We start from the raw sequence: 60948 nt of genomic DNA, 5'->3' as shown, positions 1-60948 counted from the left end.
CCTTGAAGTGTTTCTCTCTGTCCTTATCTCGCTCATGAAACTGGTGTTAATTTTTTTTCCCTCTCCGCTGCTCAGCTGTGGCCGGGGAGGGTGAAAGAGCGACTCCCGTGGGTGCCTGGCGATGGGCCGGTGTCAAACCACGCACAGGGAAACTGATGGGTCACCCTTGACGGTTCATGCCTGTCACCAGGACCCCGGGGGCAAGACAAACACTGGCAGTTCTCATGATGAACCCAAACCACACCGGGCACCTCTGCGCCCGGCGTGTGTTTAAGGTGTACAATCTCATCCCGAGCGAACTGGTCCCGGACAGTTTATAAGGACTGTAACACAGGAAATTAACCTGCAGCCCTTAGTGCCGCCTGCAGTTTGGCCTCTGAGGTTTTAACACTGGTGCCCGCGGGCGGGACAGGAACGGCGCGCCGCGGACTGGGGGTCACGCGTAGCCCTGTCACCGCGCTCCCGACAGGAGACAGACTAACAGAGCCCAAGGCAAGGCCCGGTGAGACGGGCGCTGGCTGAAGCTCCGGCCCTTTGAGGGGTCCGCTCCAGCGGGACGAGGCTCGCTCTGGTCGCCGCGACGGTGACGGAGGGGATGGAAGGAGCCCCGTGCGGCCCCGGCCGTGCTGCGCGGGCGCTGCGGGAGCCAGGCAGCCGCGCACTATTGCCGGGCTCTGCTGCGCCGGGCCGGCCCCGCTCCCGCCCTCCCGCCAATGACGGCCGAGGCCGTCACCGCGCTGCGTCACGGCGCGGCCGCCAAGATGGCGAAGGTGTCGGAGATGTACGACGTGACTTGGGAAGGTAACGCCGCGCAGCCGGCGGTCCCCGCCCGGGGCAGGGGCTGTGCCCGGCCCGACCGGCCCCCGGCCGTGGGGAGAGGACGGCGCTCCCGGAGCGCGGCGGGCTCGGGCCGGCGCCGGGCGGCCGTACCCAGGCCTGGGGAACAGCAGCGAGGGGCGGCGGTTCTGGCGGCCGCCCGGCTCCTCGGGCTGTGGGCAGCCGGGCCGCAAAAGCGGCGACCTGTGCTCGGCCCTTTGGTGCCCGCAGGTCCCGGACGGTGCCGCGCACCTGGCCTGGAATGTCCCGCGCTGCCCCGTGCGCGGCGGGCCAGCCTCCCCTCGCCTCCGCTCCGCGGGGACCGGCCCCGCGTCTCCAGGGCGCGGTGGGGCCGCTGCGTCGCCGCTTGCCGGCCTTCTCCCCCTCGGTACAGCGCTTGCCAGCAAAAACGGTCTCTTGGCAGGGTCAGCAGTTCGCGTCATAGTTCATCTTTTGGTGAACTAAAAATTTCCTGATACTCTCGTAAAGCTCGTTCATAAGCATTTATAGGGCAACTTCAAGAAGGTCTGAAGTGACACAAGTTTTTGAGAATCCCACCCTCCGGGTCTTTACAGCTTTCGTGTCTGTTCGATCAAAGTGGTGATTTATTTTTCATATAGCAGTACTGTCTGAGCTTTATTTGACATTCTCAGTGGTTATTTTTCCATAACCGGTATTAACATGTGAGCTCAAGACAACACTCAAGCCCTATCAAGAATCCTCAATCTCCTATCAAGAATAAATGAATGGTTTATAGTAACAGTTTTGGCCATAAAGGGGGAACCTTTTGCTTATGTACTATGCGCTGCAAACATTATAGCGTAGAGAAGATAATGCAAAGAGAAGTTGTGTGATCTTGGATTTTCACTTATGTACTGCCAATCTGTGAAGAAATAGTTGAGTAGTAGAATAATTCCCCAACCATGAATTAATGCTTAATTTGATTTTGTAGCTAACAGGAGGAACATTGGGAAAACTTTGATTAACCATTCTTTTATATCTCTTGAATGAACGTATAGTACTTGTGAAGCTCAGCTTGGGTGGAGATCACATAGATCATTACTGGTATTACTGTGCCCTAAACCACCTTGTGTTGAAAAATTTTCCAGTTTTTATTATTCTTGAGCAGATGTTGTTACAAAATGCAGAGACTTAGTTGTTTGGGAGTTTTTTGTGGGGGTTTTTTGTGTTTGTTTTCTCCAGTTGTTCTTGGGTATCAATGACAGAAAAGAGCAATGAGGTTTTTCACAGGGTGGGTAACACACATGGGGACATTTCTCTGTACATTTAGCCCTAGATTGTTTTGGCCCAGAGTATTGCAGAGTGTATGCTTATACTCTAACATGAAGGCCAGGTGTAGGATATTCAAGTGTGCTGCTGGCCTTGGCTAATTCAAACTGAGCTGAGCTTCCTGCTCTTAGAAATAACCTTCACATTTTGTTTTCAAGAATTCTGATTGACAGTTGTGGCATTGTGATAGGTGTAGAGTTTTGTATATGGGTGGGGTTGAATGAGAAATTTCAGTGGACCAGCTTATGAGTTTTATCATTTCAACTTCTCAGTCTCTTTAAGTATTCATCCAGATGAAAGGCTGGTGTGTGTTGGTACAAGGGACTGTCTCCACTTTGGAAGCATGCATTTGAAAAATTCAGTTTTTTTTTTTCTCTATTGCAAGATATGAAAAGTAAAGTCAAGAAGGAGGCCTGCAACAGATCATGCAAGGACTCTTCTTAAAAAAGATAGCTTTTCTCTTTTCTCTGTGTGAGCTTAAACAGATCCTGGTGCAAGGTAGCTTTTCATAGGTGAGGTGATCCAGCAGTGTTGTGACCTAGTTCCTAGCAAAGTACTTGAACACAGTTCTAGGAATTTTATGTAGCTCATTTTGAATCTCTTTAAAATGCCTAATTTATGTGAAACTAGGTGTATGGCTCATAGGTCCTTTATATACCCAGGCTTTTCTAAACAAGACATTTTATACTTATATATTGCTTAAAGATGAATCTGCGATTCAAGGTTAGGAAAGAATAACATGTAACAAATGAAATAGTTTGTACCTTGCTTTGCTTTTCACTCAGGTTTTTTGAGACAGAGGTAGGAGTTAAATTTTTTTAGGTACCTGCATGGCACAGGTGGTTAGGAAAGATAACTGAAAATAACTGTGTTTTCCAGTGTGGGAGCTGTGGTTTTTATTTTTTATTTCTTTACTTTGTTGCTGTATCTCAAGCTTTAAAGTGTGTTTGGAAATCTGTGTAGCAGGAAAACATCTTCTTTAACTTTATGGTCTTGATCAATGGACTTAGATGATCCAATACCACAGAGTGCTGTGGTATTGCAAGAGAAGCTTATATGTTGTTATGTAACATATATTTTACAGTAAAGCTGACTTACTTGACAGAAAGATGGTATGTTGCTCCTTTCTTTTTTTTTTTTTAATACTGGTTTTAACTATTCTAGAGAAAATGGCATATTTCCTGCTTCCTTCATAAATAAAAGAATTAGAAACTATGTGGAGTGGCAGGAAACCAAAAACTGGGTGTAGCCATGGAGTGTGATGTAGTATGTTTGCACATCACTTGGTACCTGGTGATGTGTAGCCTCTTACTAGGACTTTCTTAAGCTATGTAGAACTTCGTAGAATAAATATTTACCATATTTTCAGTGATACATTAAAGATTAATTTGTCCCATGAATGGAAATATTTAAAAAAGCAAACACCTGTGTAACTTCATTTTAGCAGCAGGTTTTGGAGCACACAAGTGTAAAATTAGCACAATCTGCAAACAGGCAGCAGTTCAAGAACTATTAAAATAACAATTGACTTTCACAGAAAATGCATCTGACATATTGTCAGAATTGGACAGAATGAGCCAGATTTTCTTTTCTTAACCTTGCACAGCAGCATAATGGTGTTAAACACATCACATGCTGCTAAAGGGAAGCAGTGCCTTTCAGCTGTCACTTCTGAGCTTTTTGGGGATCTTTGAGTGCTGTCGCAGCAATTCTTGTTTCAGTCAATAACTCTCTTAAGTGGTTATCAAAATGAAAAAGAGAAAGGAATGGCATATTCTTTAAACTAACTTTCTTTTGATATAAATTGAAAAAGTGAAGAAGTATTTTTTTTAGATTTTTATTAGCTCTGAATGCCCCTTGCCTAAGTTCTCTGTAGCATTAAATTAGTACTGATGTTTTCTGTATTAAAAATTGCACTCCTTCAATAGTGGCACTTTAAAAGTTTTCATTACCATGTTAATTTGAGACTTTTTTCAAGGAACTCTTTGTCATTTTTGAAAATATCATAAAATGCTTTATAAGATGAAGTTTACCAGTGTGTGTATTTCTTGCAAATATGTGTATCTGGGAACATGTTATATCCAAAAAGAGAAAATTCCAAATGAATTTAAAAACTGAGCACTTCTGTTTTTAATGTTAGGTGGCAAACTTTCTTTCTGTGACTTAGAAAATTAATTCATACTGAGTTTGTATGGCAAGTCTCTAGGAAATAGGGAACAGCCTAGCATTTCATCTCTGGAATAATCTATGCACAATTAACTGTTTCTGATGTGGTTTTGTTGTGTTTTGTGCTGTCTTTGCTTTCTTTTAGCTATTCCTAATTTTCAGTTGTAATCAAAAGGTCAGATCAGTTTACTCTGGGTTTTATATATGGATTTTTGGGATTACAGCAGGCAAAGGTGAGATGCTGGTTTTTTTTTTTTTAATTGAAGCCCTTTTGAAAGCAGAGTTGCCAGGATTAGAGGCAGCATCTGCAGCACCCAGCGTGATGCCTGTGCCTCTGCCTGCACCTGCCAGATGAGAGTGCACAGAGGTGGGCTGTGGGTGAAGATTTGGTGTGTGTAACAGAGATGTCAATATACAAATGAGCTCTAGAAATATAATGGCTCTGGGCTCCCTGAGTGACTGCTGTGGTAGCAGCAATATACCAAGGTGACATTCTGGAGTTGGCAGTTTCTGCCTGCCCCAAAGTGATGATTTCCTTCATTTCATCAGGTGCTTTTAGATATCAAGGACTTGAAAACTGATCCCATTCATCAGGGAAAGTGTAGGTACTTATAGGAGGATTATTTCATATCTGGTTGCTCAGGCCATATGAGCTGACACCTTACTGGACACAAAAGTGAAACACAGGTTGTGTCCCTTGGCTTGCGTGGTTTTGGGCAAAAGCCAGCATTGTCCCGAGTGCATCCCTTCCCTAGACCTTGTAACATTTTGATTTACATGTGCCATGGGTGCCAATTTAGAAAACCCCAAATCTAAAACAAATCTATCAATTGCTCAGCACCAGCCTATTGGTGAGAGGAGAAGTTGTAATTAAAACATGGACGTTTCTTTACCTTACTTGTTTTTTTCTTCTAAAATCTGTAATTGTGTCTCCCGAGCCTTGTATTATGTTTCCGAGACTCAAGTTATTATTGTCTGGCTCTTTTGATAGATTTCTTAGTAAAAAATTCATTGTTTGACAACATTGTAAAAAGACTTGTATAATTTTACTGCACTTCTTAGTGTTTTCTTTCTTCTACCTTTTACATAAAATTCAGTATTTTTAAAATCAATAAATATTTCATTCATCAGCTGATGTTCTATTCTTTGTCCTAGAAGTTTTTTTTTTCCATTGCTGTAAATGTTGGACTTGTGTGATGAATGGTAGGTGTACCTTCTGTTAATACATAATTCTGACACTATTCCATTTGGAATCACACTGGAATGAAGGCATTGATAATTTCCAAGTAAATGAGTGGGTGGAAATCAGACAGCTTATTTATTTTTAGGCGTTTAGCTTGTCAGCTTTTGTGAATGTTTGTGTTCACTCACATTCTTGCCGTCTAACGTTGAATTTCCAGGGACCATCATATGTCTAGAACCATTCAACTTAGCCCATGCATATGAAATGTAACCCTGTGGTGGTTTTGGTTGAATTTCAAAACACAAAATGTAGCACAATAACAGTCTTATGAGCGATCTGAGATCACTTCAGGTAGATGGAACAACTTTTAGTGCTTAATTTTTAACTGTCATTTACATTAACTCTGTGTTTTGAAGTGCAAGAAAAACTGACAGTGTTTAGATCTATTGCTGTATTTGCTTTTCCAGATGTTGTAAAGTTTTAGAAAAATACTAGCAACAGTTATCCTGGTACCCTCTTATTAGTAAAACCACTATCCAGTAATGAAAACTATTTTCCTTAAGTTTTCTCAAAATTTCTTCTTGTGTATAGAACAGCTATACTTATATAAATGTATGTGCATATAAAATCACATTCTTAGCAATTTCCTGGTCTAGAGGATAAATAAAGCTCAGGCAAGGTAGTGTTCTCTACCTGACTTAATGAATCTGTCTGCTCTCTTGGAGATCTTAAATGTACTCTTGGAACAAAAATCTTAATAATAAAATAAACTGTCATTTCTACCTTGCCTAGGTAAGGCAGTGATATTTTTCATTACTTTGGACACTTTCCTGGTGTAGAAGGCCTTCACATCCATGTGTACTTTTACTGAAGCTCCTTTCTCTAGGAATGTGTAGATGCCTTTCAGAGGGGAAGTTCTAATGTTTTTTCTAGAATTTCAAGTGAAAATTTACCCACCTGTAGCAGAAATGCAATTTTAGTGTTGTCTGTAAATGTGTGAAACTAATCAGAAATCTCTTGTAGCCTATCTTACCTAAAAACGGATAAACTTTATTATTTATTGGATAACTGGGTATACATTTTTTTTACTTCATGTGTTACTGTCCCTTCTGAGGGACTGCTAACTTAGAATTTGAATTGATAATGTTAGAGCATGAGCACAGTTTGGGTAATAAGGTTTCAGAGATCTGTTCTCTAGTAATTTTTTAATTTTAGTAGAAGTCACTTTCATAGCTCTGTTGCTCTTTAATCCCATTCTTCAGATGTGTGTCTTATCGATCATATGCACATTCAAATGCCATTACTATCTGAAAATCTCAAGTTATTTTTGCCCCTTTGCCCACAGATATGCGTGATAAAATGAGGAAATGGAGGGAAGAAAACTACCGAAACAGTGAACAGATAGTGGATGTTGGAGAAGAGTTAATTAATGAATATGCATCTAAACTTGGAGATGACAGTAAGTAAATAATTACTATTTTTAAAGTTTCCTTGTCTGATTTGATTTTCTTTTTTCAGTCTGTATTTTAGTTAAAGCCTTTATATGGTCTTCCAGTATGTGCTGATGTTGATGAAGTATATATTGCTTTCTTAGTCTAATAGGCTTCCAGAATTCCAAGAGCTTATTTCTTTCCCAAATGTGGGCTGCAGTGAAAACAGCCCTAAAAATTACATGATAGAACTGTTAGCTTGCTATATTAGTATTTAGGCTGCAGTGTGAAAACTTAATTTGAAACTATTACTAAGATACTATTCGCGTGATTTTCTGTTCTTCAACACTGTGACAGAAATTGAAGCAAGTCCTCACAGGGATCTGTCTGGAACATGGCAGTTAGGATGTTGGGAAAAATAGAGAATTAGAGCTTTTTTGCCTTTCAAGATGTCAGAAAGTACTTTGGCACTAAAAGCGCTAAATTGCTTAAATAAGTTGTTGATTAATTCCAGCAGTTTCTTAATTTGTTCGTGTTTCAGCCATGATTTGTGGGAGTAGAAGAGGAAAAATGTACAGACAGAATTAATTAATCCTGTTTACATGATAGGTGCTTCCTATTACCTTAAACAAACCCCAAACCAATTATCTGCATTTTTTGTCTCTTTGTGTCCAGTTTGGATAATTTATGAGCAGGTGATGATTGCTGCCCTGGACTGCAGTCGAGATGATTTGGCATTGGTAAGTTTTCAAGCTGACTTTTCTTTCACACTGTATGTATTCATCCTGGGTGTCTCTTCCAGATAGTTTTCTGGAAGTTACAGCATACTCTGAACTCCATAGCTTGGACTGGTAGAAAGAATACTTATCAAGAAATGCACAGCTATGAAGAAACTGCCACCCCCTACCTCCTCTGAAGCATAACTTTTGTTTAGACAGATCACATCTCTTCCAATAGCCATGAAAATATTTACAGCTATTCTGGTATGGGCTAAAGGTCAAGAATAATATTGAAGTTGCCATATTGTACAGAGAGTGTTTGTTTATTGAAAACCTCTCAAATTATATTGGTTTTCTGAATGTTTTGAGGTAAAATGACCCATCTTACATATATGTCATGTTGGCTACCCTGAAAGAAAGTCACATATTGGAGCAGGTCTTCAAGATTAATAAGGAGCTGTGCTGCATAGTGTGTAAGGAAAGGCTGGGAGAGCCGTATTCAATTTTAGGAAAGCCAAGAAGGGATTTCTGAATACTGATGGGAAGGAAGGTATAAAGGAGGTGGGCACATATTTTCATAGGTGTGCAACAAAAGACAAGTGTGAGACATAAGCTGTAACAAAGGCAATTCCACTTACATATTATGAAAAATTTAGTGAATTCTTTATGACAAGTGGCACATTGAAGCTGTGGAATCTCCTTTGGAAATGCTTAAAAATAGATTAGGATATGGCTCTGCACTCCCTTGGAAACTGGCTCTGTTTTCAGTGGGGATTTGGAGCAGGTGGCCTCCAAAAGTCCATTGCAATCCAGGTTGTTTGGTAGTTGTTGGTAAAAATATTGTTAATGGATATTTGAGTCAATTTGTATGCAAATTTATTTGAATAATATAAATAAGAATTGAGATAGAATTAACTTATTTTGAACTATAACCTGTTTGTTAAATTAAAAACAAAAAAAGCCATTGAAACAAACAAAACCACCCAGTCAGCTTAGCTGATCCTTGAAAGGCAAAATCAGGAAGAGGCAAAAGTTTGTGTTACAGGAAAATGTTAATAATCTTTTCACTGCTCTTTCACAAAACAGTCAGAAGAAAACAGAGCCTTACCTTGAGCCCTAAAAGCCATCAAGCTTGAACTTATTCTAAGTAAAAAGCCATTTTCAGTGCTCCAGGTCTTTCACTGCAACTACTCCTCCAGTGCCTTGTTCTCCATCAGATGACAAAATACCTCATAAAATCTTTGAGGTTTGTGTGATGTCATTTGGGTAAAACTTAATTCAAGGGGGGTGAAGATAAGCAAAACTAGACAGGGTTATCTGGCCATATATATATATATATTAAAATGGAATATGCTGGAAAATGCAGTACAAGACTTTGAACTTGCGAACCCACTGAACTTCCCTCTCTTTTGTCCCTCAGAAGAAAATACTGTTGTAGTATAGCTGTTTGTTCAAACAAAAACAAATAGACTTACTGTTTAAATAAATACATTTCTGTGTCCTGATTTATATGTAAAACAGATTTGGTCTTTATTTTCAGGGTCTTTTAAAGAAGACTTTCACAAAATTGTTGATGGAGCCAGTGTTGAAAAATTGGTTGTGAAACGTTCTTTGTTTTTACTAACCCTTGCAGGGAGTTTAAATTTCAGTGTCTGCCCTTTAAGGAATATTGCTTGAGATGAGAGAATGCAACATTTTGTATGCAGCTTGGAAATGAGATTAAAAGCATAGGTGGAAACTTAGAGGATTTTTTTAAAATTTTATTGATTTACAATAAATAAGTAGTTAATTCGAACAAGTTAACATCATCTGTGGCATTTTACTAGAGCTGTAGCTCCAAAGTAGACAAACAGCTTTGGCTCTTCTGGTTTTTTAGCAGTGAGAGTTTGACAGCTGGGGGAGGATAGGTATTGTCTACTCCAAATGAGAAGCTGAGGTAGTTTTCAGAGTAATTTCTCTGACTTTTGTCTTTTGTTCTTCTTTCCTTAATTATTACTTTGTCCTCTCTGTCCTGCACCAAAAACCCATGTGTAATGCATGCCGCTGCTGTGGCCAGCAAGTTGGTTCACACAGGTGGTTTAGTGCAATCACCTATTGTTGGCAGCACTTGCATTACCAGTGTTCTACCTGCTGAAGTCCAGGTTTGTATTTCTCTGCCTTTGTCTGCTGTTTCAAAAGTCAGAAAGCAAATGAAGTAATGTAACTGAGAGAATTCTGAGAGAGTATCACAAGTAGATTACTGACATGGTGCAAAACCAGTCCTCAATAAAATAAATTATTATGGTCATTACAAGTCCCAGTTTAAAAAGAGGACATTCAGTGCTGCTGAGTCCAGAACGTTTTGAAGATATAGCTGGTGTAGTTTATTCATGTGCTTTTGGTTTTATCAGTGTTACAGTGAGTTGTTCATGACTTTCCTGTCAACTTTCCTTACAACTTTTCCTGTCTTTTTATTGTGTCTCATAGTTTAATCTACAGTTTATTTTGGCCCCTGGACTGCTGCATTCGGTTGAGTAATGGTTGTGTAGTGAGATCTAACGTGAACAATTCTCATCTTGCATTACTTCTGCACTTGAGCACTACTTTCATATTATCAGTGAGGATTTTTTAGATGTAAAAGTCCCTCTACATATTGTGGACTTTAGTATGGTAAATGTTATATTTTTTTTTTATTTGTACTTTTTTTTGAGAAAAATAGTACATGTGTTTATAAAAATCACTATCCTTCAGGGTTCACTGATCACTAGACCACAGGATGGATTTATTGTATGCAAAAGTTCTTTTTAAAGTCTACAGGGTTGTCAGGGTTTTAAAAGCTGGAGTTTTATGTAAATTTTTCTGTCTCCTAAGAATGGTCAGAGATTAGTTCTGTCACCATGTAACATGCTGCTAAGTACACATAGATGACTACACATTATGACTAGAGCAACAGCAGTTCACCTAGACATCACTCAAAGTGCCAGTAAGCAATTTCTGTGCTAAACCCGAGCCTTTCTATGTGAAATTGCATTGTAAGAATCTTGGTCCTTTGCAAATTAAGTTGATTGTGATGAAAGTAGTCTGTTCTTGCTTGAGGCTAAGCATCATAACTTTTATCACTTGTTGCTTTTCTCTCTCCTATTTGTTAGCATCTGGGAGAGATGAGAATATTCCTCTTGTATGTGCTTTAGCAACCTGTTTCTCTACAAAAACAAAGAGGGATCCTACTGATTTCTACTGATTTGTACTTTGTCCTTTGACCAGTGGATTTGATGAGATGGAGCAGATTATGTAGATAGGCCTCTGCTAGAACCTTATGTCTGAAGAACAAGTTTCTAACTTGTGTTGCATAAATAACTGCCTGGAAGAGGATTCAGTATGAAGCTTTTAACGTGATGAACACTTCTGGTCTGTTCTGAAAGCCTGTGGACTGTCCTGCCTCCCACTGTCATGAGTCAGCTAGGAACTTCACAATGCTATTTAGCCACATCCATGATATGGTTATGAGTTAGCTTGCTGTGGGGAAGTTTGACTCAGTCCCTCTACCAAATGTCCTCTGCTAATCCAGAAAAATCTGCCTGGGATGAATTCTTTTTATCCAGGCCAGGTGTCTCATTGATTTCAGGAGTTAAAAATTATGCCTTGTCTGCCAGCAGTCTGTACCCAAGCCAGTGGCAAACATTTTCTTTGGATTTCAAAGTTTTATTTTAAAAATAAACACAGAGCATTGTGTTAGTATAGTTTGTTCTATTGTGAAATATCCATTTATTAAAGAAGTATCACTTAAGCTCTCACTGTCTTTGTTTTTTTTACCGTCTTGTGTTACTATGGGGCAACTAAATAGAATTCAAGTTTTAATAGTGTCAGAGCTGTTTTAGTAGGTGAGTGTAATTTTCTGGGCAAATAACTATTTCAAAGGGGGCCTGAGCATCTAATGCCCTGTATGGAAGATACTTCTTAAAATCAGTCATCTAACATACAGAATTTCAGTTTCCAGCCTTCTGTTTGTCAATGCATTTTATTGCTTGGTTCAAAAATTGGGTATCTACTTTTACTCAGAACTGGCATGGCAGGTAGTTGAATTATGAGCAAAGGCCTTTTTTTCTGTTTTTTTTTTTCTTCTTCTAGCTTCTGTGAAGATAATTATATTCACCATAGTATTTCTGGTTCTTTGTGTAGTTTTGTCTTCAGGAACTGAGGCGGCAGTTTCCTGGAAGCCACAGAGTTAAACGATTAACTGGAATGAGATTTGAAGCCATGGAAAGGTAAAACCCGAATTTAAAAAAAAATGTACTTTCTCTCTGAACAAAATGTTTGCTCTTTCTTAAAAAAAAACATTCAGCCATTGCAGAATGGCAAAATAATGCTGGGCAGTTTCTTTATAGGAAATAACAGTGTCCATGATCATATTAAGATTTTTATTACATTTTTGCAGGTACTGTGCAGCATTTTATTTTTGCAATCTTCCCATCAGAGATCATATATTAGAAGGATCTCTTACTTCACAGCATAAACCATTATACAGTAGAACACTGCACAGTTTCTACATTCTACAGTAGAACACAGGTGAATTCTGTGAGGCCTAGGTTTCATCTCAGAGAGCTAGAGCAGCATATGAAAATCAGGCCCGCCGTTTTTTTTGCTTCAGCTGTTTCTTCTCTAGTCCTGTTTACTGCAGGGTGTAGCTCTTTACCCTTGTTTCCTAAATGTGGGTAAATGAATTTAAAAATGATTAAATCTATAGAGGTTTTACAGAAACAAATCAAACAACAAACAGAGTAGAATGGCTGAACATAAAATTCAGACTGACCTTTTTGAAATATCATTTAGAAGGGTTATAACATACTAAGTTCGACAGAAATTACTAAAATAATGAACAGATCAAAACTTTGCAGCTTTCCAAATGAATGACCTCAGGACTTGAGGATTAACTTTATTGTACACATTTCTCCTTGGATACATCTTTGTTGTCAACATTCTGTTCCATAGCACTTGTCTTGGGTGCTAAGAATGACTTCCAGTGCATTTGAATGATAAGAAATCTGTTCCATGCCACGTTTTGCACAGAGTTGGTGAGTTTGGAGCCTTTGGGCCATCTTGATAAAAAGGAATTGGAAGCACTGCCTAAATGCTTTTTTTAAAGATATTTACTTGGCATATGTTCTTCATCCATTACATTCTTGCAAAATTAGCTTTGAAAATGGTATTTGATATGAAACACTGATAAATGTCCATTGCTTGGATCAACGAGAGTGAATAAATGGACTCCATTCACAGGAGCTGTCTCAGGGCAGCCAGATGCTCTGTTTCACACTCACTTTATATAAGGTGCATATTTTTGAAGAATTTCCATTAAACTTAGCTCTCTTGTCTTCATTTTATATAGGGTAGGAAGACAGAGAATTACAGCAATTTTTCCCCCTTCCTGAAACCTATTCAGAAGTACAATGGATCATAATTCTGTTCAGGCTTATGTGTCTGCATTAAAGATGTTACTGCATGGGACCTGATCTTTGTGGGAGATAAGTGCTGCACAATCATGTGTGGTTTCACCAGTGAAGCACTATTGAGATCAGAATATCAAGGAACAGAGAAAGTAACAAAACCCGAAGTTTCATGTCCCTGGGTTTTCTCTAGAAGTCAGAGCAGAAAGAGGTTTCAGCTTGGGGTTATTTTGAACAGGAACCCATTTGCAGGTGCTCTAAGCCTTGCCCCAGAGGAGTGTGTCTGTCTCCCCCGACTAAAAAAGAAAGATTTAGGCTGCAGGCATCATGTTTCACTTCAATTGAAGTGAATTTACTAAGTTCTAAGTGACTTCTAGGATCTAGGGAGGATCCTGCTTTTCCCAACAGGAAAAGGAAACAGCGAAGACCATCCCCATAGACTGAGACATCCTGTAGACACTTGCTAATAAAAAGAATAACATTCTGGAGCTTCACCATGTAAAGCTGGGATTATGGCCATCAGATTCAGTCTTCTAAATGCATTTGACAAAACAGCAACTAACAGAGAACGCAAATACAGCATTTTACAGCACATCTGCTCAAGTCTGTAGCAGTCGCCTTCTGCTTGTTTCTGCTTTTGTGCTTCCTTTCACAGTAGTTCCTATACCTTAGGGTAGCTGGAGTGGACAGCTGAGCTCTGGTAGCATCAGCAGTGCTTAGGGAACAGGGCAAGTATGGGTAAATGAGTGTCTAAGGTGATGTCTAAGAAATATGAGTGTCAGAAGTCAGTCAGTAGTATCTGACAAACTGCTTGTCAAACTACACATGAAGAACACAATGTATGCCCTAGTTCTGTGGCAATAGCACAACAGCTGTGTAATGAAATGTGGTTTGGATTGAATTATTTCATTTATTGGGACTGTGTACACAGCTGACTGAACACACAGAGCTGCTTCCCAGAAGGTTTGAAGGTTTGACATGCTCATAGCACCGAAGTAACCTGTTTCAAGCACACTTCAGATAGCAGAATTAATTTGCTTCAGATAGCAAATAATAAAAGTGGGAAATGGAAAATGGTGGAAAATATTTTCTGTTAAGATTTATGTTATAATCTGTGGTAGACTCCTATAGGAATTTTTCCAGTTTCCTGTATGCAGCTACTTATACTTTTTAAAGTCACAACAGAAGGAACTTTACATGAAGTTTTAAGTTACAACAATGAAGTGGAATGTCATTATTTTGGATGGCTTTTCAAGTTTTGGAGTTTCTGTTTCTTGGGGGATATGAAAGGAGGAGTAGGGATGTGATGATTGAACCTATTCAGTAGACATCAAGAGAACAGGCAGGAGAGTGAGATGCTGGGTGTAAAATATCCCAAGTTGCTGCTGAAACAGTATTTCATGAAGCAATTTCCATGTATTTTTCTTAATTGGTGACAAAAAATACTGCTGTTCATACTAAGCACTCTCAAAATAATTTTCTATAAATATAGTTTGCTTAGTATATGTGTATTATACTTCAGTACAAAAAATGCAGGAGGGTTATTAGCTATTGCAGGGAGAGTCAAAACGCCAGAAGTTCTGTATTAGCAGAAATAAATGTGAATTATTTCTTTGTACAGGTATGATGATGCTATCCAGTTATATGACAGAATTTTACAGGAAGATTCAACTAATACAGTAAGTTTAAAAGATAATTCTAAACTGCACTGATGTGTTGCTTGAAATTGTGACTATATTTTCTGTTTCAGTGTGGGAAAATGTATCTGTATTGCTGTATTTGTTTCCTTTAGTTTGCTGTTCAAATAACCAATGTTACCATTTCATGATGGGAAGATGTGACCTAATACCTTCTTAAACACTGATTTTAGGAGACAGATTATAACTGGTGATCTTTCCAGAAGTCTGGTGTTTAGAGCTGGGCCTTTCAACTCTTTCATTTCCCAGAATATAGAGTATTTAAAAGACTAATATATAGTCTGTCACGTCTTCTATGCTTCTGTGCGTAATCTTACTTAGGGATTAACTGTTAATACACTCAGGTAGTGCTTGAATAGCAGGTATTTTGATTCATGTCTGGGACATTTTACTAGCTCTTGAATCAAAATGCATAAAGCATGCCAATTGTGTAAAACAAAATGTGAGACAGACTGTACTGTTCTTCTAAGCATTTTTTGAATACTGTTTGTAAAAGCCACTGTGAGCTTTTCGCTGCCAAAATAGAAGTCTAGAGAAACTCGTAGCAATATATTTTCATTGATGTTTTTTCTCTCAAGGATAAAACTTGAAATATGAAGAAACTATGGAGTTTCAGATTTTTTATAACATAGATATTTATTGGAAAATAAAAAAAATATTATTAATCATTGAGGGTGTGTTACTTGGTTTTGAGGAGCTGTCTGTTGGGTAAACTTCTGGGTAAATGTAATACTTGGGCTATTTCAGATGTTTTGGCAATCTCATGTTAATCTTCCTAGGTGTTGGTTGAACCTTTACCTTTCCTTGGTCAGCTTATTTTATGTGGTCTGCTATTCAGGAGGGGAAAATCCACAGAAACATTTTAAGCACTTGGACAACAGTGATAGGTTGAAGTCTGTCTGTTAGCAGTGCTAGAACTCACAGATTTTAAGCAAGGGTAAAAGGAACTATTTCAGTTCTTCACTGTTCTTTTTCACTCTCCCTGAAACAGTAGAGCTTAATAAGTTTTGAGCACAAGATGCATAGGTGTCCATTGTAAATGGTGGATTTTATCGCTGCATGGCCCAGAGAGTTTGACACGAAATCTTCGGAGTCGTGTTGGACCAATATGGAACCCATTTGCAGTGAAATCACAGAATGGGTCACCTTGGTACATGTTTTATGAACTTTTGCTGACACCAGTGGAAAATGGAGCATCATATTACAGTGACTTTTATGGACCACAGATCTTTGAAGTATACATTTTTGGCAGTTTTACTTTTTGCTCATCTCAACATAGCTAACATCATCTGAGGGCTTTGTTGGATGGCATTACAAAACAAAATTATATTTAAATAAGTAAAATGCATGATTGTTCCTTTATTTGAATTTTCTCCATAACCAAATCATAAAGATCCATAAACTTGTAATATTTAGAAGCAGATGTTGTAAATACTAGAACAGTTGTGTGGTTGAAGTTCTTAATTCTAATAATAGAATTGGAGAATGTTAAATGCAAAGGAAAGTTCCTTGCTATATAACTAGAATTGGTTGGGAGACGCTTGCATGTCAAGAGTGAAAGTTAAGTAAAAAGTTTTCGTAAGTTGTCATGTGTAGATTTCTTTGTGTCATTTACCTGTTAATTATTTCCATGCACACATGTGGCTGCTGTAGGAAAAGAAATATTTCAAGATTTTAGAAAAGCAACTGTTGCTGAGTTTGTCTTGGCATTCACCTAACTTTATAGGAATTTCTTCTGGTCTGCTGACACATGGAGTTGCTTATATGCATTAAATGTTTTGGCAAGTGCTTTAAGTGAAACATAGACATTTGTTCACACAAATCATGTAAAAATCATACTTTGCATTGACTGATCAAAAGGTAGCATGGAAAAAGATTTTTCCAAAAAATTACTTCTTTTAGACACATAGCAGAATTTTCCATTATAAAAAGTAAAGTTTGAACTCAAATTATGTAATGGACATTTACACTTTCATATGAAGTTTTGTTGCTGAAATTACATTAACAGTAATTGCTTAATTTCTTAGGATAGAATTCAAAATAGTCTTTATTTTTTAAAATTGGATAATCTCTAAGTTTTCTCTCACCCTGCACTTACTTTCTGAAAAAGATGACTCATTTGACAGTGGAACAGTGTTAATGTCACCTCAGAGATTTTGTTTCATTTTTCAAAGCATGTAGATGTTGAGTCATAGTCCTTTTTCTAAAGACTTTAATGAATGAAATGTGACTCTTGTGAAATGCATAGCTTGCATACATTTCAATAGGGTGAGAATTAGAATCTTTTCCATTCTTGTCTGTTTTGGTTGAAATGATGGCATGTTAGAGGTCAAGCTGACAGATTCCTCTTATTAAGGCTGCATATTATTTTCTATCATAGGGCTCTTTTATTAATTAAAATTTCATGTAGTGTCCAATTGAAAATGTTTATAGTGATGCAGAACATTGACTGATTTGTTTGTAGATCTTCAGGTAAAATGCTTATTCTGTTTCTCAGAACAAAATAAAAGAGAGTTATTGGTTTTTTTAGTAATGTTGGTAGAAAGGGGTTTTTCGTTTGTTTTTGCTCTTTATGTATTTAATTGAGAAATCCTTATCTTGCTCTGCTTTGGAGGAGAACCTTTTAGTTAGCTAAATATTTTTAATCAGTTGGGCTCTTTTTGAGGTAGTCTGTTCAGCAGAGCAGAGAAGCTTGTTGATGAGAAAGGAAATTGATTTCATGTATTCAAGACTTAGATTGGTGTCTAACCTGCTCCTGTCATCCTGCAGTTTCTCTTGATTATTCAGCTCAACCATCAAGAAGATTGCAGAGCACTTGGTCAACACTGGGGAAAATGATATAAGGCACAAAGTTCTGCCTTAATTCTAATCCACAGAACCTGGAGTCTTTATTAGGATAATTCTTCAGCTGGTTTTCTTGGCACTTTTTCAACCAAGCTTTTCATGCAAGATGCTCTGTCTGCTTCCTTAGCTTAGAACATAGTGGATAGTCTCATTACCATCATGGGTTTAGTCATATAATTGTGTGAATGAGGAATTTAAAATTTTTGTAGTGAAGCAGTGTTCTCATCAACTCTATTGTTTATAGGAGTGGGCAGGAACAAGTGTATGCTTATGGTCACATGCAGTTACCCTTTCTCTTATTATTTTGAGATTCTTTTTGTAGATGAGCTGGACATTTCAGAAGAGGCAGAGAGGCAGAGGAGGTGGTTGAATACCTCTGGAAATCCAGAATACTGGAAGATTCAGAGCAGTATCTTAGTACTTAGTGTCATGTAAATAGAAAGCAGTTATATACCATGAATATCTGAGTGCATCTCTTTCTGTGACTGTGCATTACTGCCATCTAGACTGTATAGGTAACCTTTCTTTCCCTACCTCCTTGCCTCCACTAAATAAGATGAGAATAATGAGCACTGAATTTGAGCACTGGATACCTGTTTATCACCTGAACTGTGATATTCCTTAAAACTGCTGCAGTAGCTGTGAATTAATTTTTAACAGGGACCTCCTGCGAAGATCTTGCAGCTTTGTACATTTATATACAGCTTGCTCTGAGTTGCAAAAGGGAAAACTGCTCACCAAATGAAACATCTACTAATGTGCTGAATTTTCCAAGGTGACATGTGTTTCCTTAAATAGCCACACTGCCAGGAAAGAGAGAACTAGACCTGAACATAGGTGTGTACAGTGATGGTTTTAAATGGAGTTGAAAAAGATAGCTTGGCACTGACTAACACAGGATGGAGTTGGTGAGAGTTGTGAAGAATGGCTGCTGCTACTTCAGTTAGTTCTCACTGAGGGCTCATGGGGAAGTTGGGAATGCACTATGTGGTCCTAAAAAAATGGAGTTTTTGCTTTTGACAGAGCATCATTTACCATTGCAGGGTAAATCTTCTTTTGCCTCATGTTCAGTCATGATTGGTGAAGTGAGAGAGCAGAATGCATTCCACCATTTGTCCCATGTTTTGTGTGCATAGCACTTTTAAAGGTTGATGGAGATTTTGTCTCTTGAAATTAAGTATTTGAGAGCAGAAGAGCAGCTGTACTGCAGTTGTGGCAAAAGTCCATTTTACTTGTCCTGGGTCTGGCTTTGACTTGTTGCAGATACCAGAAGTGTGTAAGAGCAGGGCAATGACAGTATGCTGTGGTCTGTTCTGCCAGTTTCTATTCATCTTCATGTTGCAGTTTTCCTGTGCCAGAAGTGTTAACTCTGTTTTTAATAGCTTTTCATGAAATTTCTGCTTGGATGTATTTTTAAACTTGCTTAAATTTGCCATGCCTACATCTACAACATAATTGAGAAATTAAATGTAATTTTTTAATGGATTGTGTAAATCTCCCATTTGTGGTTTTTATTCCATTCCCACACCTTCAATCTAACAATTTTATTTAATGACTCTGAATTTGCCTGTTACTGTCAGCAGTTGTTTTCACTTTATTAATACTCATGACTTTAGGGATTTTTTGCACTTTTTTTCCCTCTAAGCTAAGAAGTCCTAATGTGCAGCTGTTCTTGTTGCCATTCTGTGCCTCAAAACTCTGCTACTGTTCTCTGTGTCATTTCTGTGGTTTTTCCTATATTTGGGTGAGAAATGAGATGACTGAATGGCAGTCAGTATTAAAAATGCAGGAGCATTATGGACTTAAAAATAACAAAGTGATGCCATGGATGTATGCATCCGTAAGTGATGTCTCTTCTGTATTCTTTTCTGATCATTCCAATATCACAGTATTTTCAGTTTGGGGTTTTGGGGCAGGGTTTTTTGATTTTTTTAAGATGGTTTCTGAACACTGAATTGGTGTTTTATATAACTGTTTATTGCAAGTCCAGTATTTCCCTCCTAACCAGACAAACTCAGGTTTTTTGTGTACATTAAATTAGTATTGTTTGACCTTATATGTAGCCATTTATGTAGATTAAATTTCACGGGTCGTTTTATTGTGCTGGTAAAAGTATTCATTATGATTAATTATTGTGAATGCTACTCTTTGCAGTTGTCTTTTGTTCTTTACACTTAAATAAGTCCTTATCAACATTTAACTTTACATCACTATTAATTCCCTTGTTAGATCTCTTATCAAGAGTGCTGAGCAGTAGTTTTTAATACAGGTGATTCTGGGATTCTCAGTGCAGAGAACTCTTTTCTCTCTTTTATATCTTTTATATCTTTTTTTTATCTATCCATGTGAAGACCTTCCCTTGTTAGGCTGTGGTAACTCTAGTTTCCTTCAGAGCTTTCAGCTTTGAGGTGAGACATCTTGTTGAAATTATATTTTAAGTCAAAGATGACTTCTACATGGATCTTTATTCATCTATACTTAAGGACTCCTTGAAGAACTCCACTAGATAAGGGAAGCCTTACTTTTCGCTGTGTGAACTGTTCTTACTTTTTGTTGGTATGTAACAATTTTCATGTTTGCCAATTCCAGGTTTTAGCTTTTCAGCCTGTACAGCTCCTACCAATTTGCTCTATGCTGGTGTTAGACTTTATAGGTTGTTTATTGGATACAAAAAGTTATGTTTTACTTTGAGGGCAAAAGGGCAAAAGCTGCCCTAAAAGGGCAGCTTCAACCCAGTAGCTCTGTGCCTGCAAAGGTTTGCAAGATTTAACTGTCTTGCATGACTAACTTTGAAAAAAGTCTGGATTCTGGTAGGAATAAATTTGTTATTGTGGTTGTTTTTGATTATGTGCTGGTTTTGATAATGTGCTTTTTTGACATCTTTGTAATTTTTCCCTGTATCTCAGTTGAAGCTGTTTACACATCTGTTTTGATTTGCATATTACAATTTGAAGCAAACTGTTTCAGTGGATCAAATTCTTAGACCAAATACACATTTTCTAAAATGTTAAAAGAAAAGAAAAAATTCTTTTTAAGGTGAAAAGTATCGTGTGTTAAATCATGTAGTAGTTATACAGAAATTCTTTCCTAGGGGTCTCAATATTAGTAGTATTCTCCTACTAATACTATCTTTAGAGCCATGAAATTTAGAACAATGTTAGAGTCTCTCTTGGTATGTTTTACTAATGAAATGCAGAAGTTCATAAATGTTCAAGTCCTCACTTCCAGTCTACTTAATGCTAATTAAAAAGAATCATGACAAATGGAGGATTAGTTCTTATGCCAGATTGGGGATTACTAGTCTTTAAAAGAAATACCTTAGAAAGGTTCACTCCTTAAATAAATTTGTACATACTGAAGCAGCTTACTCCATATGATATTGATTCTTTAAGTATTTCTTTAAGATGCATATATGTTTCCATAAAGAATTATGGATTTACAGAATTAGCCAATAACCATTCTAGTATTTTTCTTTAAACTCTGGAAAATTGAGGGGGAAATCTGTGTCATAGTGTCTGCGTGGTCAAATTCTGCAGATCTTGTTACAGCACTGGAGGTTTTGCCTTTTCCTTTTTAGTTAGGTTGGAAGGAGAAAGAAGATTGAGTTAATTTAGTTGAGGCTTGTTCTAGGAGGTCTTACTGTTGTGATGTGAAAAACTGAAATGGATCCCTTGAATGCTATTTTTTAAATTTTTATCAATGTAATTGTTTGTGACTATTTTAGTAGGCTTCTTAGACTTCAAAATAATTTCAAGTCCCTGTATTTAAAAAATAATTTCGCAATAATATTCTTGGTGGACTTGAAATTAATAATTGAACAAATTTGTACTCTCAATTTTGCAGTTTTTTAGTATCTTCCAATAGGCCCCCTAAAAATAAGTTTGTGCTTTGAGATGTGAGGTTTTTGGTAAAGAGGGCCTTTAACATAGTGGAATATGAAATTCCCTGGTTTTCTTTTATCAGCTGGTTGTAAGGCAGGTAATAAATAGGAAATATGGTATAAATGTTAGGTAAAGCTTCTGAAGAATTGGTGTGAGTCTGGCTTTACTTAACAAATAACTATTTTTGTATGCTGAAGTGGTTATTAGTGTTGGCAGTGGTTCTGTGCAGTAAAGCATTTTGTTTAATTTTTATGGGAATTAATAAAAATTGATGTTATGAGTGTAAATTGCCATTAGTTATGCAGTTGTCCTCAGGATTCTCAGGAAACTGTGTGAGCTCCAGCTCACAGAGCAGCACTTGAACTGACTCACACAGTGAGCTCAGGAGCAATATAAATGAGAACAAGAATTAGAAGTTTACAGCACACAAACTGTGGTCCATGTTTTGTTGGTAATGCGGGCCTTTTTGTATATCTTTTTCTAAATGTACTGACTTCTGGAATTATTCAATTTTATTTTTATTTAAAAACTGATAGACTTCATGTTTGAAAGAAACTAGGAATAGGAACTCAGACAAAAAAGTCATTTGTGAATACCATTAAAAGCAACAGTAGTTTGTTTTCATGTCTTCATTTTTTCACCTGTCATATCAATCCTGTGAATCACTGAAAACCTCTTTGCGTATCTCTTGGCTTTATGACTTTAGTCATGTAATGGAAAAAGTTGGAATCTGCATTAAAAAAAACTCTGCATCCTCACTGAATTCTTTCCAGTGCTTTTAAAAAGACTTTCAGAAGTTCTGTGCTACTAGACAATATTTTGTTCTTCCTCAGGATGTTAGCACTGTTTTGAGTGGCTGAGCCTCTCTTTTGTAAACTTGGAGTTCTATGTAAATAAACTTATCTCCCAGCATTTTGAGGGTGAAGAGAGTGCAGATTTCAAGCCCAGATGTTGCTATATTTTTGGTGATGAGGAAGGTCGACAAAAAAGTTGTAAAAGTGTAATTTTGAATAAATTTCTTAGGATTTGGTGCAGCAGGGAGATTCTGTCAGATGTGAATGTAACTCATTTAATTCCTAAGTGCTATCGCCAGAATATGTTAATTGTGTCTGATGCTTTTGTTCTTGTGATTTGATTGCATTAGATTACATGCTTGCTATAGGTAAACATCAGCTTGTATTTGTGACTAGAAATAGTTGTAGCTTTTCATAAATTAATGTCTTGAGGCTCCTGTGATTTATGTTACTTGTGAGTGCAGTGGTTAAGAAATAAAGCAGCTATGGAAAAAAATCTGTTTCCAGACTCTCTTGGAGGACTGACTTGGATGCAGTTGAAGAAGTTGCATTAGAAACAGAGAGTGACTTATGTAGACTGTTCCTGTTTGCCATTGCAAATTAAGTTTTCATATGCATTGATTGATTTTATGTATTTAGTTCTCAAGGGTTTACTTTAATCAGGCCCTTGATTTCTTTAAATTTTGAAAATAACTGCGTTGTTAATCCAAGAGCTACATTTAAAAAGCTACATTTATAAAGTCAATAGTCTGTTACCTGCTAAAACTCTTCTGTCTTCCTAGGCTGTAATTACTTGATGCATTCCTTTGGCTGTGTACATTGTTATCCCCACTTTTCCTCTTTTCATGTTTCAGGCTCAGTGGGCTGTGTATAATGTCAGCTTTGGGTAGTGGGTTAACACTGCCCTGGTGTTCTCACCATAGAAGGGGGTGACCTGCTTTAACAATTGCTTTGAGAACTCCATAAAATGTGACAGCAAACAATGGTTTGGTTGAGGTTTTTTTGGTTGTTATTTTGTGGTGTTATTTTGTTTTGCTTGTTATAGCAGCATGATAAACATGTGGGATTATTCTTTTTGAATTTAAAGAAAATAAGTTTAATTACGCTGTTATCTTTATTTTTAGAAAAGCAAAAATGAAATAGAGAGTGTGTTATTGTTACAGTAATAAATGTGTCAGCAGTTAAAATTTCCTGTTATGGCTTTTAGCCAGATGTCTCCCAGTAAAAGTAGAATGATGTATGTAACTTCACAGGTTGCAGTTTGACAAAGGAAAAGTGGAAACCACACTTGTTGTGTTCTAATTTGGCCTCTGATTAGTCTTCTCTCTGTGTTTTACATTTAGTCAGAAGGGTGAAATATTTTTTTCCTCCCTTGAGTTGTTTTCTCTGAATTTCCATTGAATACTTATTTGGGAGGGAGATAAAGGGAATGAATTAAAAGGAAATTAATTAAATGTCAAAAGCATTTTTAGCTTTTCTGTTTTGGTGCTTGAAGTAATTTACCACCTCTTGGAAGTAATTGATTTGCTCATAATGGATTAAAGGATAAAAAATTATTTAGGAGAGTAGTTATGTTTAAAATGCTGTAAATATACAAGAACTCTTGTAGGGTATATGTGACTGTGAACTTAGGGTACATCATGAAGAAGGTTATTTCAGAGCTATCTGAAATTCAAATATTAAAATTGTTCAATGTTTTGTTGAAGAGTTGTCCTATCAAGGCTTCTGAGAGATGATACCCAACTATATAAACTCTTTAGAAGATATGAAATAGAATGAGAGCTATGAAGGGGATAAACAGTGGGATTCAATTACTAGAGAAGTGTGCTTCATATTTTTTGTCATTATCTCATGGAGAAATGACAAACAAGAGGGTGTGTGTGCATGTTGACATCACGGACACCAGACTGTGTTGTCTCATGTCTGACCACAGTAGTTGTGGTCACCCAAGAGCACGGGGATTAGAGGCAAGGAAGGAGGCTGATGGCATTCCTTTTTTGAGTTATGTTCTGCTGGAATTGTGTTTTCCTCCCATTTGGTCAGATTTCTGATCTGATGACTTTCAGGCTGGCTGAGGTGTACTGTTTGCTCCCAGCTGGGAAGACTCCTTTGTTTTGAATCACACCTCAGGTGTATGTTGATATTCAGTTGGTTTGAGCATGGTCCTGGTAACATCAAGGTCACAGGTTCAATCTCTGTAAGGACCATTTCTTAAGAGCTGGACTCAATAAGATTCTTGTGAGTCCTGAAAACTGTAGTCAGCATCATTCAGAAGCTGGAATATTGGAATAAAGTACAGAATAATCAGCTATTACAATCCTCTATATCTTTCCTCCTTCTGGTCTCTGACTTTTATGGACTTCAAAATTTAAATATATTAAAATTCTTATAATTCATTTTTATGTTATTTAAGTTGAATTATGTTTTCTATCCACATATGAAAGTACTGCTCAGTTTTTGGCATTGAAATAGAGATTTTGTAGTCCCTTTAAATTGCAGAGCCTACTTTGTGCTCCAAGAATGATGAGAGACTTGTTTAGGGAATTGGTGTGTATTTAGCATTAGTTAAAGGTGCCATTCAGCACTTCAACAGGAATATTTTATAGTGGCTGAAAGCCACACTTACACAGGGACAACCAAGATGCATCTGTGGCATTCTCTAGGACTCAGTCACCGTTTCTTCTCTACAGTCATAGATCTTGTGAATGACAAGGTGGGGGTAGTTGGAATGGTTGAAGATTAGCATCCCCTGCTGTTTTGTAATTATCAGAATCTGGACAGTCATTTATTTGAATGAAATAACGCGTACAGTTTGTGCCTCCAAAGAAAAGCATACATAATGTGATTGTAAGAAGAGGTTTTCAGTCTCTCAGTGGGATGTGATAGGGTATGTTTATAAACCTCAACCTAGCAGTGTCTCTGCAGTGGAATTCCACTGGTATTGAGATAATAATTTGCACAGTCAAATTGCTTTCCTTACAAAAACCCAGGGAATTATGAGGCCTAATCCTTTATTAATGTCAACCCATAGGCAGCAAGAAAGCGTAAGATTGCCATTCGAAAAGCCCAGGGGAAAAATCTCGAGGCCATCCGAGAGCTGAATGAGTATCTGGAACAGTGAGTGTCTCTTACAAGAATACGATTGTGTTTTGCTATTCTGATAAATCTTTTTAATTAAAGTGGAATTTGCATTTAATTTACGCTTTTGCTTCAGTGCTAGTCATTTACAGAATCCCTTGCACATTCTTTCTTTTTTTCCTTCTTCCCTCTCTTGTATCCTCTATACAGATTTGTTGGTGACCAAGAAGCTTGGCATGAACTTGCAGAACTTTACATCAATGAACATGAGTAAGTTGTTTGCTAAGTCTGCATAAAAAATGTTAATTTGAAACCCAGTCTGTGTAAGTCAAAAACCACAGTGATTTTTTTTTAAGGACTAATGTTACAAAGTATGTTGTCTCATTTCCAATATACTAGGCCTCAACTGGAAATAATTACCAAGCTTATTTGGCTACCAAATACTTTTAAAAGGCATTTGTTTGTCAAACAAAAGGAGTTTACTTAATTACCTGTTATGTTTCAGTAGTTCTTAAAAATCTGATATTTAAAAGAAGTGGTTTGAGTGCAGCAGTAAAAAGCAGATACATCCCATCATTTTTTGTTCATGTTATGTATTTTACTTGTTAGAGATGTTAAATTCCCTACTTCTAAAATCAGTTGATCCCAGCAACCGATATTCCAATTTTCTTTTAGCCTACCTCTCCCAGAACTTTTAGTAACCTCTTAAAAAAAGCCAACAAAGCAAAACATGGATCCAGAGTTGGAGGCATCTGGTCGCCTGGGTACAAAACCCAGTGCGATCAAGAATGCTGAATGTTGTAGTAACTTGCTTATTGGATATTTAATGTTTTTGTTAGCTTTTTTTATTGCTGTAGTGACAGGAGGAAATCCCAGTGTGAGAGGATTAGCTCCAAAGCCTTAGTGCAAGTTTTCTAATATCACAGCATTAATTCAAACCTCCACCAAAAGGCGTATCTTTTTTTTTCCCCTTTTTCTTTGGTTCTTCAGGCCAGCCTGAATTATATCACAATTGTTTCCTTCTTTCCTTTTAAGAGGGTAGTAAAGGAATCAAATTGTCAAGGAAGAAATAGCCATTCTCACCCTGAGGGAAAAATTGTTCCTCAATCACCTCTCCTTGCACCCCATTCTCAAAGAAAATAGTTATTAAACTCTTTTAAATGATGACTTCAGGAATAAACTAGAATTTTGATACCCACACTTCCATTTGTTTGGGGAAATCTACCAGCCACTTTTCCAAGAAAATAGCTATTAAAAAAAAAATTGGCTGGAAAGATATTTAAGCTTGTCAAATCTGTCAGTACGAAAGTGAATGATAGAGTGGTTCAAACATACGTATTCCATTATTGGGTTGGGTTTTTTTGCTATAATCTTTATTATGAAATTGTGCAATAAAACCCAAGAAAGAAATTGCTTTTGCTTGTATTTGTTTTGGTCTGTAATTCCAATAAAAAGCAATATGTAGAACTTCAGTTCATGGAAAGAATTCATTGTCCTCACTATACTTCCATAAGCATCATTATTATTATTTGGTAATAGGGAAAAATCAGGCTCTTGGCTAAAAGCAACTAAAAGTTAAGTTTTAAAAAAGAAGGCAGTTCCTCATTTTATATGTTTTATCAGGGTCACAAGTCACAGAGCTTGTGAAATCACCATGCTCTCATTTTTGTTCATAAATACAAGTAGATGTACAAGGTTTACACAGTCCTCAGTTCTACCCTGTTCTGCAGTGAGGACTCTGGCTCCTGCTTTTGGAGAATGAGGTGGCTGCCCTTTTATCTCCAGATTAATAAATTATACAGATACATGACAATCATAACATGCACTGGAGAAAACCACAACATATTTATTTTAGGATACAAGATTTTACAGATAATATGGCTTAATATGGTCTCATAATTGCTAAATTGCTTTTACTGCAATATTAAATATCTACCCACACTGTCATTATAAACCTTGTATCTCTGAATTTTGGAATCCTATGGCATAAACTGAGTAATAGTGCTATCACATATCACTAAATGATGCAAATTCTGCAGACAGTTCTATTTGAAAGATTACAAAATTAAGATTCTTCACAATAAACCTGCATTTTGAGCTTGACTTCCTAATTATTTCTGAAAATTTTCACTAAGAAACTCAAGGACTAGCCTTCTCAAATTATAAGGATTTGCCCATTTGGAGAGGTTCAATGCTATTTTCATACATAGATTTGGAGTGTTTGAATTTTAGAACTGTTCTTAGTGTGGTTTTTTTTGTCTCAATTCTATGGTTACCTGTTGGCAGGTAAAGTTAATTGACAGTGTAAATGCTGTGATCAGTAGCTGCATTTATGAATCCTCCGGTAGTTGAATTTTCTTAGGAAAAAAAGGAATTATTTTGTAGTTTCAGTTCAGTGTCTTAAAATACCTAATACCTGTTTCTACTCATCACTAATGCTGATAAGAAACAGCACTTATTAATAAGAGATGTATATATTAAATGTTTTTCATGAGCTGTTCCAGTTATACCTAGACCATTAGATTTTGTGTATTTCCCCCCTGTCTATGATATTAAAAAAACCAACTTGGTTCTAAACTTTATTTTTAAATGAAGCATTTTAATTAATTGTGAGTCATGTGATTTTATGGGGGGAAAAGTAAGACTTGTATTGTGGTGTAAAAAAACTGAAGCAAAGAGCTGTGTACTCGTGTCTCATTTTATCACTGTTTTTGGTATTCCACAGCTATGCAAAGGCAGCCTTCTGCTTAGAGGAGCTTATGATGACTAATCCACACAACCACTTATATTGTCAACAATATGCTGAAGTAGGTATTTCAGAAAAATCAATTACTTCTGATTACAATTTCTGGTTTTATGTTAGAGAAGTGGTGAAAATGGTTTCTTTAATTTTTCCCTAGGAGATTTTAAGAGTTCACAGAGAATGCTAACGTCTCGTAGAACTGAACATGTTCTGAAAACTCTGTTTTCATACTCAGTGACTCAGTCACAGTGTGACTAAGCTAAATATAACAGGGGAAGAATTATTCAAGATAAAAGCTAATTTTAAATGAACTCTTCTTACTGAAGTTTTTATGCACTTTTCAAAAAAGTGCTTGAGAAGCTAAACTTTTCTACAACAATGCTGCCTAGGAGGTTATGATACATTGCCTGTTGCTGTGGACTCAGATCTTGGAATCCACATACTAAATTCTGCCTGAAGGAGCTCTAGTGGAAGAGAGGTAAAAGCTAGAGGTAAAGTTAGAAGTTTTAACTCAAGATTTTAACCATTTGAATTTTCATTTTCTTTCCAGATTATTTTTTCCCCTAAACGATACTGTTAACTGCTTAGAATAGATTTAATTTGTTTAGTTAACATGGGTAGAATTCGATTGACATTAAAACTTGAAAGCCTAAGTAGCTTTCTCATAGAAAGACTTTGAAGCATATCTTCTAGTATTTATACCTCTTTTTGTTGATCTAATATCTGGAAAAATTAATAGAAAAACAATGGAGTAATCCTCTAAACTTTGTGTGCTATTTTGAATACATAATGAAAGGCATTGTGTTGTTTTGTGAACTGTTTCCATGCATGCTGTGGGAGAATAGTGTCAGTATGGATTTCTAGTAGTCAGAATTAGGATTTAAAGTTTGTGTTACTTTTCATAAGACACAGTCCCAAGCTTTCAGGTATTTATAGGTGAAAAATCTTGTAGCAATGCATTAATGAAATTAATGCTGGGTTTTTTTTCTCTTATAGTTAAATATTTTTAAATGTATACATTGTGAAGAACTTGGATTTCTCCCAGGCCAGTATTTGGCCTTTGATAGGACTCACCTGATTTGAAATGTCATGTGAAACAAACTTGGAGTGAATTTTTGTAATATCATTGCTCCAAAGTGATTGCCTGAGGTATGAATGGCATGCAAGTTTCAGGCATTTACCATTTTTACAGGTTAAATACACTCAGGGGGGGCTTGAAAACCTTGAGCTGTCAAGAAAGTATTTTGCACAAGCACTGAAGCTTAACAACAGAAATATGAGAGCTCTATTTGGACTTTACATGGTAAGCATAATTATGTATTTTCCATGTTATCATTCTGAATATGTTTATGCATGCATATTATCCTTTGCCATTTGCTGTTTTCCCCCTGATTTTTAACTTAATAGCTCAGATTATTAGCACTGTTTTAAAATATGGGGTATTTTTCATACCATTGGAGTATGGATAATTTTGTGCTAGTAATTACTCCTTACTGAAGTGCTCTTCACCTTTAAGTCTTGCCTGTATTTTCAAAAGAATTATTGTTATTGGCATGGGAAGGTAACTTGAAAAAGGATTTAAAGTCATACATCCTCTCTGGAAGATGATGAATTGCTGAAAAACACCAGCACAGTAGCAGTGATTCCTTGCACAGTGGATTTATTTATATAAGTAAAAAACTTTGTTTGGTTCCTAAGTAATATTTTTTATTCTTTCAGGTGAGGGTGAGCATATTTTATCTAGAGTCTTATCTGCTTCTAAAATGTGTTTTCTGATGCTACAGGGAAAATGTCATGTTTTTAATGGCAGCTTGGACATACAAGTAATGTATTTTATATTGTCTCTGGTAAAAAATTGGATGTGGAAAACTAATTCATAACTCTCACTTTAGGAGAAGCAAATTGGATTAGCTGATCATGTCCAGGTTTGGTTCTTAACTCAGTACAGAACTGAACTGAAGTCTAATGTAGCTTTAAATAGAGCAAACAATAGTTTAAAAAGTCTAGCAAATTCCTATCTGGATGCTGCTTGCTGGTAACTTTTAAATATTTTTTTGTCTTTTTCCGTTATCACTGTGCATGGGGCTTGGACTGTAAGGATGCTCAGTGTTCTCAGCTTATTTCATGCACATAAATTTTATAATTACACTGGGTTTTGTTTTTATTTTGTTGTATTCCTAGTCTGCCAGTCATATTGCTTCCAATCCAAAAGCAAGTGCAAAAATGAAAAAAGATAATATGAAATATGCCAGCTGGGCAGCAAACCAAATAAACAGAGCATACCAGGTTAGTACTTCATTGCTTTATGATACTCTTAACTTGCTCTATAGTTCTTTTCTGCACTTTTATCAGCTGCTTTTCAAGAGGTTAAATATGGCATGTAAATCAGCATAATCTGCTTGGATTTTTTTACATTCTACTTCTGTTTGATTTTCTGGAAACCTTAATTAATAAAAGGTTAAGTTTTCCCGGAAACCTTAATTAATAATTTTACAGTTACTAATTGCTATCATTTACTTGATAACTTTAAACATATTTTTCCTACTAGCATTAACTGAATGTACATTACTGTAATATTGACCTTCAAGACTTGGTTCTACAGCTATTTTGGTAAAACTTGGTATGTCTTAATTGTTAGAGTGACTTTGTTATCTACTTCTGCTTTACTAGAAAACAAATGAAAATTCTAGGATTTTTGTTTTCCTTGAGTTTACTCTAACCTTTCAAAATCATATTTAATTGCCTTAATATTTGTGACTGAAGTTGGTTTTGTGTAGTTTTGTAGAGAAGTGCTCATTGAGTTGTGAAAACGTAGATTTTGTAGGCCATAATCAAAGCTTGCTGAAGTCATTGGGAGTCTTTCCAACTTTTCAAAAAGTTATGTGTAAATTTTTATATTTCCTGTTGTATTATAAGCCTCTATTTCTTTCTATAAGTATGAGTGAAAACATGTTTTAGCTCATAGACTCTGCTGTCTGTGTATCCCAAATATATTATGTGTATTTGACTCCCTTACGGCTATTCTTAACAATCTGCCAATCAAAGTTTATATATAAGTAATCCTGGACATCAACATCATACAGTCCAATTCTTCCCAGAACTTTTTTGTTGAGGAAATGTATTGATATTAAATGCAAAGACTGTATACATGTAGTAGCTCTTCCTAATCCCTGCAATATTTCAGTATTGGAACACAACATTTAATTTTTTTCTTCTTGCTACTATTTCACAGTTAATTCGACCAAATGGCCTTTTTACAAGCAGCACCTATTAGGGAATTCAATTAGATTTTCCTTTTACAGACAGTGCAGTTTTCTTAATATTTAACTGTATTTCAGTTCCTTGCCAAGCATGCAGCTTCTTGTGGCTGATTTTGATATATTCCAAGTTAGAGATATTTTCCATTTCTCCTACTTGGCCCTGTAGCTTCTGACTGCACAGTGAAGAGCATTGTATCCCTGGGGACATACAGAAGCATGTTTTAATATATGCCTAAAGTTTATTTCTCTTCTGCTCTTTAAATCGCTCTGCTTTTCAGTAATAAACCATTTACCAGCTCATGATGGTAAGGTGTGTATGAATTAACTACCTTGTCTGATGTTTCATAAATAACCAAGGCTTCTTTTGACTTGAAGTATGCCTGACATTCCTGTAAGCACAGTGCAGATGGAAAATTCAAGTATTGCAGGACTAAAACCAAAAAAAACTCCAAAACCCCCCAAAAACAACAACAAAATACCCCACAAAAACAACAACAACAACAAAGCAATCCAAAGAAACAAAAAAACCCACCAAACCCTAACACAAATCCAACCAAAACAACCAACCACTTACAAAAAAACGTTCAAGAATGGAATACACCATGGATTCATAATTGACAGAACAAAACAGGTTTTAAAAGATGTGTGAATTTTTAGTGAAAAGCAGTATTCCATGTTTTACATCTTAGTAAAATCAACTAGATTAGAGTAGGTTTGCATATGTTTTAAGTAAATATTGTGACTGGAGTTCAAAGTACTGGTAGAGACTTGTTAGCACTTCTGGGAAACAGTCCCTTTCAGGGTGCATCAGGGTGGAAATTTGAAACTAGTGAGGGCCATGGAATGGCCTAGAAGACCTGGAAATAGGCATCTCCTGGTTCTAAATATAATGGATGTTGAATTGTGACAGTTTCTAGTTAACTGATTCCCGTCCAGATAAGCACACCTGTTGGGTTTTTGGGGTTTTTTTTCCTTCTTTTCTGTCCTCATGGCTTTCTGTTAACATCATAATGTCTCTAATAAAACACTAATTTTTTGGGAGAGGTGTGGTGCTGGGGGCATTTTTAAGTGCAGGGGTTTAGGACTATATATGCCTCCTTTTCTGCTCTTGTTAGCTGTTTGGGATATGAAGTGAAGAACACCGTGTGCGATGAGAATCTTAGGGGAAATTCAGCTCTCGAGAAAATGAAAATGCTGAAGCTCAAGCCAGGATTTGGCAAATAAATGGGGTGAATACCCCCATTCCCCTTCCCAGAAGCACCACAAGAAGCTCCAGTGAGCACAGCTGGGCAGGACATCCCCAGGCCAACCCCCCTGGGTTGTTACAGTGCTGCAGAAGCCTTTGGCTACTCCAGTCTCTGTGCCAGAGAGTCAGAGCATCAAGCAGCTACAGCCAGGGGTGTTAGGTGATGCAGTAGGTGGCAGTCACCCAATGAGTCAGTGCTGATTTGTTGCTCCCTCGGTGAGCTGAGCAGTTGGAAATTGTCACCATTTGGACCTGAGGATGAAACCTTGGTCACTTAGTGCCAAGGGAAACTCTTACAGTGTTCCTGCCTTAGACAGGTTTTAAGCTGGATATTTATATGATCTCTATAAATCCCCCCACTTTCCATGCATTATCCACCTGTGAAGTGCAGTAAAAGCCTTAACATTAACTTGTTTTATTGGTGGGACATTCTCATACTGCTAAATGACATTTTTCTGGTGGCCATGTTCTAGAGAGCAAGAGGAATTTAGAATCCTGATTTGGATATGTATTCAAATTATTTGAATTTGTGACTTTAAATTCCAATTATTAATGCAAAAATTAGTTTTGAGCAATTGTCTTGCAATGAGATCTTTCCCCCTTTCCAGTTTGGATTTGAACTTGAGTTACCAGAAGTTTGCTCAGTAATTTTGGAGAACTGCCTTTATTTTTTTCAAATGACTGGCTATAGTTGCTTTTTAATTATTTAATTATTTTAAAATTTATTTTGTATGCAATTTACTTGAAATATTTTTACTAGTCCTCTTATTTCAATTTATTCTGTCATTCAAGCAGTATGCTTTAGGACTTGATTTTTGCTTTTCCTGTGCATTCCTCTAAGAAATCAGAGGAACCTCTTAGTTTGTTGCCATTTAAAGAAAGCAGTGTTTAAGTATAGAAAGAAAACCTTACTTCCCCAGTGTTGGTTAGACTGTGCAGCACCGTCTTTACAGGAAAACACAGTGATAAAGAGTAGTTAAAAAATTGTCTGAAATGCACAGATATTTGACACTCCAGCTAGTTAATATACTAAATTTGATGTTAAATATGTAACCATTCATGCTGATTAGTACTTCTCATCTGTGTCTAATCTAGGAGAAATGTAAACTTCTTCAGGAAGACAGAAAGGTTTTGTAACTAGGGCTGCTGTATGGAGTTGGAATTCCTGGCTGCTAACACATCCTCTGAAAAAAAAAAGTCATTATGCTCCAGGCTTCTTAAATTTAATTGACTGGGTGGAAAAAAGACCCAAATAAAATTTAATTTTAATCTTTTATTTCAGAAGCTAGTGAAGTACTCCTTATTCAAAGAATTTTTTTTAAGTTTATTTTTATTATTATAAGCTTACTTTTGCCTTACAACTGGGAAACAGGGTCATTCCATATGTGCAGACCCTGAGAAGAACTTCTGTCTGTTCTGAGGACATGAGTCACAGTTACTTTAACACCAAAACAAAATAAGGCTACCTGGTGCTCTTCAATTAGGTAATTGGTTTAGCATGTCCTCTGGTAGAAGCATTTCAGCAGAGGCAGGCAAGTTTGATTAATGCTCACAAAAATCTTTAATGTGATCCTACTCACAGTAATTTTCCAGATACATGCTTCTTGGGTACATTGCTAAACTTTTCTGTGTTAGCAATGTACATGTTATTTATGGCTGGAGAGAGGTGATTCTGTTACTAACCATTTGGGAAACAGAAAATTAAGTCATGATTTAAGAAATGGATTCCAGCTCAATCAGTCAAATTGCTGTGTAATGGCTGAATAGACAAAATAATTGTTCGTCAGGGCAAATTCGAAGTGATTACATTTCCAAGTGTGCTTCTGGTTGTTATGCCGTAGAGTTTGGTTTTATTTGTTCAGTTTAAACTACATGTCAGTATGATGAAGGCAACTGCTCTTGAAATTACCAAGTAGCATTTTTTTAAACCAATGTCATATGTCAATTTTGCTTCCAGTGTCCATGTCAAGAATAAGTAAAATATTTCTTTATTTTGAAGCTTTTCTCTGCATGCTTTCTGCATGTCTTGCCAAGTGCTTTTTGGCCGCAGTATATTTAGGCTTCTGTGCTTTTTATTGAAATTTCTGAATGCTTTGAGTTTGAAACAATTTTTCACTTTAAACTTTTGACTTTTTTTTTAAACTTACTTATTGTTGTGAAAGGATTTGGAATTTCCAAGTGTCTGTTTAATGTGGACAAAGAGAGGATATTTTATTCAATCAGATAAAAGCATAAGTTGCTGCTTTCACCTTGGAGTATCTTAAGAAATCTTGGATTTTCCTCTGAAGTTTACTATTTCATGTCACTTTGGAAACTGCCCACCCTGAAGAATGGGTTTGTATGTACTACTAGAATCAAAACCTGGTACACCAGTTAATGACCTGGAAATATAAACCATGAAAATGCAGTGTTTTCAGTACATCTCTAAGCTGTAAAGTGTTGTTACAGTAACAAAATTTCCCCTAACTTTGATTTGAGATAGCTTATTATTTACTGTGCCAAAACTGTTTTTTAAAAAAACTCAATGCTGATTGGGAATTGCAATGCTAGATTGTAGCCTAGGGGTCAAAAGCAGGTTAACAGGTCCTGCAGCTTGTTACTGGTGTGATATTACCTGAGTTTGATGACTTAATCTTTCTTAACAGGTCATGAAGAGTTTGCTAAATTAAGTTAATTATAAGAGAGAAGGGACACATTATAAATCAAGGACTAGCTATGCAAGACACCAGTGGTATTTGAAATAAAAAACTTCAAATTGAAAATTTATTGAGTGTTTAGATGTTAACATTTAAGTAGAGGATCGGTTGTTTTACTAAAAGCAAGTTTTAGTTACTGTTTCTGTAATTTCTTTACTACCCCTCCCAACCTGAAATGCAAAACTTTTTAGTGCAGGTGTATTAAAAATGGTTAGGAGTTTCATTTGACTAATGACCAACCTGGTCAATGAATCTCCTTTGTTAGATATGGCTAATGAGTGATGGCAATTGTCAGTATCATTAGAAAAACCCTTTTGAATTCAACATGGGGTGGTCAGCATTCCCTGTCCTTCTACCCTATTCTTCTTAAAGCCACTAGCAGTATTTGTTAAGCTGTGTCTTTCTTCCTTATCAAGACAGACTTAATTTCAAATGTTCTCTGAAATTGGTGTTTTGATTGTAGGCTACAGTCAAGTACAATGTCATCCAGCATGGTTACTCTGAACCATAAAATATAATTATATGTTGTCTGGATTATTTTATAGTCAATTTTGATAAGTAGATTTTTTTTTCTGTCTTACTTTAACAGAAAGTATTTTTTCTTTACTTCATGGAAGAAGGAAATATAGCTTGTATTCTGGTAAAAATTCTGAGGTTTAGTTTTGTGCTTTTAAGTTTTTAGTAAATAGAGTTAATTATTGGTATTTGGTGTGTAGAACTGTTATTTTCACAGGATTTAGACATAGAATTTCAGATATATGACAAATAACAATCCTTTCTTTTCTGTTTAGTTTGCAGGTCGCAGTAAGAAAGAAACTAAATACTCTTTGAAGGCAGTGGAAGATATGTTGGAGACCCTGCAAATCACTCAGTCTTAGCTTGGCACAGAGATCTAATATGAAATTTTCCAATACCACACTCAACCTGTAATGACCTGTGGGTTATGTTACTCTAGTGCTGTTAAAAGTTAATTTTGTATTGATTACGTGCTATATAAAATAACATTTTATGAAAAGTAAAATGCCTATTTATTGCTGCTATAAGAAATGTGATGAATACCCACTGAAATGAATAACTTATCCACATAAACAACACGAAGAAATGACGTGCTGCACATCAGTATCCTCAGATTTTTGTATGTACAGTACCTGCTTCTAAGCCATAATTTGTAGAAATAAATTGTTAAATGATTAAGAAAATACAGTGACTTAAATTTATATATGTAGATTAATAACATATGCTAAATATTTTTCTTATTTGCACATTTAAGAGTAAAAACATGCTACCAGGGTACACTTTCTGAAAAATATATCAAGGAGTGATTATGAGTACACATTATTAGAGAAGAAAGTTTGTTAAGAGTTTTCTTAATGAGTTCATATCTAGTACTGTAGAAATGGAGAAAACTTACTCGTGGACTTTGCTTCAGAAGTGCTGTTGTACTGGCTTAAGGGCAAAGACATTCTTCTCTGTGCCTTTTTGGGCAAATGCTTCCATGTCCACGTAATTCTCTGATTGTTGTATGCATATTCCCTTTTTTTTTTCTTCCTTCTCTGTGTCCTTTCTTGTACATGTGTTCCACATGGTGAATTTCATGTGGGGCTCTGTGCTGGTCTCTACTGTTCTGTGTCCCTGGTATGGGCACCCCTGCTGTGGCTTCTCCACATGGAGCAGGGGGTACTGCGCTGAAGGGGTGACATGAGAGCTTGTTCAGCTGCCTTGCACTTACTGAGAGATAGTGTTTGTTACACCATCAGCATGAAGCATCTAGCACACTGTAAAACTCTGTTCTGCTTGTCTTCAGGCACTTCTTTATTTACTCAGACAATGAGTCAAACACCCTCATTCAAGCATTTTGCACCTCTGATCGTTCTGGATGTTTTTTACATGTGCACTGTGGCAATTCAGTTGCACAGCCATCATTTCATTTACTGCAGCTTCAGTAGGATTGCATAACAGCATCAGCGTACCCTTGGCAAATTCTAGTACCAGTGTTGCAATGTTGTTTTCATGGCTGCTACAACCATCCAAGATGATTAGACTTTCAGATTTTATACTGCCTAATCTATATAGATGGATAAGTTAAAGTCTGTGTATTAAACCCTGTTATCCTGGGCTTGATGTAATAAAACACAGCTGAGTTCCTTCTTAAAAACAAACCAGCAACAAAAAATTCCTTCAAAACTTGTAAATGTGTATAACTGAGATGTTTTTTGCATGAGACCGGGCCTTCAAGAAGCATGTAGGATCTGACTCTTATCCATGAAGTAGGTTGGAGTGTGACAGAATGGATGCCATGCCATGAGAATTAATTGTATGTGGAATCATAAAATAGCTTAATTCACTGCTGTTGAAATACAAAACTGCAGATACTACATAGTGTTATATTAAATCATCCAATTCCAACTTGGGGAAATAGTGCACATCCTTTTATAATAATAATTCACAAACTGGTCTTGGAAGAGTATATGTGGTTAGATTATATATGCTTTGGGTGGAAAACATCATAGTGAAAACATATCATACTTGGTCCTGTGTATTTCTGTTGTAGTCTTTGGTTGTATGAGTGTGCCATCTAGAGTTTTAAGCCCTCATTAATATTTTTTTCTGTTGTGCCTACACCTTGTATAACTTGGTTGCATTTTAAAATTTAAAATGGTGGGAAGTTGTACTGAAGATTAAAAATTACTTAGTGTATAACATTTTACCTCCAAGCTATTAAAAACCAGCAGTGCAGTTTTTTGTGCAGCAGGCACCTCCTGCTGAAATATGCTATATAGAAAGCTTTGTTCAGAGGCAGCTTTTAATATAACAATGTCAGACTTGGGTATTTAGTATATCAGTTTCTCTGTAAGGAAATTTGTTCTGTTTCTTGTTTTCAGTTATTTGATGACAATTTTCATGTCATTTGGCTGCTTAGTACCTTCTCATTTTCATTACTGTTTAGCATCTCTTTGAAATTACTATTTAGCACTCTGATTTGTGCTTGTATTTTGGCAAGATTTCCACATAGTAGAGCTTACAAGTCAACCTTGTAAATATTTCAGGCAAATTTGTGTTTACTTCAAAGGTTAAATAAATGACTCCAATGAAAATGCATGGGCAGTCTCCGACAAAACTACTGAATTGCAGCAATGGAAATTGAGAGTATTTTTCATAGTGAAATTTAAAAATAAAGTTTAAAAATCCTCTGCAGGGGCAGTAACTGCTTGCAATGCCGTGCACTCTCAGCAAGAAGGGGCTTGCTGAGAGGAGAAGCTGTCATATAATATGATCTTTGAAAAAGTAATTTTCCAGTTCTAGTAAATGATTTTGTAATGTTACGGATGCTGTGTTGCATTAAAGAATAGGTTTTCAGAGAATGGGTTACTTAATTAACAAATGAACTTCATTAAGTTCTGTATTGTGCTCTGACAGTGACAAATGCTACACAAAAATATTATCAAGCATTCAGCCTCTTTCCAAAATAAAAGGCCATGTTTTCATATTGTTTCAGTTGACAGCAAAAGCTTGGGACCTTTGCAATGCCAGGCTGAGTAACAATGGCTGTGTCTTTATTTTCTCAACCATACTTTGGTAAAAGGCTTCAGAGGGAGAGCTCAGTGTTACCTGATGAGTTAAAAGTGATTTAAGAGCCACCAAAACCTCCAGTTCTGCCTTTGTGATAACAAGTTATTGATAACGTCTTCAAAACCTTTTGTCCAAATGTTATACAATTCATATTATGTAGTTGCAAAAAGCACATCTTGTTTAGAATATATCCCTAAATCTCTTCAGTTCAGTGCCCAGAATGTCTTGCAGTTGCTATTGGAAACTGTTATTAGTCAACGGAGCACTTCCTCTTGGCAGTGCTGTATTTGTAATGGCATCTATGTTTGCTAGTCACTGCATTTACAGTGGAACTTGTATTTCAGCCAGCTTTAGAAGGGAGGGGAAAAAGAAAGCAAATTAAACTTGACTTACTGGCATGAATTTGTTAGCTTCTTGTTACTTGCACTCTCATCTTCCAAGAACACCAACTGTAGCTGCAGTCAGGTTTGCAATAATAATTCTTGTAATTTAAGAGCTTCCATGTATTCAGCTCTAAACTCAAAACTCTATTATAATCTAAACCATAGAGATTCTAGTGAAACAGTGCTATGTGATGTGCACATACCTCTGTGCAGGAAAGGAGTACACCCACCCTCCTTCAGGTTGGTGTCAGAGTAGAGGAGCATTAGTACAGTTTTTGACTGTGGTTTTGTCTGTAAAATTAATGTGGCTTAGTATTTCTCAAAATACTGCTTAGTACTTGTTCAGTGTATGAATAGAATGTCAGGACTATGGCTTAACTACAGCAAGTAGTCTGCTGTACTACTGTCTGCAGTAGTACAACAGACTACTTGAGTCTACCCAGAGAGTAGTTACCAGGAATAAATGGGTCTGCCTCTTAAAAATAAACTGAAAATAAACCCCCATCAACAAAACCCAACCCCTGCCCCCAAAAAAAGAGAAAAAAGAAAAAAACACCAACCCCCCACCAAAACAACAAAAACCCAACCAGCCAAAAAAGAAAAACCAAAAAGCCAAACCAAACGAACAGAACAAACCCACCACACAAAAAACCCAGAAAAAAACCCCAAAGACAAAAAGAAATCAACCCCACCAACATCACCTGGTAAAGTTGTTTTTCAGCTGCTGGATGTGAAATGAGAAACCTTTATCAGTGCATTTCATAGGTGAATTTATTCTGCTTTGTGATGAGGAAGTCCCCTGTACTAAGCAGTGCAATCCTTTCAATGCTTCTCAGGAAGGAAGAAAGGCTGGAGAAGCACACAGGCCTGTTCAGCCCAATGCCATAGTAGTTTCCACTGGCATGTTGCTGAGAACATGCCATTCATCTGCACTCAGCATCCCAGAGCTGAGCAGTCATGGTGCAAAGGACTAAATGAGCCTGGCCTGGCACAGCCAGGGCCATGTGCTCACAGACCCAGCGCAGCACCTGAGCTCTGCCCAGCTGCCACTAGGGCTGTATTTGCCATGAGTCCCCGAGTCTCCCCACAGGATCTTGCTTCTACAAAGGACTGTTCTGTCCTCTGCTTTACTTTTCTCCCCTTGGCATCTCCACAGCTGGAGAATCTTGCAGAAGATCTGTTTTTGATTTGGGACTGGCGTAGAGGTGAGGGTACAGATGGATCAGTTGCTGGAGTGATCCTGGCTCTGTGGAGGTTTTGCACACTATTGGCTTCAGTGCACTGAGTGACCGGTGTGCCCCTAAAGGCCAGTGTGTAAGCTTTTGCTTTGCACTGAGTCTGCTCAAACCCTTTGTGGGTGCTTGAGGTTAGATGTGATCTGTGCTGAATGCAAAGAGTGCCTGAGGTTGGATGTGATCTGTGCTGAATGACCTGGAAGTGGGGAGATCTGTTACGGTGACATGGCAACTGCAGTTTGGGTCTCAGTCACTGGGCCTTTTTGTGTGTGTGTGTGGGAAACAGCATATTTCTCACTTCAGAAAAATAGTTCTAGCTGGGAGGCTCTTTCTTTATCCAAGTCAAAGGGATGGCTGGAGGGAGAACGAGCTGCCTTGTCAGCTTGAGTGAGTGAGCAGAGGTCCACTAGCTCTCTACCCTGTAGAAGGTGACAACATCTGCTGCACTTTTGCATTGCCAAAATAACGATAGGTGCTAGGTTGTGTTTAAAATAAATTAAAAAATTTGTGGTGCAAAAATGTTTCTCTCATCATCCTTGTGTATTTTAACTGCTTTCAATGTGAACTTGATGTTATGATTCCTCATGACATTTGGGTGGCATGTAGGCATCTACCTCAAGGCTGTGGAGAAAGACACATTTACAGTGACTGCTCACATGGAAAGTTTCTGGTGGGCTTCCATCATGGCAGGCCACAACCTGTTTGCACTTCTTGTCTCATAGATGGGGCTTGCTTAAATAACATTCCTCTTAGGATCCAGGCTAATTTTCCCCAGAGAAGGAAGGCTCTTTTCCCAAATTTATACTTTTTTTTCTGTAGCAAGCTTTTAGATTTTGGACATGATGTTTGGAAGTGAAACTTTAAACCAGGCAGATGTAATCCTCCCAGGAAGAGACTGCAAAAATCAACAGTGAAGCAGTTTCAAAAATAGTGAGCAGCAAGTAAAATTAACCATTGCCTCTGTTTATTTAGGTAATTGAGCTTGACACCATGGTGTGTCTGACAAGTTGGTTTGTCTTTTTTATTCCATTAAATACAGATATGACACTCATAGCTGTCACTGCCCATCTGAGAATGTTTGTTTCAATTTAAACATGGAAAACCATGTAAATGTGGATAGATCACGAGGTGGGCAGCAGTATAAAAACTACCCAGTAGAACTGTATCTTTTCCCTGGACAGCTGTTGCAGTTTATTCTGTTTAAGTTAGAATAAAGAATGAAAACCATAAAAATTTATTATAGATCTATTAAAAGTCAATATCTGTTGTCTGTTCAATTCTGAAATCAGTGTTGTTACTCCTTTTTTTAATTAAATGATTATTCTGTGGGCTGCTTGGCTATTATTAGGCTTTATTCTAAGCTTGAATGTTCGAAAGATTCAAGGAGAGGATGAAAACTCTGATAAATCTATAAATACCCTTGGTATTTATGCAATTGGGATAAATTGTGTATAAAATGAACACAGAATTTCTGTTTTAAGCATATCAATACCATTTAGTGCCTTGTAACAATATTGTAATTGTAGTCATGCCAAGCTTTTTGATCAAAACTTCCCAGAAATGTGATGTCTATATAGAGCCAAAAGCTCTAATAAGCTTTTAAGTAAAATTTGATTTAGTTAAGTGTAGGCACCACCCAGACTTAGCAAGGAGCCTTTGCTAATTCAGATAATTTGCTCCTCTTGGGAAGCTCCCATATACAGGTAATTTTGAGCCTGATAGCCATAGGAAAGAAACAGCTACAACTATCAGAGTAGTTTAAAAGAAAATCAAGGCTTTTCTACATACAAACCATCTTCTCAGTGGAGATGTAGATGTGGTTATTTGAGAGCAAATCAATACATGATACCATCATTGGAATTGGATGGAGAAGCCTAACAAGAGACATCTGATTTTTCTTTAGACCTTTTTTTTTGTGTGAACTTTGCTGAAGAAAAGGGAAGTTTGGTGCTTCAGCTGACTACATAACAGTGAATTTTGTGGCTATGAGCCCCAAAGGGGGCTGGTGGGTGGCTGGAGTCAGTGCAAGGAGCAGTGTCTTACACTGGATCTGGGTTGATAACACCTGGGCCTTCTATGCCAAGGCAGTAGGGCCTGGTGCCCTGCTCCAGCATATGTGTTGAGGATGAGAACAGACTTTCCTGTGTCTTTTCAATGCCCAACCATCGTATTCAATCTTCTGAATGCCCAATAACATGAGCAGTGCTTTTGAAAAAAATTCTAGTGATTTCCCAGTTCAGAGGAGATCAGTGATCCAATTTATTCCTTCCAGCTCTAGGCAGCATACATACAAATATTTTGTTCAAAATGAGATCCTGGGCCCTATTCCTGGATTCTTATTTAGACAACAAAATTAGGGATGGAATTCTCCAAGTCATCACCTCCCAGCTGGCCTTGCTGGTGCTTTCTTGATTCCAGTTTTTTTTTAAATCAGACCACATATTTAAGTGCTTAAGTGCTTAGACATGGATTTTATTCTTAAATTTAGGCACCATTTTAAAAAAAATATTTTATTTTGTGTCCTTCATTTGCCAGACTCCTAAGTGGAAGCAGAACAGATATTGTCTGAATCACCCAGGCTCTGTGTTTGTAAACATGTGAAGAGTAACTTTTCATAGACAGCCATCTGCACCTAAAGTGGAGAAAGAAAGCAATGAAGGTGATTGCTGACTAAAGCAGTAAGATCAACATTTTAAACAAAAATAATGCAAAAAAGGCTACAGGTCCAGGAAATCGTAGGAGTTAGTGAGGTTAGAGGTCTGCTTGAAGTATGGAAGGTATAACAAAGTTCTGTGCACTGCTGGGTTCTGGAGAAGCCCTAGTCCTTTGTCTTCATGTCTCCATGTCTATTCCCACAGTCTCTCTCCTGTTGCCTCCCACCAGTCACATGTTTTGTGGTGGTTCTTTGGGTCAGGTTCCTGTCCATGTGCTGTGGCCAACTGTGACACATATGAGGATGGAGGGATGACGTCTGGGTGGTTTGTCTGTTGTTTTGCCCTGTTTCCTTTTCACTGGTGGGTGAGACTTGAGAGTGTGTTCTTTGGCAGTGAACAAGAAACACCAGAAGACTGCCATATATTGGCTCTTTTCACTTGCCTCTGGTCATTTCAGGTACATGAGCCAGAGAAATCAAAAGTGTCAGAAGGAAATCAAAAGTGATCGAAGAAATCTGTGAGACCAGCGTTTCAGTGCCACCATGGGAGTAGGAGGAAGATGAGCACAAACACCCTGAATAAAGAAAACTAAATAGATGGGAAATTATACTACTGAGGAATGGCTAGCATGCAAGAATTTCATTTTACAAAAAAATTGAGGTTTGACTGCTGCTTTGTTCCATAACAGAAAAAAAGAAAAAGCCGAAAGAAACCTTTTCACCACTGAAAAAGCCATACCCACAAGGTTTACTCCACACTGGATTACCAGTGATCTAACAACTGAGTCATTTCCTTGTGTGGTAGGAGGTGAGGGTTTATATTGTCTACCTGATTACAAGAGACTTTGAACTTGTGTTTCTTGTATTCCCAGCAAATGACCTATCCATCATGTGTGGAGTCAAGTCTCTGGCCCAGAGAGGGTTGGAAAAAAGGGAGAACTCTGTATGAGACAGCTTCTCTTGGCAGCTTGAAAAGACAAACTTTGCCTTGCTTTCATGGTGAACTTCATGTATCACCAAACTACTGAAAGGTTAACTGAGCTCGAAAAAAGTAAATTATCTTTCAGACATACAGATGCATCTTCAAATCTTTAAGTTTAACTTAGCACATTTCTTGGCTCAGACCTCAAGTGACATAACTGGTGCTGGCAAGGAAGGTGCATACCATTGCAAAGACATCTTAAAACATAACTTCATTTTTCTTACCTGCTTAAGTATGGTGGGTTTTCATTTTTTATATTATTTTAGCACAGTTATGTAGATAGATTTCCTTATTATACTGATCTTCTATAAAAGACACGTGTAAATGCTGTTCTTTGTTACATTAGTAATGTCTTTTTTTCTCCAGTCATTCAGTCTGTGGGGTTATTCCTTTTTCCCCACCCTAGGTAGTTTAAAATATCTCTGATGAAGTCTGTATGCAGAAAATAGGTAACTTCACTGGAAATTATCTTTGATTAGGTATTTTTCCCTTGTGCAGTGGGAGTTACTCAATCTTTTTTAATGACACAAATCTTGTGGGTAACAGTAGAATTCTGTAACCAGCTTGAAGCAACCTGCCAGTTCCTGAGTTTTGTTACTGGCTGGGCTCTGCAACATGGTTCAATTCAGTAATTTAGCGTTTTTCTCCTTCAGATTGCTCAATGCAAAATATAATCAATGAAATCTTTTGCTCTCCCAAAAAATCACTGCTCATAGGTGTTGCTATGAAATTAACACAGTGCTTATCAGTTTTATCCTGCTTTACTTCATTAATGTTTTATTACTAGTTGGCTGATCAACAAGCTAAATCTGTCTGGGGAAAGAAGTAATTTCTCACAGGTAACAAGAAATTTATGTCATGTGGGTCATTCCAGTCAGTGCTTCAAGTGACAGGAGAGTGTAGGGTAAATTTGGCAGAATTCATGTACATTTAATACTGGCTCCAGATGTTTTAAGCATTTTATGCATTCATTTTTAAAAATGGTCTTTTAATGGTTTAGGTGGTTATTAGTTAGGTGGTTTTTCTGCTCAAACTGAACTTTAATGTGAGTAGTTGAGGGATATAAATTAGCATGTCTTTCTAACCTAAAAGTTTTTTATTTATGCATGGTTTATTTTCTATAGTTGTCAAGAGCTTTTGATCCTGTAGTCTTCATTGACTGTATAAAAGATAACCTGCCCTTTACATTAACAAGAGAAATATATTTGAAATATGTTGTATGCAGAATTTTTATATGATCAAGTGCAAAATGACAGAGTAAAGGGATGTGGAATAAAGTATGAAAAGGTCTTGAAGAAACAAAAGAGAAGTGGTTCTGAATGTTAGTGGGATCACAGCTAATCCTGAAATTAATTATTCTGTACACTGAGAGTTGATCAGCTCTGATTTAACTAAGAAGGAATTTTAATTTTGATCTGAATGTTAACTTGATGTTCTGAGTTTTAGGTCAAATATTATATTCCATTAAAATACTAATTTATATTTTGTAAATAATTTTCATTTATAATCATAGGTTTCTCTATATTGAAGGTGCTGCATTGCCAAATACCTTGTAATGGGACACATGACAAGTCAAGTGTTTAAAGTACATGATAGAAGAAGAAACTGATCAAAAATTTTCTCTTATTTTTAAACTATTTTTTCATCACAAGTCTGAAAAGTAAGTGGCTGATTTTTTTTTATTGTCATTAGGCAGCTCTGCTAAAATTTATGTTAAGAAGTTTTGGCCTGTTTATGTGTGCTGAAATTTGCCAAAATTGGTAATGTGATATTCCATCTTTAGCAGGACTATAGAGCAATAAATAATGACACATGACTGTATGTGAGTGTTGTTAGTTAATTTTTTTGTGGTGCTCATGAAATGCAACAATCTTCCAACCCAAATTCTGCAGCATTAGGCAGCAAGTTGTACTCTGAACTAAACCAGATGCTGATCAGCTCTGTTCCTATTATCGACTTGGGGCAGAGATGGTAACCAGACCTTATTTGCAATGTTAACATTTGGAACAGATTAACAGCAGTTAGGCTGAAATGAGAAACCTCCACTTCACTGAAAAGGCTCAAAACATGTAATGCTGTAAAAATCAGGACGTCTGTAGTATGTTAGATAGGAATAAATAAGTTAACTGTAAGCCGCACTTTCTCCTTCACAGGATGTGTTGTTTCCAGTTTATGAGTGACTCTTTAAAGGACATGTTTATGAGGTATGGTCAGGCTTAAGTCCTGATAAACCATCTACCTGATGAGGTGAAGTATATCCAAACTTGCTGTGCCTGTTCATTGTGAGAGAGCCCTCCCCAGAGCCAGGCTGTACAGAAGATTTTTGTCTGGGGGACAAATCCCACATGCATTTGTGAAGTGCAGAGACTCAGGACACTTTTGACTGCTGGCCTTCTGCTACATTCAAACCCAATAGGGAACGTGCCCCAGAGGTCCTGTCAGAGGGCGTGGAACACGTGGTGGCCCAGAATGCCACTCTGGGCTAGGGATGTGTCTCTGTGCCTGCTTGTGGTATCTCAGAGGATCCACTGGAAGGGTTCAACAGGAGTGGAGCACAGGCCTAATGCTTTTTAGGCTGAAATTGGGCTAAGCTTCATCACTTCTTTGTGAATATTATATAGATATTGGTGCAGCCATAAACTTCTACAATGCATTATTTCTGATGTTGTATTACCTTCATCCTCCTTTCCTGTGCTTTTTTATTGGGAATATTGCTTTAGCAGGAATTGAATAGCAACCTTTGATTATAATGAGGGTATTTCTGCAAAAGTCAGTCAGAGATGTTGCTGGGTTCTCATTGTGTTACCTGCTGCATGGTTTTTCCATCCAAAGAAGGGATCCTGGAAGCCTGGGGCAAGTGCCTGCCTGACATTTCTGTGTGCAGTGGGTACATGCTGGTGTGTGCTTAGACCCACACTACCCAGGGTTTTGCTCCTGGCATTCAGTCACAAAAATAAAAAAGTTGCCTCCTAGCTTGTGTCCATCCAGCATGGATGTAAGGCAAGTTCAAGAGCAGGTTCAGACAGCCTTGGACCTCTGCTGCAGAGGTCTGCCAGTTTTCCCTCCAGTAGTCCACAGCTGCATCACACAGCTCCTGAGTGAATCCATTTATAGGTCACCCAGGGATATGGGTGTAGATAAACTTCCAAAATTTATTATAAAAAGTATGTTTGCCTTTTTCTTGACCTTCTAGGTATTTGGGCCTTATGAAAATTGATCAAGCTGTTATTGAATTACAGGTCAGTGTGAAGCCACCCCTGGCTATGGTGTTACTTAGAAGCTTGTCTGAATTTCAGTTTGCAGCTGGACCTCTTCTGTGCTCCCTGTATTTTAAATCAGAAAGAATAGTTTCAGATGCAGAAGAAAAGCTGAGACTACTTTGCAAGTAATAGTATTTTCCACATAAAAGTGAAAAAGTAGTGAAATACAAAGCTGTTAGTTTTTTAAAGAATGACTTCTTTGAGATGGTGTATATCTGGGAGGCACAAAGGAGGGATTAATTTTCCCCCTCAGGTTAGCAGCACTTGCCAAGGAAGCTTGGAGGGAAGTATTTTATGGCACTGGCACTGCAGAAACAGGCAGATGGGTAGCTCTGAAGCATGGTGGATGCTGCTATCTCTGCTTGAAGACTCTGAGCTGAGCTGATTTTAGGGTATCTAGCATAAGCATACAGTGCAAGGTGGTGAAGCAGCAGTAAAATGCCAGCAAATCACTGCAGCCCAGCATGTCAGTATGCATTGCTGCATGGCTGTGGTGTTAACAGCTGCCACACTGAAATGGCTGCAAAACAGCTTGTAAAGTGGAAGCATGGCTTCAAGCAAGGCAGAGTTTTGAGAAGAAAACCTGGAAGTGACACTGTTGAACAGAAAGTTTTGTGTCCCCCTTCTTTCATATTTTCAGTCTTTCACCTCTCTGCATTTTTCCATCCCTCAGACACATGGTGGTTCTAAGGAGCCCTGCTCAGCTGTCATTTCAGCATCCACAGGACCAGTAACCAGGTCTCATTTCTGATAGTAAAATTTTGCTCATCCTTTACCTTGGTCACTTGAAATGTTTTTCTAGGCAGTGGCATATTTGCATAGGCAACATTTTGCTCTGCAGACAAAATCATGCTATTTCTAACTCTTGCACTCCAACTTCTCTGCTTTACCTTTGCAATGAGCATTCCTATTGTAAAGAGTTCCTTAGCCCTTTAAGCCCTTTTTAATATAAACCATTGCTTTTAAAAGTCCGTTTTGCCTGTTGTAAGAAATCTGACATTTTGGAATTAGTGACAGAATTTTAAATATGGAGGTGATATGCTGTAAAATCTCAGTTGCAGTTTGCATTTGATTTAGATTTAAAATGAGCAAAAATTCAATTGAGGGATAAAAGTTGGCAATACTCATAGCCTAGGAATTATGTTTCAGACTTTGGAAGGAAAATGGTTTGGCTTATTTTTTTTCACTTTCAGGAACACTATTATTTTCTTACTTAATGGTTTCAGATGCTGTTAAATGAAAAAAATATTTCTGGAGTAAGTGAATTTTGCAGGTGCTTTGTCCTGAGGTGTCTCTTGGAGTTTTACAGTATGACTCTTTGTGAAAGCAACAGCTCACAAACCTTCATGAAGTGGCTTCCAGCCAGCCAGGAGTGACAGGTGAAGTTGCTGGTGTTGCAGTCACCCTGATGGAGTGTGACCAACCTGCCCAGCCCCATGTTTCACCATGCTGGAGGGTGACTGCAGCAGGAAACAGCACTCAGACATCCCTTTGGAAAAAAATGTGTTGTATTGCATGCAAAGAAGAAGAAAAAGGATTCAGATCTCAAAGGCTCAAGGACTAATAATGGCTTGGCATATTGAACATATGTGGCCTGATCTTATTGAAGTATTGACTGGATTTAGTTGCTACAACTGGAACTTTGCTGGGTACCCAAACCAGTGGGAGAAGTCTGCTCTTAGCAGGAGCTCCCCATGGGCACCACCATCTCACATATTTATTATTTATTTCTATGTAACAATATATTATTACTGTCTCAGGCATGCATTTGTGTTAGCTAGGAGCTTAATTATAAAGAAAAAACATTTTCTTAGGGTGATCCTTAGAGGAAATTCTTGTATTTTCCTTTCCCTACAACTGAAGAAGTAGAGCCCTCTGTATGAACTGCACTGCTCTACCTCTCCCTCCTTAAGAGCCCAATCCCATGCTGTGCCCACACCTCCAGTCACAGCAGCAAAGGGGCTGAAACAGTGGGATTTGGTGGAGTGAGAGCTCATCCATCAAAGACCAGCATTGCTCTTGCAGTCACTCCAAAGCAGCCAGCATCTCCACCCTGGCACAGAGAGGGCAAATTTGATCAAGAGGCATTTCAGCCACTTCTAGAAAAAACCACACATAACAAACCATGTGGTCATGAGGTCTGAGGCTTCAGCACATTGAACTGGGAGGTGGAAGTTATCTTGGAAAGCTGAGGTTTAGGCTATCCCTTACAGCTTCATATGTCTTGTGGCCACTCCCAGGAGCAAACAGCTCTCTTTGGGGAATGGTAAAAATGACCTAAATATTTAACTTATTTTAAAGTCAGCCTATGATTTCAGATATATGATTGCTTTCCTGCCTTTTATTGTTTCACTAAAGATCAATTACATTTTTTTCTGCCCGAATACTTTTTTTTCCGACAAAAATGTGCATGTCAAATGATAGACAAATGTTTTTTGTGTTTTTGTCCCATTTAGTTTTTCTCAAAAAAAAAAAAAAAAGTCCTGTCTTGTACTCAAACATGTTAGTTCTTTAATTTCTTAAATACGTATTTTTGGTTCCTGCTATCTTTTTTAAATGGAGAAACCTTTTTAGGCTTATGCCAGGTCAAATGCTCTTTCCTGCTTACACAGTGTCACTGCAGTAACACCCAAGGCACTGGCTGGCTGAGGGACTTTCTGGAGCACTTTATACCACAGTAGCATTTTCTGAAGTCATCTGCATGTTGTCCATGTTGGTAACGTCCTGAGGCTGGACCAGGCTCTTAGAAGTGTCTTGATTTTGTTTCATTTTCAACTTTGAAACATTAAAGAGAGGTAGGAGAAATTTTAGTCAAAGATGAAGGTTTTAAAAGTATTTCTCATTCACTTCATGCAAAATAAATTCTTTACAGCATAACTGGAATGTCTGTGCACGTGTTCCAGGACGGTTGTACCCAGCTCTGAGAAGAGAGCAGTGCCTTTCCAAGTAACACACAGCTAACTGCCAGCTTTACACACAGCCTTTAGTCAGAGACGTATGTAATTTCTATTTTACAGCTGTCCAGACACACTTCTGAAAAACCTAAGCCATATACACCAGATGTTACTTAGTCCAGTGTGGTCTGCTTTGGACCCATTCCAAACCTGCCTGCATATAATTTTCAAGTCCCAGCAGCCCTGCAGTGCTAGAAGATAAAAACTGACCATAACTGTACCCTTTCATATTACTTAGAGCTCAGTTTAATTATCTGAAATGCTACCAGATATATAGTTCAATCACAAGAATTCCACCTTAACAATAACTCCTACCATTTCAATTCTTTTTTTCTAATTTGAGACAGGTTTTGGGTTAGTGGCTCTGAATTATGCAAAGTTCAAATCAACGATTAATATAATTACCTAAAGAGGGTTTTTTCCTTAAATTTTAAATAATGGAGTGTGTTTATATGGCCTTATTGAGAAAGGCAGCCCATGAATTTATATGAGTTTGTTTTATGTACACATGGGTGGGGTATGTGTGTATGATTTGGACTTGATATTTAAAAAACCTGATTTACAGACTTGCTAAGCAACCAGCAGAGCTGATAAAGCCCTCTCAAGAAAGAAAGTTTCTCAAATTTTTTGAGTCAGCCCTGTTTAAGCATTAGCTTATAATCAAATGGATGCTGAAGTGCTTCCCTGAAGATGTCAGTAACCCAAAGATGGTTTTAAATCAGGGCCTTCTGTGCCTGTAAAGTTTCTTTCAGAGTCCTGATTCTGACTGTAGCCTAACTCTGAAAAGCTATTTAGGTTTCTAGCTCTCTGTTGTGGGATTTTTGTGCTTTGTAAGCCTTCAGCCCTTGCCCTGGAAGCATAAGGATAAGAAATATGAAGTTGTGTGGAGAGCTCCACTTTCTTTAGACAGTATTTTCAATGTATTGATTATTATCTCATATTACAACTGTATTTTAATATGAAAAAAATTAGAAAGATTAATAGTTTGGTTTTTTTGTAGTCATTGCTGGTTTTCTTAGTATTTCCCTTTATTGGTATGAATTTTCTGCATATATTGACTGTGATAAATTTATCTCATTTGTCTTTGCTGATTTTTTTTTGTCTTACACAACTGTTTCTTTAGTTTTGGATCAGGAAAGAGTTCAGAGAAACAACAAACCAAGAAAAATATTAGTGAGAATTCGTAAAAAGTGATGACTGATGCTCAAAATGAGTAATTGATGGAAAGAGCAGCCACTTGGTTATGAATTAATTTTATCAGCACACATAAGCAAGACCCATGTGACAAATTAGAATAAACAAACATGTTTGATTTTGATATTAAGTATTAAGCATGTTCCTTTTATAAAGTAATCAATGTCTTGGCTGTTATTTGCCTGAATGATCCATTACATTTCAAGAAGTGGTACTGCAAGGTAAAGTTAGATCAGATAAAAGTGGTTAATGAAGGAAGTAGATATTTCTATCTCACTCTGTGAATAGCTTCTTTCCTTTCAGATTTTAAAATAGAAATAACAACAGTTATAAGAAATATTTCCAGCTAAATATATTATCTTCATAGATTTCTTATAACCTACATTAATTAGACCCCTTGCTTCTCATGTTTCTCCTTTTTGATTTATATTATCTTATGTTTTAACTTTCTTTTCAACTTTAAATTTTGTGGTCTCCTTCATGAGTCAGAATTACAGAGTACTGAAGATTTTTACTTCTTTTTGTCTTGCACTTTAAGAATACATTAATTTCCCAAACTGCCCTTCACATTTGTGTCTACAAGCTCCCTACTCCACTTTCTCAGTGCTCCATTTGAGCTCCTTCTAAAACTGAAAGCTTTGGGAAAAATAAATCTAAGATGTCAGTGACTTAAAGCCCAGTGCTGTAAGTTTAAGATGTTTGCCTAATATCACATCACCGAAATGGAACAGATAAAGATGAAGTGTAAAGTATATGTAACGTGGCTTGCAGTTAAGTGCAGTAATTGGAGAATGCAGGCAGCAGATCTGGGAAGGTGATAAGGTAAGCAAAAGCTTCTTGGGAAAGGTAAACTGTCTGAAGAGCTGACAGTGATATGCACTGACTGGAAGGAACCCAAAATTGTTTTAGCCTTTAAGCATCCAACAGACATTGAAGTAATTGAGTAATCATACACTCTGGGTCCAGTATTCCTGTCACTGATACCCCGTGCGTCTCAGTTATTGGTGTAATTTAAATCTGATAGCCACATAATGGACCAAATTCTCTCCTCTACTTTTCATAAGTTGTCATATTGGATTCAATAAGAAGAATGTTTGCTTAAGTGCAGTGAGCAGGATTTGTGTCATGAGGCTTGTTTTGCTTCTCAAAAGTGGTATTCCCTGCTGTATGTACTGTATAGCACCATAGAAGACAAAATACTTATTCTACAGAAAAATACCCTGAAGCACCATAGATTAGTTTAAATTCTCAAAAAGGTGTGAGCTTTTCTGTTTCTTCCAGTGTTTAGGCACTTTTTCTTAATGTTTATGCCAAAAATTGTCCCCAGGTCTCCCTTTCGGTGCCAGCGTTTTGAAAGCGTGTCAGATTCTGCACCGTAAAAGATGACGCCTGTCCCTATGTGTTTCTTGGAATGACAGCTTCTACCTTTCATAGGTCATTTGGGTCAGAAATTTTCATTAAAAAATATTTGAGTACATGCCACATACCTTGTCTGCTTATTCAATCTTAATATTCAACAAAACATTTCAATATTGCTAAGCAGCCAGATCGGAATAAGCTCATTGGAGCATGGGAACATCTTTTCGTGCTGGTTTTGTATATAGCACCTCATATGCTGAGGCTCGGGGTGCACAGGCTGTACTGTGGTGCAGATAATAAATACTAATCATCAGGAGAGCTTTAAGGTGGGACCCATGCAATGAGCAGACAGCTTTGCAGAACAAGCCAACCCTAATTTGTCAGGGAAAATGGGTGATGGGCTTGCATGAATCTCCCTAGTGCTGATTGATTAATATGCATGATGTGTTATAGGACAGGTTGAAAGGATGTGGTCAACCCCCCAGCCTGAAGTGGGTGGAAAGCCAGGCCCACAGCTTAATGCAGAAATTTGGCCCTTGAAGAATTTTCCCCACTAGAAGTACATATGCCATGGGGGAACCTTTTCTTGAGATTGAGTTAGTTAATCTTGGGATTTGTTCAGCAGCTTTCTTTTGCAAACTCCCCCCTTCTTTGTTTCCTTCCACCCTCTCCACTCTCCCCAGCAATATAGGGTTGGTTTCAGATTGGCGTTAGCACAGTAACATTAGTCTGGCAAACTAAATTAGTCTGAGCAACTCCTATTAAACCAAACAAGCCACAGCACTGCTGTGCAGTCACACAGTGTAAATGGTAGCACACTTTCTAGCTGGACCTGGGCTGTGGCAACCATCATTTCTCCATGGAAGTATGTTCACAGAAAGGCCATCCCCAACAGTCTGGGGAGCAGGGCAGCCAAGGAACTGTTCCAAAAGCCAGAAGAGATGAGAGCACCCTCTTGGAGGAGAGAGGGGCAGGGTGCAGCTGCATTGACCTGAGCTGTGCTGTGCAAAGTCAGAACACACTCTGGCACATTGTATGCAATAAAATAAGCAATAGATATGAGTACATTTGGGGACAAAAAATTGTCCTCTGGTTGTAACCTGATTCTGTTCATTGAGACTCTGTATTTAGCTGAGATATCCTGCCCCCTTTATACCACAAAGCAGCCTGACAGGCTCTGAGTCTCCCCTCTGTCATCACTTCTGCAGAGAGCAGCCCCTCACTGCTGTCACCCATTTAACTGACACATCACATCCCCACATCTTTCAGAGTTTTCACTCCTGGAAAGAGGATTGAGTTTTCAGAGAGAAAGAAGGGTTGAAGATGCCTAGCCTCTCTAAGACATGGCTGGTCCTCTCTAGTTGCATGGCTAAAGCTCATCCTGTAGCTTTCACCCACCTCATGTTCTTGATATCTGCATGATTTTTCTAGATTTGATGAATGCAGCCTTGCTTGTTGCTTCCATCAGCATATTGCTGCATGGGTCATCCTTCAGCCTTGTTGCTTTGTGCCCCTTCTCTCTGTAATCCTTCCTTGGTCCCTCTTTATCATTTCAAAAGAAAACTCCTTTCTCTCAGTTCATCAAACCTTTCCAAACTTAATCTTCATCCTGCCCATTGTCCAGCACAAAGGATCAACTCTACCTCCCATTACCCCCGTGAGAGGTTTTCAGCCAGACACTGCCAAGCTCTCTCCCTTGCTGTACTGCAGCACAGTAGGGCTGGGCTCTATCCACAGCCCCATTCCTTATGGCCATATGCACACCTTTGTTTCACCTGCTGCCTATGGAAAACTAGAGCAATGAGAAGTGTCACTGACTATCCTTACCTCACAGTTATACTGTCTTGCCAATCTATATCAAGCCATTGCCTTTGGCTTTAAATTTGATTGAAAAAATGAGGTTTGCAAATATGTTTGTGGTCAGAATTATGCATTTTAATAGGACATATGAAACTCAATGGTTTTTTTCTGAATTTGGGTAAAAATTATTCTAGAAGAGGGTTGATATATTTAAATCAGACAGGTCAAGGAATAAACTCTAAGGTGTTATTGTAGCACAGAGTATTTTAAAAAATAACACTACTTGGAAAAATACCCGACCCTACTTCATTCTGCAGGAAATATACCCTATCTTCTGCTGCCTCACAGTGTTTGTATGGTTTTGTATGTATTGTTATACTTTTGTTGGTCTGGAATAGAAGCACTTGACTACTATTTCTGATCTCAAAATAGGTGTTGATTCCAGCAATTTCCCAAGATATCTGTTTTAAAGTTAAAATCAAAACAGAATCTGGTTCAAAGATATGACTGAGAAGAAATGGTACATATTTTCTGTTGTTTAATTCTGAATGCTGATAGAAAAAAAAAATCTAGAGCCAGTCTACCCAAAAAGATTCTTTTAGGAAAAGTTACTTTAAAAAAGGAGATTTTTGTAGCAAATGGATTTCTTCAATGCAAATAATGAACCACAAATCATACAATATGTATGATTTTTTTTGCTAAAAATGGAACCAGTTGCCTTAGATATTTGTAAATGTTGGAATAATATATAGATTGCCTTTCCCAGTGCCCTATAAAGCTTAGACTTTTCCATTGAGAGATGTCAGCTGAGGTGATTATGCTGTGAGCAGACTAAACCTTGGGATTACACAGCAGATCTCAAATGTATTAAGTAAGACTAATTAGCTCATTTTTAACTGGACTTTGGTATTTTTTTAAAAGAAGAGCACATTTATATTTTTTATAGTGTTTCTATAGGACCAGTTCAAGGTAATTAAATGGAAAAACAATGTAATAAATTCTTGGAAACAATCCCCTATAAATATTGGTTTATCATTTGGCATTCTCCTCTCATTTCCACCGGATACCAGTGGGATTTGTATATCCTCTTCCTTTATGTTTCCAATTAAGAAACCACGTCAGATTTGTGGAAAACCTACACAATCTGTCACTTTGACTGCTGAGGAGCAGGCATGCTTCCCTGACCCCTATCCCCATCAATCTGTATAGATCCAATTTCTTTGATTTATATCGAGTAGAATTTCATTGGTGGCTACTGCATAAATCTACAAAGACTTTCACATTTTGTTTCACCTAAACAATGATTGGGTGGAATGTGTCTGTTTAAAAGTGACCTTGCTCCAAAATTTGGATTTCGGCTTATAACAGGGGAGAAAAAGATTTTAGTTGTTTTTGCTCCCAAAGATTAAAAAAAATCATCACTGAGTTTTCCAAGGTATTTGGTTCTTTTAAAGTTTTTCACCCAAAATGCTCCATTCTGTCATGCTTAAAATGCAATTATTCAGAAAAAGGCCTTAATAAATGTAAGAAGACTAATTGGATAGAGTTTATTTTTTAAAACCATGTTTCTTTGTATAAACCTTGTGCCAGCACTACACAACTGACTAAGCCAAGCTGAAGTGCATTAAACATTTGAAGACACTCAGTTGACTTCCTTATAAATGTTGAGATGAGCATTTTCTCCTCTCTGGGCTGGATTTGCAAGAGGCTGGGGGCCCAGAGGCAAGAGGTTTGCAGGGCTGTAACAGGGCTGCACTCCCATCCTCACAAGACATTGATAAACCAAATCCCGAGGGTGAGCAGCAGGCCCAGGCTGTGCCCAGGAAGAGTCTTTCCATGCCCCACACTCCTTCCTGCTGGGACAAGTCCTTGGCCCCACAGTGTGACCCGCATGGGCTGGGAGCAGCCTGACAGGTAAACAGCATGGACACCTGCTTTGGGTCCCACAGAGACAGAGTTAGGACTGAGGAGGGAACAGAAGGGGTGATGCATCTCCTCTCTGCTGCTTCTTGGCTGGCCCTATGTCTTCTGACACTCACATTTTGAAATGATACTTTTACATCACTTAATCATATTGCATTTGTTGGCTTGGACAAAGCATGAGGGCACCCAGATTGCAGTGTGAGTCCTGATGTGATGCTGCCTTAAATCCTGCCTTCATTTGCCCTGATCCCAGGTATGTCTGCAAGGGAACTGACTGGTGAGCAAGGATGGTTTGGCTGCCCAGCACTCAGTGCCTGTGTGCACACCACTGTCATCTGCAAAGGGAGCCACACTGTGTTTTTGGAGCAGCATACTGTGTCCACTATGCAAGGGAAAAGGTTAATAGGCTGTAGCCAGGGCTCTCCCTGCCTCAGAAAATCTTGGAGGGGCCCTTCAGCTGATGCAGGAGATGTCACAGGCTGGATATCACCCCCAGTGCACAGCCCAGAATTTGATGGTGCAGGTGGAACTGCCTCATTGCCAGAGAGTAGAACCCAGGCACATTTGCATCATTTGCTATCATATCATATACAGTATTCACAGATAGTCACAGGCAGAAGGAGCATCTGAAAGATTCAATGTTTCTACCTCAGAGTTTTAGCCACAATTTACCTCACCCCAGGGACCACATTCACCATCCACAGCAAGAATCTTCTTCCAATTTTGGGACCAAAACCCATGCTCATTCATTCTAGCTCACCGTCCAGTTGCTGAAGGAGTTGGGGTATCTACAGAGACAACCTGCTGAACCCCAAAACCAGTCACATCAAACTATGGCTCAGTTTAGCTTAACAATAATTTGGTCTCCTCTGTGTGATTTGAATCACACACTCAAAGCTTGCCATGAAGCATTTTTTGTGAAGCCTTCCAAAGCAGGAAGACTTTTTGCTTCTAAAAGAGAATATTTAGGTAAATCTTTGATATTTCTGAAGATTGCTTTTTTTCTTGGTGGTTTATTCAAATACAGTGGTTTTGCATACCCAAATGCTTTCCTTCTGGTCACTGTAGTGCTAACTCCCATTCCAAAGCACTGACAAACATGATTTTTGCTAGTGCAGGGTGCGGTGCAGGAAGAATTTTCATACTGCAAGATTTCATCACAAGAATCTGGAAAAAGTAAAGCCTTTCTATTGTTTTCAAAGTATGTAGAAGATGGATCACTGCTGGGTTCCTCAGGTTCCATGAAGCTTCCCTGCCAGAGGTTACTTATCTGGTATTTAGCATCTTATCACTCTCCTTAATTATGGGTACTGAAAATTTCCTCATCTAGATTAACATGTAATTTCTTACCATTCTGGAGTTCTGCATCATAAACTGCTCACTTCATAATGTCTGAGAACATAGATAAAAATTTTAATTCTAGAGTTGTAAGTAACATCTCCAGCCACTAAACTGGAATGTAATTTTAACCCTTATGTTTCTTTGACTGATAATTCCCTTAATTGTCCTTCTACATTGGTCATATGTCTTCTCTGTGTCCAGTGTTGCTTTGCAAACATACACATTATTGAATTTTGAACAGCAACAGATCACAGGCTTTACCAAATGGCTGCATGAACAGGCATTGATATTGTAAATATAATTTCTCTATTTCAATCTTTGCATTCTTTATTCTTTGGCATCAGACAAAAAGAGGACAGAAGCAGTAAAAATGAGATGTAGATGTTTCTTTGAATATGCTTCATCTCCAAACACCTGTGGAAAGACCTTGAGCAGCCCACCTAGGGCGATACAGCAACAGCCAGGAAGGGCACAGAAGCTCCTGCAGATGCTTGGGAACGGTATTTGAAGTTGTTCAGGAATGTGCCATGTGTGCAATCTGCCTGACAGACACTCAGCTGCCAACTGTGCCTGTCGAGATGCTAACGAGGGTAAGGCAGGAGAGGAGCAGGAACACAAACACAAGATAGACCCCGTGTACCACCGTTCATGTACCCTTGGCCTGGCACCTCCTGCCACTGCTTGCTCTCACCTGGGAGCCACTGGATGAGCCAGTGGTGCAACTTTCTGACAGTTCAGGGTTTTGTGCTGCACTGCCCATCCCTCCTGCATGAGTGGTGTGTCACAGGCCTGGGGGCACACATGACAGGAGGGAATATGCCCTCCTCCAAGGGTGCAGGTGTCCCCCAGGCTGATGATACCTGCTCCTTAGTCCCAGGCACAGGGACAGTGTTTCAAGTGGAAGTTTGCAAACAGCTGGAGAGAATCCAGGGAAAGCTTGGTAAATGTTCTGCCATTTTAGGTACAGATGGAGCTTTTGTTAATGCCTTGGGGCTGGATGATGGGAGGTGTGAAGATTTATTTTTTGTTTGCTGACAGAGCTCTGAAATATTTGGATAAGCATGGAGATTACTTCTATCAAGCTGAAAAGTCCAGGGTTGTGTAATATGTTCATACTCCTGAGACTGAGGAATTATCTGACACTTTAGAGGGGAAGAAATCATATATTCAGGACAATGGAAATATTATGCTGGAGATTTACATTTAAATGCATGCAACAGGGTTGAAATAGCAATCTGTATCAAGAATACAAAAATTCTATGTTTGTTGTCTCCATGTAAAAAATGAAAAGGAGCTTCCAGTTTACCTGTGGCCAGAGGGAGAGTTGCCCCTGAAAACCATTTTGTCCCTGTTTGCCCACTACAGAGAACAGCGACACTTGACCTTGGAACCATAATGTTCCCAACTTCTATGCTTATCAAACATATGCCATCAGGCCACAATCAGAAAATGTAAAGTCTGACCATGAAAACTGTGCCTCAAAACCAACCATGTGCAAACTAGTACCTTTGATTTCTCTGGTTGCTAGAGAGTAACCCAAAACAGGGAAGCAAACATTGGCACTAGGGTTTGTTCCCTCACCTGGGTGTGCTGCCGGGATGCCCAGGTAGCAGCGCTCGCAGCCAGCTCCAGGCGGCTGTGCTGGAGCAGGGGCTGACTGGGGGCCGGGCTGGGGCCCTTCCCGCCCCAGCTGCTCTGCCAAGAGCTGGCCGTGTTCTGGAAGCAGAGTTGGGGTGCACGGTGCCCAGGCAGCTCTGCCCCTTCCCTGGGGCTCCGGCTGCCGGCCGGGATTGTGGTGGATCCTGGGTGGGTGGCAGAGCAGGTCTGTCTGTGGATGTGATGGGGTCTCAGAGATGCTGGCACAGAGCCCAAAATGCCTGTGGTTTTGATTATGACCCATGGAGCAAGTTACCAACCTTAGATGAAGATTTGCAAGCCATGAAAGTTTAAGTAGAATGATAGTGAATTTATCATGGGGTGAAAAAGCAGATTTTGGGGTTTTCTAGAATGGAGGTTCAGGAGGCAAGATGGAGAGATCTGGGTGTGTCCTGCCTGTCTCCTACTTCTTCTTGGCCTCCATCTTCTGCTGTGCTGTTGGCACTTTTATATTGGTTTAGAGTAGAAGCTCACTGTCTAACATAGGTGATAGGTATTGGAAAGTGATTGTAAACATCGTATTATATTGGAGAATAATTGTAAACATAGTTTTTAATATAAAGACATAACACTGCCCCGGGGGCAGGCAGAGTGCCTGGACTGTCTTGCTGAGAAGACCTCGGCAGGACAGGAGAAAGAACTTTATAGATAAGATACAATAAACAACCTTGAGACCAAGAAATGAGGAGCCCTGACTCCTTCTTCAATCGTCAGGCTGGGAAAAGAGACTTTTGAACTTTTCTCAGGGTCACTCTGACCAGCTAGAGATCCTTACATCTGTCCAATGCTGGGAATCACTGTAGCAAAACTAACACCTAGCTACTCCTGCAGTTCCCTATGCCTGAAAACTACAGATAGCAGCAACACAAGAAAACACAAGTATTGCATTTATTACTTGGTTTTCAACTGAAGAGGGGCTGAGTGGCTCTGTGGGGCACGGCAGTGGCGCGTGGAAGCTCAGTCCCCATGTGGGTTAGAGTGGGTGCTGCGCGTTCTCACCCACGCTGAGGAGTTGGGTAGATTGTGGATCAGACCAGGTTTCTGTGGTGGCCACCACAACAGCTATGGTGGATTTTCTTCTCCTATGAAGTTTATTTGCTGCCCCTTTTCCATCTCAGGAGGAAATCTTCTTCTTTATTGAAGATTTAGTGGAAGGCTTCAATGTGCCTCTGGACATTATCATAAATACTTCACAAAGATTTGAGGAGAATGATACATATTTTTGTTCAAAAGTGTTCTGATTGCATATTTTTCAATACAGAATAATTGAGACATTATAAGTTTTAATCACAAAGGTTGGGCTTCTGCCAAATAATTTGTTATTAATTATCTCTAGGCCTGAGGGATTCAAGTAAAGCACCAGAATAATGTC

At 38.1% G+C, this 60948-nt stretch overlaps 1 protein-coding gene across 1 annotated transcript; it reads left to right on the top strand.

The window, feature by feature from the left end:
* The first annotated feature begins 647 nt into the window (after positions 1-647).
* Positions 648-38365, top strand: EMC2 (ER membrane protein complex subunit 2). The gene is made up of 11 exons (XM_054644224.2): positions 648-801; positions 6801-6914; positions 7561-7625; positions 11763-11848; positions 14649-14706; positions 25275-25360; positions 25532-25591; positions 28047-28128; positions 29257-29367; positions 30246-30350; positions 36058-38365. Exons 1-11 carry the CDS (start codon positions 714-716, stop codon positions 36142-36144), a joined length of 942 nt encoding a protein of 313 aa, XP_054500199.1. The 5' UTR covers positions 648-713; the 3' UTR covers positions 36145-38365.
* The last annotated feature ends 22583 nt before the right edge of the window (positions 38366-60948 follow it).

Source organism: Agelaius phoeniceus, chromosome 1 (genome assembly GCF_051311805.1).
Source record: "Agelaius phoeniceus isolate bAgePho1 chromosome 1, bAgePho1.hap1, whole genome shotgun sequence".
Lineage (NCBI taxonomy): Eukaryota > Metazoa > Chordata > Aves > Passeriformes > Icteridae > Agelaius > Agelaius phoeniceus.
The sequence above is the reverse complement of the archived record's forward strand: the minus strand, read 5'-3'. Positions and strand labels throughout refer to the sequence as shown.

Excerpts from the sequence above, each read along its gene's own strand:
- EMC2 (XM_054644224.2), top strand. The coding sequence starts at position 714 with ATGACGGCCGAGGCCGTCACCGCGCTGCGTCACGGCGCGGCCGCCAAG. Across the intron at positions 11,849-14,648 it reads AGATTTGAAGCCATGGAAAG|GTATGATGATGCTATCCAGT; the intron begins GTAAAACCCGAA and ends TTCTTTGTACAG. Across the intron at positions 29,368-30,245 it reads CTCTATTTGGACTTTACATG|TCTGCCAGTCATATTGCTTC; the intron begins GTAAGCATAATT and ends TTGTATTCCTAG.